General features: G+C 37.8%; 3 protein-coding genes across 4 annotated transcripts; 2 read left to right on the top strand and 1 right to left on the bottom strand.

The window, feature by feature from the left end:
* Positions 1-28460: 28460 nt before the first annotated feature.
* LOC115216485 lies at positions 28461-42029 on the bottom strand. The gene is made up of 6 exons (XM_029785904.2): positions 41238-42029; positions 37479-37549; positions 37093-37162; positions 34156-34440; positions 31061-31144; positions 28461-28791 (listed from the first exon to the last, which is right to left on the bottom strand). Exons 1-6 carry the CDS (start codon positions 41337-41339, stop codon positions 28618-28620), a joined length of 786 nt encoding a protein of 261 aa, XP_029641764.1. The 5' UTR covers positions 41340-42029; the 3' UTR covers positions 28461-28617.
* An 8970-nt stretch (positions 42030-50999) lies between these two features.
* On the top strand, positions 51000-52160 carry LOC115216784 (aminoacyl tRNA synthase complex-interacting multifunctional protein 1-like). The gene has a single exon (XM_029786355.2). It carries the CDS (start codon positions 51114-51116, stop codon positions 51987-51989), a length of 876 nt encoding a protein of 291 aa, XP_029642215.1. The 5' UTR covers positions 51000-51113; the 3' UTR covers positions 51990-52160.
* A 2688-nt stretch (positions 52161-54848) lies between these two features.
* On the top strand, positions 54849-56927 carry LOC115216205 (aminoacyl tRNA synthase complex-interacting multifunctional protein 1-like). 2 transcript variants are annotated; one of them, XM_036506639.1, is made up of 3 exons: positions 54852-56023; positions 56292-56301; positions 56367-56926. In XM_036506639.1, the coding sequence occupies exons 1-3, from the start codon at positions 55622-55624 to the stop codon at positions 56603-56605; spliced, it is 651 nt and encodes a 216-aa protein (XP_036362532.1). In that variant the 5' UTR covers positions 54852-55621; the 3' UTR covers positions 56606-56926. The 2 variants fall into 2 exon arrangements, with proteins under 2 accessions (XP_036362533.1, XP_036362532.1); XM_036506640.1 differs by lacking the exon at positions 56292-56301 and having other exon boundaries at positions 54849-56033; positions 56370-56927.
* Positions 56928-65175: the final 8248 nt, after the last annotated feature.

The following is a 65175-nucleotide window of genomic DNA, read 5'->3' as shown; positions in this document are numbered from 1 at the left end:
CTAGACAGTCTGTGGTTTGTGTTTCTGATTCTCGACCCCATGTCGAATCTATCGATTTTTTTCAGAACTGGGGGAACTTTTCAAAATTTTCGCTGCGTTAGTTTTGAATTATGACATTGGGCTATGTGTGTGTCAAGTTTCATCAGAATCGGTTGAGAGCCGTGGTTAGGGTGAGGGTACAACCTGACAGACACACAGCCACACAGACAGACAAACTGCCGTTTATATAGAGAGAGATATTTAGATGCTCTTCAATTGTATCTTTGGCATGCGATACGCTCTCAATATAGAGAAATGTATTTGTAATTTTTTTTATATATTTTTCTAAATAAACTCATTTAACCTTCCCTAACCTATTATTATTGTAAGTTAAGTTAGATTAAAATAGGTTTGGTTAGTTCAGTTAATTTATCAGAATATACAAAATATGAGTCTTCAATAATGCCTCTCTGTTGGCTTTTATCTGTAAGTTTGCTTGCTTGTATTTTTGTTGTTTTGCTTTTTAGTACTAAATTAAAGATTTCTGCTTTCAGTAATCTACTATTGACATGCAGGAAATTATTTCTATACAAAATTAAATCGAAAATCCACTGCATGTGGATATATCAGCTTTACTTTAAAAAAATACGCTTCATTTATATTTTTATACTTTAACATAAAACTGATGCCGCCATCTTTAATTTACGGTATATCTGGAAACGCAAAAAGGATATTTTGTTCGAGCTGCAGTATTAGACCTCCCCCATTATTTCTGTTTAGGTATGTTAACTTAAATGATGTGTACGATGTACTAGTAAAGATTTACCAAGTTTGCAGATTGCTGCAATGAACACAGTTAATCTGAATAACTGAAGGTTGCAAGTATGTGATAATGCTGCCAACATGTCGAGGAAGTATAACCAAAAATACTAGAACAGTGTTTTCTGTGTGGCAAGTGGCTACTATATTTTCAGTTTTTATAGAAATGGCTCTGCTGAGTACTTATCGCAAGTCATATTTTGAAACAGTGCAAACGATTTGTAATCTACCTAGTTACACTACTAAATGTTAGCAATTACTTTAAAATGAGGGTGTATCAAAAGCCAGGTGGCCTTGAAGGTATCAAACCATTCTTGTCTCAACTTACCGGTAAACCGTTTAGCATTGCAACATGTTTTAGAGCTGAGCACTCAAGATAAGATATGAAGATTGCTAAAACTTATTTACGATTTAATATCAGTTCTAATTTAATGCGTCCGCTGCAAGAGATAATTTCAACGAGATCATTCAAGACGGAGAAGTATCTAACACCTAAAGATTTGATGAAGATACGAAACGACTGGAAAAACATATGGAATGAAGCCGATAATGTTGAGGTGTCAGATCTTGGCATGAAAATCTAACTTCCCCATTGGCAAGGAGGCGGGAGTCAAAAGAGAATTAGGGTGCACGACGACGGCGTTTGGATAACAGGGCATTGTTCAATTCATCGCCACTCACTTCATCGCTGATCAGTTCGTTGTTGGCCCATTCAGTGCCGGTCACACTTTCTTTTTTACTCTTTTACTTGTTTCAGTCATTTGACTGCAGCCATGCTGGAGCACCGCCTTTAGTCAAGCAAATCGCCCCTAGGACTTATTCTTTGGAAGCCTAGTACTTATTCTATCGGTCTCTTTTGCCGAACCGCTAAGTTACGGGGACGTAAACACACCACCATCGGTTGTCAGGCGATGTTGGGGGGACAAGCACAGACACACAAACACACACACACACGCATATATATATATATATATATATATATATATATATATATATATATATATATATATATATATATATATATATATATACGACGGGCTGCTTTCAGTTTCCGTCTACCAAATCCACTCACAAAGCTTTGGTCGGCCCGAAGGTATAGTAGAAGACATTTGCCCAAAGTGCCACACAGTGGGACTGAACCCGGAACCATGTGGTTGGTAAGCAAGCTACTAACCACACAGCCACTCCTTTGCCAGAATATTTCTGGTTTCTTTATAACTTTATATTTTGTTGTTAATTTTTTGTGTTTGATAAATATTCCAAATATTTTAAATAAATAAATCAGATTTAATATATCATATATGGAATTTAGCTCTTTTGAAGAATTTCTCATATTGTGACCGGGAACTATGTGTCTTTAAACCCACGCTAGCAAGACGAAGCAACTCACAACTCTCTGACAATTTCCCTACCATTTCACGCACATTTACTTACAACAGATTGTAAATTATATATATCATTGCCTAGTGTTATAAAAATCATTGTTGAAGATATACTGTATGTTGTTGTTTTTTTTTTACTTAACATCTGATTGCATTTCTTCATCGACAAGTAAAAACGAATGAATGAGACATCGAAAAGCATCAGATATATTAGAATAGTATAACAGAGATTATGAGTTTAGTTAGCATTAGGAGAAACTGAAATTTATTCGGTGATCGCAAAAATCATCCAAGATATATCAGAATAGTGCAATAGACAGGCAATAGAAAACGACAATAAGCGTTTTATTGTTATTTTAGGTTTTTTTAATGCCTAATTGCATTGAAAGGTGAGGTGACAGATAGAAAAGCGAAAACAAAAAAATTTTAATTGATATGTAGATAACATAATACAAGGACACACGTAAATCCTTACGTGGTTGTGCGGTCAAGAAGTTCGTTTTACAACTAAGTTGTTTTGAGGCTCAGTCCCAATGTGTGGTACCTTAGGGACCAATGCCTTGTGAATGAATTGGTAGACAGAAACTGTGTGAAAGACCGTCGTATACGTATATATAATGTGTGTGTGTCTGTCTGTTTCTCACCCTATAACCGGTATTGGTCTTTTTATATCTCCGCGTGACTTAGCGGTTCAGCAAAATAAACTGACAGAATAAGTGCCATACTTTAAAATATAAGTACTGGGAACGATCTGTTTGACTAAAACTGCTTCAAGGCAGCACTCTAAAATGGTTGTAGTCTAATGACTGAAACAAGTGAAAGATAAAAGAGATAGATAGATAGATAGATAGATAGATAGATAGATAGATAGATAGATAGATAGATAGATAGATAGATAGATAGATAGATTGGTAGATATGCGTCTAATACATAAGTGTGAGCGTGCATGCGTGCGAGCGTATGTATGTGCGTGTGTGTCTTTATTACACACGCACACATACACACACACATATATATACGTACATATATATATATATATACGTGCATATATATATATATACGTGCATATATATATATATATATATATATATATATATATATATATATATATATATATATATATATATATATATATATATGCATGTATGTATACATACACACACACACATACATATATTCACTTCCATGAGATTGAGACCTAGGATTTCGTTCTCGCAATCACGAAATCGTGGGTTCAATTCCTAGACCGGGAGTTGGGACCACTTTGACACCTGACGTGTGGTACACTGTACGCCTGTTCAGGCAATGTTGATCTGATGGAGTGAGCTAACGTACAGTTCAAACATGTTTTCACTATTAGCAAATCATCTGTGCAGGTTGATCCCAGCAACGGGAGACTTACCATACGCACACACTTGCATAAGTGCTGGAGACAGACAGCTAAATAAATAGATTGATAAATAGTAGGTGGAGAGAATTACAGAAATTGATGACGTATGTGTGTGTGTGGTGTGTGTGTGTGTGTGTGTGTGTGTGTGTGTGTGTGTGTGTGTGTGTGTGTGTGTGTGTGTGTGTGTATGCGCGTGTGTGTTATTTATACTAGAGGTTTACCCGTCGTATGACGGTTGACTCTGAAAATATGCTGTTACTGCCATAGGGAACGCCAGGAAACATGACCTACGTACAATAATATGACCTACGTGAAATAATTCATTGGAGTATTCATGCTGCATTAAGAGTGAATATTTCCTTATAAACAATGTCTTTCTTTTTGTTTGTTTTATTTCGGAGTGCATAAGCAAAAAGACTTGCTTTGGCTTCCACACATTATGCTCCTGCATAAACTTGACCATGTGAAAAGCATGGTCGCTATATTACAGGTATACCAGACATGGCGTTGTGTGATGGAGAAGTTTAACTGTAGCAGTCGCTAGAGAAAGCAAAACAGGTCTGCGAATGGGAATGCATGTTGTTGATTTGAATTGTCTTTTTGTGGGTATGTCGATAATAGTCAAATGAAATTACAAATGCTGTGTCCTGTCAGTGTTAGTGCTTAAATTCCGACGCTATGTTACAAGAATGCAAGGCATGGCATCAGTAAGTAATAGTCCAATGAAATTACAAATACTGTGTCCTGTCAGTGTTAGTGCTGAAATTCTGACGCTATATTACAGGAATGCAAGGTGTGATAGAGAAGTCAGTAGTGAGAGCGAGACAGGTCTGTGAGTGGGAATGCATGTTGTTGATGTTTGTCGATGTTCTTCATTTCCTTGTGAAATTGTTGATGTGAATTGTCTTTTTGTGGGTGTGTCGATGTTTTCCGTTTCCCTGTGAAATTGTGTCTGTGTGCGTATCGCTTCACTGTCAGATTTTGTCTGCGTATCTGAAGGAAGTTTGTATATTTATATCTGAACCGAGAAGCTAGAAAAATAGGTACATCATACAGAAGAATAGCTTTACGGAATCCTGATGACTGCGGTAGCAATGAAAAGGCGACAGGTTAAATGGAACATCCATTTGTCACGGTTCCTTTTGACGTTTGAATAGGCGGTATACCGAAGAACTGAAAGATTCAGTTTCAACGTGAAAGAAGCTAGAAAAATATCCATATCATATAGAAGAATTGCTTTGTGGAATCCAAGTGACTGCGCGATAGCACTGAGAAGGTCACAGGTCAAGTGGAAGACCCATTTGTCACGGTTTCTCTTGACATTTGAATAGACCGTATGTCCAAGGAGAATTGAAAGATTCAGTTTTGAATCTGAACCAGGGTGAGACTACGACTACAGATTTAGATTTACTCCTCCTGTATGTGTGTATTATGTAAGAGAAAAACATGTAATAATTGAAGTAGAAAAAAGATGGATTTCATACACGAACTTCTGATTGTTTATTATATGACAATAATAAATGAATTGTGTGTGATATTTTATTTATCAATAAACTAATGACAGTTATATTCATTCTTGAATTTAATGATAGTAATGATAGTAATGATAATTTAAGTTATTGAAGTATTCATGCTACATAAGAGTGGATATTTCCTTATAAACAATGATTTTTGCTTTATTCGGAGTGCATTAGCCTCAATGCAGTTCTTCATAAATTTGTGCACAATTAGTGTTATACCAGTGCATAATTTTTGTTGAGAAAAATTACGCAGCTCCCACACGTGATGCCCCTACATAAAGTTGGCCATATAAAAAGCATGGTTCTTAAAGCGGCAATCCAGCAACTTTTAGGGTTTGGCCCTGAGTTTTATTAATGCTCATGGCAAAAGAAAGAGGGATAGAAAACTGTAACGGCTTAAACTGGAATGGCACGTTAGATAGTATAACTGGTATGCGAGGAATGAAGATAGTGTCACCTTTACCACAACCTGTGAGAATATTTGTCTCATTGCAGTTCCTCATAAGTTTGTGCACAATTAGTGTTGTACTGTTGCATAAATTTTGTTAAAACAAATTAGGCAATAGCATAATAGCTTCCCTTGAACCAGGTATTTTCATTTTGCTGGAGAAAGAAAAAGACATAATTTCGATTTTATATAAATAGAAAAAGTATAATAGCTTCCCCTGAACTATTTACTTATATTTTGCTGGACAAACAAACAAACAGACTGACAGAATCCTCTTTTATATCTATAGAAGATATAAGCGTGCCTGTGTGATAAGAAGCTTGCTTCCCAACTACATGATTCCGGGTTCAGTCCCACTGTGTGGCAACTTACGCAAGTATCTCCTACTATAACTTCGAGCCGATCAAAGCCTTGTGAGTGGATATGGTAGTCGGAAAGTGGAAGGAGCCCAGCGTATGTATATATATATATATATATATATACATACATATTTGTGTGTGTGTATGTGTGTGTGTATGTTGTGTGTGTGTGTGTGTGTGTGTGTGTGTGTGTGTGTGTGTGTTCTCACCCTCACTGGACAACCGATACTGGTGGTTTTATGTCCTCGTAACTTAGTGATTCGGCAAAAGAGGCCGAGAGAATAAGTACTAGGCTTACAAAGAATAAGTCCGGGGGTCAATTTCTTCAACTAACACCCTTTAAGGCGGTGCTGTAATATGGCCGTAATCAAATGACTAAAACAAGTAAAAGAATATATATACATATATAGTTTCCGTCTACCAAATCCACTCACAAGACTTTGGCCGGCCCAAAGCTATGGCAGATGACATTTGTCTAGGGTGCCATGCTGTAGGACTGAACCGAGGACCATTTGGTTGTACAGCAAGCTTCTTACCACATAGCCACGCCTGTGTCTATGTTAATACTTTTGTTTTTAAAATGTCTTTGTGTCAGCCTAAATCATTTGTGTCTTATTTTTAGTATTATATTATTTCTTTATTTTCATAACAAAACTCGTTATCCAAAACCTCTAAATTACAAATATTGTGTAAAAATTAAACTCATATAGAATATATATAAATCAAAAATAGAATTAAAAAATAGCAAAAAGATTTTTAAGAAACAAAAGAGTTCATTTCTTTAAATTTTACATTATCAGATAAACTATTCTCTATTTACAGTCAGAAGAACATTTAAAAATGAAAGCTAATGAACAAATTGAATGCAAACTGTAGAAATAATTATCTAACCTTTGTTTAAAAAACTTGGGGGTTATAATACATTATCAGTTTTGTTTAAATTGCTACTATGCGATTTCTTTAGACACAGAAAGCACAAAATTTGTAATGCTAAATTTTTAATTTGTAAGCTTAGAGGCAATTAATCTTTTCACTAAAATTGAAAAAAATAGCCTCTTGAGTATTCTAATTTAAACTTTTAAGTAAAAATATAAAAGGGCACTTTTTACTATTTCAGTTTTTAAATTCTAACTTCAGCAGCTGTATTTTAAGTCTCTTGTTCTAGTCCTGTACTTTTTCAGACTTAATAATTGCTTGTCCTGTACTTTTCCAGGTTCAATACTTAAGAATATTCTAGCACTCTGCGCCTGCATTTTTCCAGTTTAGTCCACTTTCTTTCCAAGCTACGTTTCTCTAATTATAATTAATTTTATTTACTTGTATATTTTTCCTTCGAATAATTCTACAAATAAGACAAAAATGTTTATCTTTATACTAAAAATTTTTTGATTAAAAATATTAATTTGAAAAATTTGCAATAAAAACAGAAAATTAGAAAAAGCAATAAAGTGCACACACTATTTAATGAACAATTTCAGAAATTTATTTTGATCCGAGCTTCTTTTAGCTTCATTTTTCTCAGCTTTTCTTTGGTGGCTATTCGCATATCTGGTTAATATTATACTATTTTCTCCAATGTGCTGTGACAGTCAACAGTTGCCTGACATATTAAAAGCATTAACGGAATGTAACCATTGATAAATTTTCCGGATGGTTTTCTTTGAAGTTGATGAAGCCTTTCAACACCTTTTCTATTTCTTCTTAATTTGAAAATTTCAACAACGATGAAGAAACTGAATCCTCCTTGATTCAACCTTAGGAAATCGACATTTTTTACCACATTTTTTTTTTCCTTTTCCTTAAATTCTCCAGCAAGAAAACGACAGACCAAATTGTAAAGAGTGAGGCTAGATACTGAACATGGCAATCTGCAAGTAATATATTGTTCCATAAGGCGGCGAGCTGGTAGAAACGTTAGCACCTTTTTTCGTCATTTAAAGTCACACTACTTACGAGGGACGTTCAATAAGTAATGCCTCTGACCCACTTGCAGTTGAAATTTTGCATGTGCAATCATTTATATCTCTATAGAGTAAGTGGCAAATAACAGCTCTGAATTAATTGTGGTTTCTGATTTACAGGTGTTTGAACCGAGTCAAGTGTGAAATGGAGCCTGTTGAGTGTCGAGCAGTGATCCGGTTTTTGTATTTGAAAGGACGCACACCACGGGAGACTTTTGATGAAATGAAAGTAACTTATGGTGATGATGCCCCATCATATGACCTTGTAAAACGCTGGCATCGTGAATTCAAACATGGTCGGAACTCTGTGGAAACAGCTCCCAGATCTGGTCGCCCCCCTTCTGCCATTGATGAGGCATCTGTCCGTCAAGTTGAGGCTGCCATTTTGGAATATCGACGCATAATTATTCGCCAAATAGCCCATGAGGTCAAGATTAGTACCGGGTCTGTGGAAACTATCATTCATGACCATTTGCATATGCAAAAGGTGTCTGCCAGATGGATTCCCAGGTTGCTCACACCTTTCCAGAAGCAAGAACGCGTCGAGTGCTCGAGGGTGAATTTGGAGATGTGCCAAGAAGATGAGTCAAAATTTTTCAAAAGACTGATTACACAGGATGAAACCTGGGTCCATCACGATGATCCAGAGACCAAAGCCCAGTCAATGCAGTGGAAGCACCGTGGCTCACCCCCTCCAAAGAAGGCAAGGGTACAGCCCTCCGCTGGCAAGGTCATGCTCACAGTCTTCTGGGACCAGGACGGAGTAGTGATGACAGATTTCCTGGCAAAGGGTACCACAATTACAGGAGCCTATTATGCTTCACTTTTGAGGAAATTAAGAGAAGCTATCAAAATCAAGAGGTGGGGCAAGATCAGCAAAGCATCCTCCTCCTGCAGGACAACGCTCCGGTCCACAACTCGCTTGTCGCCAGATCAGAAGCACAGGCGTATGGCTATGAACTCCTCCCCCATCCCCCTACTTTCCTGACCTTGCACCCTCTGATTTTCACCTCTTCCCAGTCATGAAGTTGTTTTTGAAAGGAAAGCGTTTCCCAGATGATGCAGCCTTGATTTCTGAAGTCACGTTCAGGTTGGAGGACCAAGCTAGGGTCTTCTACAAAAAACGGTCTCCAGAGCTGCATCAAACAATGAGAGAAATGAGTAACTCTGGGTGGTTGCTATGTAGAAAAAGACTAATAACTGTGCCAAGTTTCGTTGCTCTACTGCTATGGGAAGTGGGTCAGGGGCATTACTTATTGAACGCCCCTCGTAAGTTCGTAGCAAATATTTTTTGACAACGTTTTCACCATAAGATTCTTCTCATAGTGCTCTTTCATTGTGTAGTTTTCTTATTTCTTTACAGCCCACAAGGGGCTACACACAGAGGGGGACAAACAAGGACAGACAAACGGATTAAGTCGATTATATCGACCCCAGTGCGTAACTGGTACTTATTTAATCGACCCCGAAAGGATGAAAGGCAAAGTCGACCTCGGCGGAATTTGAACTCAGAACGTAGCGGCAGACAAAATACCTATTTCTTTACTACCCACAAGGGGCTAAACACAGAGGGGACAAACAGGAATAGACAAACGGATTAAGTCGATTATATCGACCCCAGTGCGTAACTGGTACTTAATTTATCGACCCCGAAAGGATGAAAGGCAAAGTCGACCTCGGCGGAATTTGAACTAACAACGTATCGGTAGACGAAATACTTATTTCTTTATTACCCACAAGGGGCTAAACATAGAGGGGACAAACAGGAACAGACAAACGGATTAAGTCGATTATATCGACCCCAGTGCGTAACTGGTACTTAATTTATCGACCCCGAAAGGATGAAAGGCAAAGTCGACCTCGGCGGAATTTGAACTAACAACGTATCGGTAGACGAAATACTTATTTCTTTATTACCCACAAGGGGCTAAACATAGAGGGGACAAACAAGGACAGACATAGGTATTAAGTCGATTACATCGACCCCAGTGCGTAACTGGTACTTAATTTATCGACCCCGAAAGGATGAAAGGCAAAGTCGACCTCGGCGGAATTTGAACTAACAACGTAACGGCAGCCGAAATACCGCTAAGCATTTCGCCCGACGTGCTAACGTTTCTGCCAGCTCGCCGCCTTATCATTGTGTAGTTTTCTATTACAATAGCTGAGATATTTTGATTCAGAGTCAATTTTGTGGATTACCATTATTTTTCCTCACTTAATGCCACACTACATTTTTCATAGACAATATTTTTAATGAGGTTTTCACCAAAAGATTCTTCCCAATGAGCACATTCTTTTAAACTCAATCAATTTATGCTGTTTTTTTAATGGTTTAAGACCGGGTATAAATAGCAAGTCTTTTCATGCGGAACGCATTAAAAAAATAAAAGAGAAAAAATACTAGATGATAATCAATGAAATAGCGTCAGGTTGCTCAGTAAAACCACTGTGGGTGAGTGACTCATAGCTGTGGTCACAATATCCTTCAAGAGGAGAGACACACTGGTATATAACATGCAGTTCCACATAATTTCTGGTCATTTCCCTTCGGCCTGTCACCAGGTACTAATCATGAAAACTCAGAGAGTGACATTCGTGTTGTACAAGCATTTATCTCAATAATCCAGTGATGTATAGAGGTCTCTTTATGGTGACCTCATTTGTCATTCCATCTATTGAAAGTCTTATGGCGATGGAAGAGTGGCAATATGTGAAATTGGAAGTGCACAGGAGTAGCTGTGTGGTAAGTAGCTTGCTTACCAACCATATGGTCCCGGGTTCAGTCCCACTGCGTAGGGGCCAAGCAAAGCCTTGTGAGTGGATTTGGTAGACGGAAACTGAAAGAAGCCCGTCGTATTTATGTATATATATGTGTGTGTGTGTGTGTGTGTGTGTGTGTGTGTGTGTGTGTCCAACATCGCTTGACAACCGATGCTGGTGTGTTTACGTCCCCGTAACTTAGCGGTTCGGCAAAAAGAGATCGATAGAATAAGTACTAGGCTTACAAAAAATAAGTCCTGGGATCGATTTGCTCGACTAAAGGCGGTGCTCCAGCATGGCCGCGGTCAAATGACTGAAACAAGTAAAAAGAGTAAAAAGAGTAAAGAGTAAGTTACAACTTTCGTCAGTCACTTATGCTTCAAAACATGCAGATCTGCAGCGGAACTGAATAGTCGACTCAGAGGCCATTGACAGAAAGTCAGGAATGTCAATGACGACAAAAAATCTTAGAGAGACGGTAAGCATCTGTGGAGATGGAGCAATTATCAGTGAAGATGGGGCAATCACCATGTATTTATATGTGCCTACACCCAGACAATGCCTAGATCCACTGTTAATACTTAGTTACATTCTATTCAATTTTTTAAAATATCAATTGTACTTCCTATAATCTATCCATTGAATTCCCAGTGGTTAGGGCAGCGGATTCGCGGTCGGAGAATCGCAGTTTCGATTCCCAGACCGGGCGTTGTATGTCTTTATTGAGCGAAAACACGTAACAGCTCCACGAGGCTCCGGCTCCAACTTTCTCTTACTCTTTCTTCCTGTTTCTTAAGTAACGCTGCGATGGACTGACGTCCCGTCCAGCTGGGGGCAGCACATACGCCATAGAAACCGGGAACCCGGGTCCATGAGCCTGGCTAGGCTTGAAAAGGACGCATAGATAATAAGATCCATTGAATTATTTATTAATCCATCAATTTACTCTTTTTATTGTGTGTCTTTTCGCCTTTCTATTTATCTGTCTAAAAGCCTGCACTCTGCGTCAACTCAAATCTCATTACTTTTAAGCAACACAACCTAAAACTACAAAACATTTTGTCTGTCTGGCACATGACTCTGATATATTATTATTTTTTTTTTTTTTTTTTTTTTGATAATCCATCACTTCATTAATATGAGTTTCTCACAATGCGAACTACATTCTTACTTATCTGTTACACTATTCTGATATACTGCGATGGAGTTTCTTTCATTTTCTTTTTCATATTTGATCAATTAGTTATTCTTACAATATCATAAGATATTTAACTGCTAAGACGCTATACTCAATTTAACCATAATACTTGAGATACACCAACGCACACGCGCGCGCATTCACACCAACAGAAAACTTATTATTTTTGTTGTTTTTGTTATTAAGGTGGCGAGCTGGCAGAATCGTTAGCACGTCGGGCAAAATGCTAGCGGCGATTCGTCTGTCTTTACGTTCTGTGTTCAAATTCCGCCGAGGTCGATATTGCCTTTCATCCTTTCGGGGTCGACAAATTAAGTACCAGTGGAACACTGGGGTCGGAGTAATAGACTAGTCCCCGCTTCCAAATTTTCAGGCCTTGTACTTTTAGTAGAAAGGATTATTATTATTATTATTATTATTATTATTATTATTATTATTGAGTGTGAGAGCGCAGTGCAAGCCATCAAAGTGACACTGGGGTAAAATATACGAAGCCCAGTATACCCGTCATGACTACCCGTCTGATAAGCGTACGCATGCATCACAACCATATGTGCGCGACATGATGATCTCATAGCAAGATAAACAGCGCATGACCTTGCAGGTGGGGCCCAGTTAGAATTTTCTTCTGGTCGAGTAGCCCATCCCACTCGAAAGGTCCCTGAATAAGGATTGTTTAAGGATGTTGAACGAACCACTCATGTTTCCAAAGGTGAATTATCCAAACCTCTAAGAATTCCTTTCAACACACGGCTATGATGCTCTCCCACTACTTCTGCTTGTGATCAGAGATGCACATATCGTCAGCCACTAAGGGACATGCTCAACTAGTTAAGGTCAAACAACTGACAAGCAAATCTGTGGTATTGAGCAGAATATTTACTGTAGCCCATCTTTTATACCAAGACAAAACAATGTGCATGATAACACTTCCAATCAGTTAAGCTCAACAGCCATGAGAGCCACTGCCTGGTACTGCTTAGCGGTGATTCGTCTGTCTTTACGTTCTGTGTTCAAATTCCGCCGAGGTCGACATTGCCTTTCATCCTTTCGGGGTCGACAAATTAACAACCAGTGGAACCCTGGGGTCGGAGTAATAGACTAGTCCTCTCCTCCAAATTTTCAGGCCTTGTAATTATTATTGTTGTTGTTGTTCTTGTTGTTGTTATTGTCTTTGTACAGCTTCTAACGCTGGAGATGTACTACGGTGTCAGCTGTTCATTATCAGTGAACTAAGGTAACACCCCTTATTTTTCGGGCACCATCCGGAGTATTCGAGCGGTTCAAGCAGTGCTATTTCCTGCAAGTGCTCCACCCTTTGCAGCCCCTATTTGTTCCATGTACTTCTCAAGATTTTTACTTACTGTTCCCAGGGCTCCGACAAATATTGATACTACTAACACCTTTTTCAGCGACCACAACTGCCATATCTATCGACTTTTCTTTCTTCCTTATCGCATACCTTATTATCAGCTGGGCATGCTACATCTATGATCCAGCATCGTTTGCTTCTTTTCTCAATTAACACTATATCTGGTTTCCTATTCTCTATCTCATGGTCGCACTGAATTATAAAATCCCAAAGGATCTTGGCATTATCATTTTCGATGATGCCTTCGGGTTTATGTTCGTGGACAATCCTTGCTATGTTGTCATGACGTCTCTTATATTCTTTCTGAGATAGCGGCATACATACTACTACTACTACTACTACTACTATTATTATTAAGGCTGCGAGCTAGCAGAATCGTTAGCACGCCGGGCAAAATGCTTAGCAGCATTTCGTCCGTCTTTACGTTCCGACTTCAAATTCCGCAAAGTTGACTTTGCTTTTATGCTTTCGGGGCATTGAAATAAGCACCAGTTGGGCACTGGGGTCGTAGTAATTGACTATGCTCCTTCCCCCAAAATTTCAGGCCTTGTGTCTATAGCTGAGAGAATGATAATTATTATTACCAAAAAGTAATGTATTTTCATGTTATCAGTTCAAATCTGAATAAACCATGTGGAACATGTTGTTTACCCTGCTGCTTTAGTGTTCTCTAAAAGTCGCAGTGATATAAAATCTTCCAAATGTGATATTGTGTGATATAAATCTGAGATGGAAGGATGCCAATAAATGTTTTATTATTGCTGTCTTCAGTTTTGCACCGAAGGCCCAATCAGCGTTTCGCAGAAGCTATCTTAAAAGTCCGCATGGAGTGAGGCTTTTAAGCTATTATTGTATAAAGCCTAAAAACAATAAGCAGTTGATCTAAATGCTTAGATAATAAAGGTGATACAGATTGAAATGCGTCTAGTCTTTAAAACAAATTGGTGAAAATAACAATCATTTACGGTCTCACTTGACCCCTTCAGCGAAACATTGGTAAGATTTTAAGGGTGGTCAATATAACGGTTTCGAATTTTGGCACAAGGCCAACAATTTCGGGGGAGGGTTAAGTCGATTACATTGACCCCCAGTGCTCAACTGGTACTTATTTTATTGATCCCGAAAGGATGAAAGGCAAAGTTGATTTTGACAAAATTTTAACATTTTGTCCAGCGGCTTACTTCGCCGCCTTAAGGGTGATCAATATAACGACAGAGTCTAAGGTAAGTAATATAAGGATTTTTCACAGAGAACTGCTTGGATTTTGTGATTTCTTTTTTTTTTTTGAGAGTAGTATACGTTCTCCATTGTCATTCGGCAATTTCAGCTAAGGGAGCTTCTTAGAGCCGAACTGTCTGCAAACCGTACTTATTAAATCTTTTCAACTCAGAGCTGCAATTTAACCAGTTAATATTATTATACGTGACAAATAAAATAGCCTTATATATTACGTGGTATCTTGATTTACTAGTTATAGCAGCCAAATCAAACTACGTTGTCTTGAACAAAAAAGACATTGAATACATCTATAAATTGGCGAAGCCATAACCTCGAATACAGTGCATTTGTTCCAGTTCCTAACGGACTAAGTTCAAATCCAACCGATGTGCACGTTGCATTTAACCCTTCCGCTGGCATTAATAATAACTGAAGTTGCTCTCTCTCTCTCTCTATCTATCTATCTATCTATCTATATCTTTCTCTCTCTCTCTCTCTCTCGATCTATCTATCTATTCTCTCCTCAGTTTTCCCTCTCTCTCTCTTTAGTAATCAATTACGTCGCGTCGAGAGAATGGTTGTCGTGTGTGTGTGTGTGTGTGTGTGTGTGTATGTATGTAGGTACGTATTTATGTCACTGTCCAGCTTTATTTCAAGATTTCTTGCCAATAGAATAAGAGCCAGTTGCTAAAAGAGCCTAGATTCAAGGCACCTTCATTGGAAATTCAACATCAACAACAGTGTATTTTTTTTTTTATGTATGTATGTATGTATGTATGTATGTATGTATGTATGTATGCATGTATGTATATGTATATGTATATATGTATGTGCAGATTTGTATGCTTTACGTATGTATTCTCATGCATATAGTTTCATATATAGACAAGCTCATATATATTTAAATGATAAACTCCTGGAAAGTCTTACAGATTTTTTACAGTTCCAGTGATGGATTGGACCTGTAGTCTTCGAATTAGCTTTCTCCTTTCTGGTTTTGAGAAGCCCAATTTCTCAAGATTGGTATTTAGGCAGTGTGTTACATATCCCAGGGGCCCAATAATTACAGGTATAAACCTGAACTTGTAATATGGATAGAGTATCTGCAGATTTCTCACTAATTCAGCATAGGTGTTCTTTTTTTCGCTGATCTTCAGCTTTATGTTAACATCCACTGGGCAGCTAATTTCCACGACTGTGCAGTTTCTCTTCTCAATCCCAAATCATTATATCAGATCTGTTGTGTTTACATTTTATTGAGGTCTTCACTTGTACATTCTACCAATATGCCTTTTTACTTTGAGTGGCTATGGCTTCTACCACATTGTGGTTTTTTGTTTATTTGTCGTCGGGATTATCCTTCCGACGGATTTCATTATAGAGTGTCCTAGCTACAACATCATGTCTCATCGGTAGATAATACCGTGATGATATTTTCGAACAACTGCTTGTGATGTGGGTGATAACTTCAGTGTGAACTCCACAAAGTCTACGTCGGTTGTCATATTTTACGGCTTTCCTGCATCTTTATCCCTTTTGTGCATCAGGTACTTGGTTGATATTTCCTGTTCCTGGATTGCAAACATATACCCTTCAAAGTGGGAGGTAAACTGCTTTGATGATCGATGTTACTATCATCACGGAACTTTCCATTAACATATCCATGCATAGTCTTCTGCTCATTATGTATGTATGTATGTATGTATGTATGTATGTATGTATGTATGTATGTATGTATGTATGTATGTGCTACTGGAACCGTCAGTGGGGTGGACCGATCTCCAGCATGGAACGGGAAAGAAGAGATGGATTGCTTATCGCAGAAATACTTATTGAAGGCGGCGAGCTGGCAGAATCGTTAGCACGCCGGGCGAAATGCTCAGCGGTATTTCGTCTGCCGTTACGTTCTGAGTTCAAATTCCGCCGAGGTCGACTTTGCCTTTCATCCTTTCGGGGTCGATAAATTAAGTACCAGTTACGCACTGGGGTCGATCTAATCGACTTAATCCCTTTGTCTGTCCTTGTTTGTCTCCTCTATGTTTACCCCTTGTGGGCAATAAAGAAATAAGAAATACTTTTTGATGTATTTTTACTAGATCAAGGTCGATATGAACCTCAACAACAACAACAAGCAACCTAGCAATCACAGAAGCAAGCAAAAGAAACCTCAAACCAAACCAGATGGTGGGTGACAGGAGGATAAGAAGTGAATAGTTTCACTGGAGATACCATGTGACGAAGAAGCTCTATAGCAGAGGTAAAAAGGGTGAAATAAGGAGACAGTATGTCTGTGACATGCCTAGTTATAATATATACAATGGATTATCTCGTCAACTTCGACACATGTGAGTCTAAGAGAGATTCGTCTGCTTTCTTATGCAAGTGCAACAGCCATGTCATGGTTCTTATTATTGATCTGCCGCATTTTTTTGTTTATATTTCTAGTTTTTTTCTCCAATTTTTTTTTTTCCATTTTTGTGATTAGCGAGAGAAAATAAAGTTATCAATCAAAATGAACATGCACTCGTTGACTTGCAAATTGCATGCCCTGTCGTAAATTGCTTTCAGTGCATTTATGATAAATTTACTGAATAAATTCTTTATGAATACTACCTAATGCTGAATAAATTTACTGAATAAATTCTTTATGAATACTACCTAATACTGAGCTTAGAATACTTATTTTCGATGCATTATGTGTATTTTTGTTTTCTTTACAGAAAGGACTGTATAATTTTTTATCGAGTGATTGCAGTGGCTCAACTGTTTTATTAAACTTTTGAATAAAATATTATATTTAACAGCTAAACGTGGTGGTGGGTGGGTCTAATACAGATAGATTGCCATGATAAATTAAAACGTGATGTGCTCTCGCTCAAGAAAACATTCATTAAATGAATAGTTATATACAATTTACTCTTTACTCTTTTACTTGTTTCAGTATTTTGACTGTGACCATGCTGGAGCACTGCCTTTAGTCGAACAAATCGAACCCAGAACTTATTCTTTGTAAGCCTAGTACTTATTCTATCGGTATCTTTTGTCGAACCGCTAAGTTACGGGGATGCAAACACACCAGCATCGGTTGTCAAACGATGTTAGGAGGACAAACACAGACACACAAACATATACACACACATACATATATATATACATATATACGACGGGCTTCTTTCAGTTTCTGTCTACCAAATCCACCCACAAGGCTATAGAAGAAGACACAGCCGCTCCTACGCCTATAAATAAATATTTTAAATTCTGTTTTCGCTCATTATGAATTTATTCCATATCGCATTTTGTGAAGAAGAGCGTCGTTGGTTACAAGTTTCGAACGGGGCAGGAACTGATTTACTGCATTGCTGATGGCGTGAATGACCAAGGAACATCTGGTCAACTCGGGCGGAACAGATATCATGTGAAACATCGATCGAAAAGTCCAGCTTTTTGGCTTTCAAACCGAATGTATGTATGTATGTATGTATGTATGTATGTATGTATGTATGTATGTATGTATGTATGTGTGTATGCATGTATGTGTGAGTGTATGTGTGTGTGTTAGTGAATTGCTATCGACGGAGCCGTATTTCGCCCCCATTTAAGAACTTTATTATTAATTCACTTAATAAACTTACAACTGAGAACTAAAAATGCAGGTCATATGCTTCCATTTGAGCAGCAGACATTTTCTCTTCAGATTTAATCACCAATATAAATATTGTCGTGCGATTGCAAACCAAAAAAGGGAAAAACTCGAAAAATGGTAGTGCGGTACATGAGATCAGGATGGATTTGCATTAGTTTTATTTTCCCAAGTTTCATATAATATTGAATTGTAGGAGCATTATATGAAGATTTTTTCCCTCTATCAATATATATAGTGGAAACTGATATTGCCTAGAAGTACAGCACTTTCCAAGATATTGTTTGGAGACATTCCCCTGCGTCTTCATTGTACATTGCAAGACCGGTAAAACTACATGGTTATTGCATTAGAGACCATCCCAACAAATAATGCTAAATGCAACTCAAGCTTCTGACACGTTATTCTTTTTGAGAAGCTGTCTTTCCATTTGCTAGGTGGTTTTCGGCTTATATCCACACCAGAAGGTAGCTGATTGTATTTTCGCCACTGTGTTTCCTCCATCTCATAAGTTAATCGTTCCTATGTCAACAGTTAATTCTAGATTTGATTGCATCAAACAAAGAAGTGATGAACATCCTGCTGTAGAGGACGCGCGTCATTCATTGGTGACAAAAGTATGCCTGCGTGATTAAGATATTCTCTTTGCAATCATTGAGTTCCAGGTTCAATCCCACTGCACAGCATCTGGGGAAAGTATCTTCCATCGGAGACTCAGATCGACCAAAGTTTTGAGTGAAAATGAATAGACATTGATTAGACTGTACTCGTTTATGTGTGGTAGACTTGATGTTCCGATCAATTTAGCAGCGTCACCAGACCCCTGGGTGACCTATAGCAGAGGCACATAGACCAGATCACGTCTGAGGACAAATACGGAGATGCAGGTTCTTCCACTAGACCTAACACAACAATCAGTCTCAAAGATCTTTTAAATATCGTCATGGACATCACTCTTCCTCCGCTGACCCGGCCATCGTTTTTATATTTTTAATGGTAACATTGTCATGGGAGGAATTTAAAATTGCACATTCTTCAACAAATAAAACGAAATGCTTCGAATTTATTAGTAAGATTAGTTCGGATCTTAAATCGATAACTGATCCCCGTCGTTGGAATCAAAACTGGTAGATGATCACTACGTCGGTCACCTGTGATCATCGAACGTGATCATCTTTTTGTGATGCGGTTGATTCACTAATTGCAGTTGTCTCAACTCATCTTGGGTAAATGCCAACTTAAGTACAAAATTAAAGTGTTGTCTATACACACCGAGACTTTTTTTAATCATCTGGTCAACCTTATAAACAGACATTCCAATTGTGACCAACACACCTTTTTTCTAGACATGATGTGTCTCCGTTTATAGAGCATTGTCGGTTAATACTGATCATGCATCTACACGTGTTTCTTTTAGCTTTTACTCGTTTCAATAATTTGAACTGTGGCCATGCTGGGGCACTGCCTTGAAGGCTTTAGTCGAATTCGATCCCAGTAGTTAGTTTTAAATCTGGTGTTTATTCTATGGATATCTCTAGCCGAAACGCTAAGTTACGGGATCATAGACAAACCAGCACCGGTTGTCAAGCAGTGATACATACACCTTCTCGGCTTGGCTTCACAAGCGAAGATTTACAGAAAGGGACGTCCATGTCTGTTGTGTGGGGGGCGCAATGGCCCGGTGGTTAGGGCGGCGGACTCGCGGTCAGAGGATCGCGGTTTCGATTCCCAAACCGGGCGTTGTGTGTGTTTATTGAGCGAAAACACCTAAAATCTCCACGAGGCTCCGGCAGGGGGGTGGGGGTGGCAACCCCTGTTGTACTATTTCGCCCCAACTTTCTCTCACTCTTTCTTCCTGTTTCTTGAGAAACGCTGCGATGGACTGGCGTCCCGTCCAGCTGGTGGGGAACACATACGCCACAGAAACCGGGCCCATGAGCCTGGCTAGGCTTGAAAAGGGCGAATATATAATAAAATGTCTGTTGCAGGTTTGCTGATGCCCAACGAGTCTGATTCGGGAGAAACAAATTGATAACAAAAGCTACGTGGGAAGGTAGGCTGCTCAGGATTGGTCGTCGTAGTGTCCTTGATTTTTCCTCTTTTTTTCTCTTGTCTGCAAAGATAGTTCTACAAGTGACTTAACACACAGACACAACGGACTTTCACACAGTTTGCGTCTATCAAATTGGTCGATCCGGGGCTAGAGTAAAAGATATTCATCCAAAGTACTGCACAATGAGACTGAACCCGAAACTACGTGGCTGTTAAACGAGCTTCTTTATCACACAGCCATGCCTTATGTGCAAACATGAACTAGATTTTTCTGAGGAAGTCTAATGGTAGTCTAAGCATTACAAGTCTCCCCTGTTCACGCCACCGATGTTTATCCAAAGAAAAGGCCACCATTTTAAGGTCATCACACATATCGCTGTCAAAATTCAAAGAACCAGGGCAACCTCAGTAAAGTATCCTCCCCGACCTGCTTTTAGTGTCGCGAATCCGCTGCTCTTGGTACTTTTGTAGTGTTGTCGTAGATAATACATCTCAGTTACTACATTATCCAGTGTAATTACGAGAACACTATCCATTGGAGAAAGATCAAGGTATTATTTCGACCAGGTTGAATAAGCACGTACAGATCCCGTCATTATTGTGTATGTACCGTATTTTAACGTGTATAAGGAACCCTTTTTTTTTTATCAAAAATTAGGTTAAAAAATATGGGAGTATTATAGATATTAATAAATTACTTAATTCCTCGAATCTCAAATCTCCATGACTTACAGCATCGCAAGCCTCAGGCTAACACCCACGGGTTGCGACGTCCTATTGGATGAGTCACTATCCGTTCGTCAAGCAACGGCATGCGCATAAAGTGGACATCATGAACGACAATCGTCTGCCAAAGAGTACTTACTCGTGCTCATTGAGACTGTTAAATTTGTATTTGTGTATTAACACGAAAGTTCTATATTTTATTTCAAATTGCGAGCGAACACGCAAGTGCAAACATTAACACTTTTTTGAAAAACCCAGGCTGCACATGGAGATCATACAACCTATCAGAAACAGCAAGCATGCTCAAAGGCCTTATATGGTAATGCAGCTCACGCTGAAACAGGCGTGAATGTAGCATAACCAAATATTGAAATTCAACTGAGACACCATCTTAGGTATTTTCTACTGTTATTTAAATTGATCTTGCATTACTCCTTTTTTTTAAAGATTTTTGTTTCCTATTAGCGTAAAAATGTCCGAGAATAAAAAGCGAATTTCAAATTGAAAGTGACTCAGTTTGCAGAGAAGCATGGAAATAAAGCTGGAGCAAGACAGTTTGGGGCTCCTCCTATGGCTGCCATGATTGGACTGTGGAGAAAGCACAAAGACGAACTTTTACAGATGCCAAGGATGAAGAGAGCAGCACGAGGCTAAAAGGCGAGGTGGCCAAATCTGGAGGAAAAAGACAAGCACTGGGTCGAAAGCTAAATGCAAACTGATGCATTTGTTTCGACAAAGATCCTTATCGATCAAGGAAGAAGAATTGCTTAGGAGATAAAAAAAACAAAGAGCAAAGGGAAAGGACAAGAGACAGAAGAGACAACTGATTTTAAAGGCACACCCATCTAGTGCTTCCGTTTTGTGAAGAGAAATGGTTTCAGTCTAAGGAGTACAACCAAGTTTGCTCAGAAGATGCTTGATGCATCTGAAGAAAAGTTTCTTAAGTTTCATCCCCTGCGCAAGGATGAAACGCAAATTCGTGAAGCGTCCCATATTTTTCAGGCGCAGGAGTGGCTGAATGGTAAGTAGCTTGCTTACCAACCATATGGTTCCAGGTTCCGTCCCACTGCGAGGGACCTTGGGCAAGTGTCTTCTACTATAGCCTCGGGCAGACTAAAGCCTTGAGTGGATATCGTAAACGGAAACTGAAAGAAGCCTGTCGTGTGTGTATATATATATATATATATGTATGTATATATATATATATATATATATATATTTATATGTATGTATGTGTATGTTTGTGTGTCTGTGTTTGTCCCTCCACCATCGCTTGACAACCGATGTTGATGTGTTTACGTCCCCGTAACTAAGCAGCTCAGCTAAAGAACCCGACAGAATAAGTACTAGGCTTACAAAGAATAAGTCCTGGGGTCGATTTCTTCGACTAAAAGGCGGTGCTCCAGCATGGCCGCAGTCAAGTTGAGTGAACGTCTAGAGTGGCTGTGGACAACCTGCGGACCCGCAGGACTTTCTGAATGGCACACCTAATGAAAAGTTAACTCAGACTTCTTTAGTTGTGCAGACCACATAATGATGCGTTATGTTTCATACGGCCCACCTCTCAAAAAGGTTGACTCGAGGTTCCCCCTACATACTCACTGAACCTGTGATGTGTGTGTTTATGTATTTGTTGTGAAGGAGATGAACAGGCACAGTCGTAGAGCATTGAAAGAATGGCTTATGGTATTTGATCCAACTCAGTGTTCTTAGTTCAAGTCACGCTGAGGTCAACTTCTCTATATATCCTTATATCGAAGTCGATAAAAATTACCAATCTAGAGCAGGTCTGTTAGCGCATTGCCTTTCTCATTTCTATATTCGATGGCGTGAGGAAAGGACACGCACTTTCATATATGGGTAGCAGTTAATCTTCCACAAAATAAGCCTTGCCCAGGCCTGCACATAGATGTACATATACATAGTCAACTCCAATTACCAGAAATTTTACTTTTGTATTCCTTGTTTAGACCTAACAGATTTATAAAACTAAAGGCAATTCAATCATGATTATCCTGCATTACATTAAGAGATATATCCAGATCTACATCATCCTATGTTCTTAAGACAATAGAGTGAGTTGAAGATTTGATTGTCATTTCTAACAACTTGGGTAAATATGTAGAGATTCCCTCATTCGTTCATATCTACTATGGTAATGAAAGATTCAACGTTTGTGTCAAAGATGCAATGCCCCCACTAGAAACCTGATACATTATCATCATTATCTAATGTCCATATTCCATGCTAGCATGGGTGGGATGGTACCACAAGAACCAGCCAGGCCAAAGCCTGCACCAGGCTTCTGTGACTGTTATGGCAAGATTCCCTTCCTGACACCAACCACTCAGCAGACTGGACTTAGTGCTTTTTATGTGGCACAAGCCCAGGCGAGGTCACTTTTGACAAGGTTTTTACAGCTGAATGCCCTTATGAACACCAACCACTTTACAGTGTGGACTGATACAAATTGTTTGAATGAAATACTCCATCGCCTCAGACACAGATAGTTACCACATGGTGTATGGTTGAAAATTTTCCAATTTATGGCATATGGCCAGCAATTTTGATGGGGAGGGAAGTTGATTACATCGACCCCCAGTACTCAACTGGTACTTATTTTTTTGAATACGGAAGGAATTAAATGCAAAAACAACCTCAGCAGCATTTGAACTCAGAACATGAAGCTTGGAAGAGAGGCTGCTAAGCATTTTGCCTGGCATGCTAACAATTCTGCCAGCTCACAGCCTTTCTGAGGTAGAAAGTATTTAATTCACATTTTTGTTACAATAATTTTATTGAAAGTGGAGGCGCAATGGCCCAGTTGTTAAGGCAGTAGACTCGCGGTCAGAGGATTGCAGTTTTGATTCCCAGACCAGGCGTTGGGTGTGTTTATTGAGCGAACACCTAAAAGCTCCATGAGGCTCCGGTGATGACTCCTGTTGTACTCTTTTGCCACAACTTTCTCTCACTCTCTCTTTCTGTTTCTTGAGTAAAGCTGCGATGGTCTGGTGTCTCGTCCAGCAAGGGGAAATACATACACCACGGAAACCGAGCCCATGAGCCTGGCTAGGCTTGAAAAGGATGACATTTATCTTTATTTTATTGAAATACACTGCCTTGCCTTTGCTTCAATTGAAAATAATGAAGACTTGATTAAAACAACTTGGTCAATATTAAGCTAACGTTAGGAATATAAATTAATATGAAATTCTGATAAAAGATTTTAATTTCGATCACTTTAAAAAACAAATTTGTATTGGAGAAGCAAAAGTGGCCTCAAGTAGATTTCAATCAAGGAGTGCCGACATGGTGTGTACTAAAAAGTGCATCTCAGAACTAAGTGATTTTTGGGCCCTGACCAACTTCACGGTACATTTGGCTAAATGGTTTCTCTACTGCAAATGAAATGCAATTAGCTAATAAAGAGCCCATTAAAAACTCATAAATCAACAATATTATTTTGAAAATAAAAAAAAGGGACACAAAATTAATTGCTTTTTTATTCATTGTTTTTTATTTACCATTTTTTTATTTCATTTTTTTTTTCTTTTTCTAAAATTTATATTACAAGAAAATAGAAACATTTTCTGAAATTGGAGCATTAAAAATCCAGGATGAACCAGCAAATGGGAAAGAAAATATGAATTAAAAAAACAATTCTATAATATTAGTATGAGTATTATTACTACAATTGAGAGAACAATGGATTTGTAGAATAGTTTGAACGGCAGATAAAATGCCTTGCAGTATTTCTTCCAACTCTTTACATTTTGAGTTCAAAACCTGCTAAGGTCAACTTTGCCTTTCATCCTTTTGGGGCCTATAAAAGGTTGATGTAATTGACTTACTTCTGACTATCCCCTCAAATTCGCTGGCCTTGTGCCAAAATCAGAAATAAAAGTTTAAGGAGAGGGTAAGTCAATTACACTGATCCCTAGGGATCAAATGCTACTTTTACCAAACCCAAAAGGATGAAAGGCAAAGTGGACCTTTGGCAGAATTTGAACTAAGACTGTAAAGAGAAGGGAAAATATAACTAAGCATTTTGGCTGACATGCTGATGTCATAACAATTAATAATTATTTTTATCATTATAATTATTATTATTGTCAGAAGACCACAAAATACCAGGAAATATCTCGTCTGGTATTTATTGTTGTTGCTAATAACTATGCTGGCCTTGTCAGACCTAAGCTTTCCAGCCATAACCATCCAGCCTTTCAGACATTTTGTTTTTGTCTTTTTTTTTTCCCAGACAACATAAAATTGGTTGCTATTTTCAACATATTGAATGCCACACAAAGGCTCTAACCAGTGGATCTTGGTGGTTGAGCCAGAGATGACATCAGTGGCAATTGAAATGAAAACTTTTGCATTCACAGCAGCAATTAGTAATATTAATTGAGAAATGAAATGAAATGGGAATTTAACTGAAGAATGAAAGTAACAAATGGAAAACAACCTTGGCTTGCAAGGAATTTTAACTACACCACATTTCTGCTGCACAACATTTCTAATAAATTAATAAAGTAAGAAAGAAAGTACATACATACATATATATATATATACATATATATATATATATATATATATATATGACTGCATATGTAAAATTATATACAATGTGACTAATAAACATACATTTAGTCTGGATGTGAAGGAGTGATCCAAAGATTCCTTTAGCATTAAAATAATATATAAAATTTATATTTTTTTGTATTGACAATTTTTTTATTTTTACCTTTTTAATACTATCTTTGCTGGGAATATCTTTTGATATATATATATATATATATATATCAAATGATGAAAGAATGATGTGCTAAAAATGGCACCACAAAATGTTAATCCTGTCCAATTGTCCAGATATACCTAGTTCAACTGCCAGGGTTGATTTGGACGGCTGGCTGTTTGAACAGCAGGGTTGTAGACCAGCTATCATGGAATCCCTGAGCCGTTGTGGAGTAAGGGTTGGGGCAATGTAATGCAGTAGGGAAGTGAATGAAAGCAGTGGCAAACAAATAAGAAGTGTTTGGGAAGACAGAAACATACATAGTTCAGCTGACCTCAGATTATATTAATGCTAAAGGGACTTTCAAATCTCCTAGCAAAACTTCTGTGATTGGCTCACAGTGAGACTAAACAGGTTTTAGTAAACATTATGTATATAAATTCATATATGCAAGTATTGAAAACAACACTGTGTTGAAATTTTAGTGTATAACATATATATATATATATATATATATACACCATCAAAAAATCTCTAATATGAATAAATACTATAAAAAATTGAGGTGAAGTCATTGTTTTTTGGGCTTTTTTTGTATTTTCATTATTTTTGTGATTTTTTAAAAATTATTAATTTCTTTTAACATTTTTATAGTAATTAAATAGAAATTTTTCCTTTATTCTGTTTTTTCTCAAAAATCATTTGTTTTTGCCCTCACACAATTTTCTCACTTATATAATAATACTTGTTTTTTGCATGCATGCACATATATATATATATATATATCTTAGCATATGGTTGAAAATTTGTAGATCATCTAAATCAATATCTAAGTTCCTTTTGTTTTCCAGTATCCATGCCACACAGGAGAGGTGGCTTCACCCAACAACAACATATTTTGCAGCAGTCAGAATGTTGTAGAAACAAAAGTGAAAGTACTTTAAGACATTTACCCAGGAATTTTACCATATCTGTTAAATCCACAGACCTCGTTATTATATATTATTTTGATATCATTAAACGGTTGTTACTGTGTTAGAAAACAGTAAATGCACCACACTAAACATCTTTCAGTATTTAATTCCAATCCTTTGATTCAAAGCTCAAATTTAAAGTATGTCAAGATCAAATGGAACTCATCCAAAGGTTGAATTTGACCCTCACATGTAAATCCAAATTTGACTTCCAGATCAAAGCTAAATATGACTTTTCTAGCTCTGTTTGATTGAATCTGACTTTTATGTCAGGGTAATATTGAACATTCATATTGAAATTAAATTTGCCCCATGTTGAGATCAAAATCAATTTTCATATCAAAGTCAATTTTGAGCTTGGTGCCAAGATTCAAATTTGACAATTACATCACTTGAAGGTAAATAAAATGGAAGTAACAAGCATGAACTGGTGTAGATTCAGACAACTATGCACCCAATATTACAAATTTGCTCGCCATATGCCAACATAATAATATAAAATACTTTACATACAGTTCTTCCCTTCCAATTCTGACATTCCAGAGAAGGAAAATATTTTAATTAAAATAGATTTTTATCTCTTTCAATTTTTTTTTTAACTCTTTTCTTCTACTAAAACTAAGCAAGGCTTGTGGTTGATGATGACCAAAATTAAAGCAAATTTTTGTTCAGGGTGACACAAACCAGGGTAGAGTAAACTTCAGAAGATTCAGACTAACTTCAAGCAAGACTTAATAACAATGCTGAGTGTAAGTCAGTGTGCGTGAATTTATATATACCCATATGTGTGTGTATGTATGTTTATATATATATATATATATATATATATAAATAAAATATAAATTAGAGATAAAACCATTATTATGCAATTCAAACAATGATAGACATGAATAACAAATAAAATATATTTTTATAAAACATATAACCAGATCACAAAAAGTATAAAAATGAATAATCAATATATTATATATTGATTATTATACATTATATATTGATTTTTATACTTTTTGTGATCTAGTTATATGTTTTATAAAAATACTAGCAGTATCGCCCGGCGTTGCTCGGGTTTGTAAGGGAAATAACTATATAAGCATTTTTAGAGACGTAAAGTATAATAGCAATCTCAATATGGCTAACCACAAAGGGGGGGGGGTTACTGTAGCTTTTTACGTTCTGAGATTTAATAATAAATTTTTAGAGAGTTACTTCCCTTATATATGCCAAAAATGCATTAAAAATGAGAAAAATTGATGGTAAATTTTTTTTTAAATCGTAGACTCATGCTAATACCCAGAAGGGCTCGATATGAATCACGACTATAAGATACCCGGTTTTGGTTAAACTGCACCGCAAAATGTGGGAGTAGTTAGGAATCTAAATCGTAGGAGACAGACAGCACACAACCTCACTTTTATATATAAAGATATTTTATTTTTTATTTATGATTTGGTTTATGTCTATCATTGTTTGAATTGCATAATAGTGGAATTATCTCTAATTTATACTTTATATATTTATATTGTGAAATTTGATTTAATACTAGATTGAATTTTTCCCGGTAAGTTTGGAGTTATACTCCCTAATATTATTATTATTATATATATATATATATATATATCATCATTATCATTTAACGTCCGTTTTCCATATATATATGTATACATATATATATATACACACATAACTATATACTTAAATATATATACACAATGTACGTATACATATATGTATACATGTGTGTATGTATACATAAGTGCTCATGTTAGTGTGAATATATAAATATATAAAATTACATACATATGCATGCAGTCATGTATATATAAATAGGCAAAATATGTGTATGTGCATATATATATATACACATATATATACACACATATATATACACACACACACACACATATATATATATATGTATGCATACTATTTTTTATGAATTTGTGTTTGAGTGTATGTGTGTGTGTGTGTGTGGAGGGTACACCTCAATTGCAACACAATCCCCAACCATGCACACACACACACACACACACACACTCACCCATTTACAGTCACATGCAAAGCAATCACTCAAGCATCACCTTTCATGTTTCCATCTCCTGTTTAACATTTATGTCGCTGTCATCAGCCAAAAGATTCGCAGCTGCCACAGCAGCTTCTTCAGACTGTTTACGCACCAATTCTTCATTCGTTTCTTGACTGGAATACTTGCTGTTTGGTATTGGTTCCTTCACTCTTTCATACATGTCGTAGTATACCTGTTTTTTTTTAATAAAAGGCATAAAAGATTGTCATTTCAATAAACAAAGTCCAAGAACCACAAAACTTTCACAAAAGAGAAATACCAATATATACAAAAATTCAAAACTGTATGGATCTTTCTCTAACCCTCATCACCGTTTCAGTTATTCCAGGTCTCATCTATTATATAAAATCCATTGTCTGTGTGTGTGTGTGTGTGTGTGTGTCTTCTAGGATCTCAGGCATCCTCCATCCGATTGTGCTCAAATTTGATGTGTAGATACCGACGGTATCAGGGCATGTATAAGTCTTGAAAAAATTACGAAAATCGATTCCAGGTGAGAATGCGAACGATAAAGCCGTTTTTGTCCTGCTTTTCTTCCGTCAACCTGTACATAACTGCACCTTCCACTTTAAACTCTTCGGTTGCATATTTGTGTGAATAAAATCGTTTTTCTTTGGAATAGAAAAAAAGTCTATCTTTATTTCTTCATTTGCTGGTGTCTCAAATTTAGGTTAAGTCAGTGTTTCTCAAAAGGGAGGCCTATGGGACGGTCAGACAAGTTGTTTTGAGAAAATTTGGCTTAAATGTTTGACAACTCAGCACCATCGATTGGACGGGGGGGGGGGCGTTTTGCTCGTACTAAATATTTGCTCATGTGATACCAGCACCAGTGCTCCTTATGTGGGACCAGCACCAGTGCCCCTTAAGCCCTTAAGTGGGACCAGCACTAGTGCTCCTTATGTGGGACCAGCACCAGTGCTCCTTATGTGGGACCAGCACCAGTATTCCTTATGTGATACCAGCACTCCTTATGTGATACCAGCACCAGTGCCTCTTAAGCCCTTAAGTGGGACCATCACCAGTGCTCCTTATCTGGCATCAGCACCAGTGCTCCTTATGTGGGACCAGCTCCAGTGCCCCTTATGTGACACCAGCACCAGTGCTTTAACATGGCACCAGTGCTTCTTACATGGTTCTTTGGTTTTAGGATATCAACATGCACACACATGAAGTATATTTGTAAAAGTAAAGCATGAGTGAAAACATTAGTAAGACAAATGCAAAGTTATGTACCTGCCCAATGCTTCTACTATGCCACTCTGGCAACAAGGAAAGCACTACATGGTTGCTTAATCTGCTAGAAATAGCAGCTAAATATCTCTCAAATCACAGCCATTCCTAGGTAGCACTAAAAAGACGAGAATGCCTTTGAGCATAGTTTTACTCAGTCATAGCTTTACTTGCAGTTCAGAAACAACATACTAACGTTTGAAACTAGTACCATAATGCATTCGCAACACTTTATAGTCAAACTTTAGTACAAACCTCATACTGAAAAATGTATTCACTCAACAGGCTGTCAGTAAGAATATCACTTTACAACCACATAATTTCTGGTTCAGTCCCACTGCACAACACCTTGAGCAAGTATTTTCTACTACAGCTCAAAATCAACAGATGCCTTGTGAGTGCCTCTAGTTGACAGAAACAGCGTGAAACCCTGTTCTACGTGGGAGTGTGTGTGTATGCACACACACATCATACATATGGGGCTTGGCATCTTTGTGTTCACCCCCACAGTGACTGAGAATTGTTCACCACAACAGTTATGTAAAAAGAGAACGATAGACTACTATCAGGTTTTTAAAAAATATTGCAGGCATGGTTGGAGTCCAATGACTGAAACGAGTAAAATGAAAGAATATTTCATACATACAACGTATACTAAATCACCTATGAATAAAGTACTTCACGTACAAAATATAGAGTACTTCACACACCCACTGTATTGTATTTTAGTCAAATAGTATTATACTTAGTAGTTTTTAAAAATTTATTGATGAAACAAGTAAAACACAGGGGAGATAATTTGAAAATATAAACGGTTGCTGGTGTAACTGTGCGGTTTTAAGACATTCAATTTGCATCATTGATTCCAGGTTTGATTCCAAAGTGCACAGTCTTCGGCAAAAGTTAACTACTCATAATATTGGTCAACGAATTCCTAGAGAATTATAGAAACTGGTTGATGGAATTTGGCAGAGAGAACCTGCAAAATCTTTTCGAGTGTTTACATATCAACATTGATGTGAAAAAAAAAAAATGCACATTTAGTTCCATCTGAATTATGTCCCTTTATGAGAAGCTTGAAATTGTACCAAAGTATTAAGATTGATATTTAATCAACTAAACACCCTGGAATGAATTGACCCAACATGGCTGCAAGACCAATGAGATAATCTAGTACAAGAAATATAAATAAAATCAAATTAGAAATTTACCTGTTTCTTCTCTGGCGTCAGATTATGCCAGTTATCTGTAACTTTTGCAATTAGTACATGATGTGGAATTTCTTCACCAGTTCTCTGTAAGAATATAAAAGCAATTTGGTTAAATTCAATCAGAATATGATCTTTAAAAAAAAAAAAATCATTAAGATTATTATTATTGCTCATTATTGTTGGCAGAATAGTTTGAGTGTTAGATTTGCCTTGTAGCATTTGTTCTGGCTCTCACAATGTCATCCTCATATACTCTTTTACTTGTTTCAGTCATTTGACTGAGGCTATGCTGGAGCACCACCTTTTAGTCGAGTAAATCGACCCGAGGACTTATTTTTTGTAAGCCTAGTACTTATTCTATTGGTCTCTTTTGCCGAACTGCTAAGTTACAGTGACGTAAACACACCAGCATCGGCTGTCAAGCCATGTTGGGGGGGACAAAAACAGACACACAAACATATACACACACACACATATATATATATATATATATATATACGACGGACTTCTTTCAGTTTCCATCTACCAAATCCACTCACAAAGCTTTGGTCGGCCTGAAGTTATAGTAGAAGACACTTGCCTAAGGTGCCATGCAGTGGGACTGAACCCGGAACCATGTGGTTCGTAAGCAAGCCATTTACCCCACAGCCACTCCTACGCTATAATAATAATAATAATAATAATAGCCCTCAGAGAGCGCAAGCCTCTGCAAAGGCAACACCAACATCCTCTCAACGATTAGCCAGAGAGGATTTTTAAAATGAGAATATCTGAAATAAACTCGACTGCTTTCACAAATGACCACTCTCAAAAGTTAAAAAAACAGGTAAAATAATCCAGAATCCTTGTTCATTATCAGATTGATCCCAAAATCTAATCAGTTTGTGCTAGTCATGAGACCAAACAACCCTGAAAGTTTCATCTGAATCCATCCAGCAGTTCTTGAGCTATCTTGTCCATGGACAAACAAACAAGAACGATTGAAAGCAATACCTCTACCTTCGCTATGGTGGAGGTAATAATAAATGGGGCTGATTCCTACCTAGCTCAGATACCAAGAAACCCCAAAAGGACAGAAATTCAAAAGATAGTGCACACGGGAACCGCTCATATCCTACATGAAATTTTGTCTATGTAATCTCAAATTTTAAAACAAACTTATTATTTTCTTGTTTTCTTAGACATTCTCTAGAACAATACTATGTGCAAAACCAAATATATGACACCCCAGGCATAACACCAACTTGAACTTCAAACCTGTTTTCTCTTGAGGTCCCTGAGTGAGACTTGGAGTCAACTTGTACAAATACAATGCAAAAGTCAAACATAATAACAATAATAATAAAACCCTATTTTTACTGTAAGAAACTCAAATATATCTTAAATGGATTCAGAAGTTAAATTAATAGACCACCACTACTTGCACTATTATCCTCACTGCATGAGTCAAAGAGAAAGCCTCTACATGATCAACTGATAATAAATTACAACCAAATCTTATTAAAATATTAAATAACTATTTTATCACAAAAAGAAAGAACATCTTACAAAATATAATTGTGTGTGTGTCACTCATATCTTAACCCTTTAGTATTTAAACTGGCCATATCCGGCCAAAATATTTAATCTGTTTTATACTCCAACTGACCAGATCCAGGCTCTCACACCTACCCTACAATGTTATTCTACATTAAGTAATTACACCATCAACATCTTGGAGATATGAGATAATGCATGATTAATTCAAATCAATGTGTATCAATAAGCATTATGTTTGATAGAATAATCTGAACACTAAAGGGTTAATATCTTGTTCTTCCTTCCAAGGTATACAGGTGGAACTTTGCTTGACAAGTGCATCCTGTCAATAGTGAGCTTGTTATCATTCCGCCATCTCCACTCCACCAGCCACCATTATTTCAATTACAACAACCTACAAGTGAACTTCCTCATTCCCAGTCCATTTCTTGGAATTCAGGACAAAGCAAATAAACCCAACCACAGGAAGAGTATCCAGCCAGTAAATCATATCAAAATTATGAGCCACAAGTGTAAAGATAAATCTGAAAAGTGTATACAGGACTAACACATATCTTGGTAGTACTGCAAAACACCAGTGGGTCAGTCAGGCAAGAATATCTGGCTGGCCATTTGTGAAAGCCTCTCATCTATCAGCAAACAATAGCATCAGCTCTTTCTTTCAGATGCAGAAAACAGCATGTCTACTCTAATATACAGGGAGGCTGTAGATATGATATGAGGAATGAAGATAGACCAAGACTCTTGGAATTCTGAGTCACAAAATGTAAAATTGACAGACCTTTTATTTATTTGCAGTATTAAGATACATTACTGTATCACTTGTGAAGGCGCATGGCTCAGTGGTTAGAACGTCGAGCTTATGATCGTGAGGTTGGGTGTTTGAATCCCGAACAGGCTGCGTGTTGTGTTCTTGAGCAAGACACTTTATTTCACGTTGCTCCAGAAATGAGTTGCGATGTCACAGGTGCCAAGCTGTATCTGCTGTTTCCTTACTCTTGGATAACACTGGTGGCGTGGAGAGGGGAGGCCAGTATGCATGGGCGACTGCTGGTCTTCCATAAACAACCTTGCCTGGACTTGTGCCTGGGAGGGTAACTTTCTAGGTGCAATCCCACAGTCAGTCATGACTGAAGGAGGTCTCAGCAAACTGTGTCACTTGAAAGGGAAGGGATAATGCCCAGCTACCTTGCTTGATGTGATTAAAACAGAGATGTCATAAAAAAACAAATATTGCTTATAACAGTCAGATTATTCTGTCAAATGTAATGCTTATTTATTCTCATTGTTTTGAATTAATCATTCATCATATTGTAGCTTTGAGATTTTCAAGATGTGATTGCTTATTTCTAGGACATTGTAGGGTAGGAGTGAGAGGTTGCATCTGGCTGGCTTGAACATAAAATTGGTAGAATATTTAGGTTAGATATGGCTGGTTTCAATGCTAAAAGGTTAATTCAAGATGTAAGTCCGAAAAGTTTCCCAGTCCTAAGAAATCTCCTTATTTGACTGAAAGAGAGAAAAGAAAGAACAAAACTATAAAAAGATATACAAACCTGGAAATACTCATCCTGAACAATATTTTTATGATGCTCATAGAATGTCAGAAATGCATTTTTCGATGGGTGCTTCTTGCTGCTGTCAGCAACACCATCTTTCTTGTCAGCCTTCATTTTACGCACTTTAGCAAGTGCTGAGGGCAGTGGACCTTTGCCCGTCGTTTCTAGTAGACTACTGAAACCCAACGACCCTTTAGCAACTCTGGAAGGAGGCTCTTCTTCACATGATTCCGGTGGACTCTTTACCTTTGTTTGGTTAGCATTGAGGTATATCTGGTCTTCCTGTAATGGAGGAATAAGATAAGAGAAACAATGCCACAACAACAGTGGGGAAAAAAAGGTGCAGAAAGATGATGATGATATATATATATAAACAATATTTTTATAATTATGAGTATAATTATAATCAGGGTTCAGCAAAATTTGCTTTGCCACATACCAAACTTTAGAAATAGCAACCAAAGAACTTAGCTATTTCTTCTACTATAAGAAGAAACTCCCTTATTATTATTGATTATATATATATATATATACATAAAACAAATCAAAATAGATGAACATCAATGGAATTTGTTTCTTTGTGGTACCAGTGCCGGTGGCACACAAGAAAACCATCCGAACGTGGCCGTAGCCAGTACCGAATCGACTGGCCTCCGTGCTGCGGGCACGTAACAAACACCATCCGATCGTGGCCGTTCGCCAGCCTCATCTGGCACCTGTGTCGGTGGCACATAAAAACACCATCCGAGCGTGGCCGTCTGCCAGCCTCGTCTGGCACCTGTGTCGGTGGCACATAAAAAACACCATCCGAGCGTGGCCGTTCGCCAGCCTCGTCTGGCACCTGTGTCGGTGGCACATAAAATCACCCACTACACTCTCGGAGTGGTTGGCGTTAGGAAGGGCATCCAGCTGTAGAAACACTGCCAGATCTGACTGGCCTGGTGCAGCCTTCGGGCTCCCCAGACCCCAGTTGAACCGTCCAACCCATGCTAGCATGGAAAACGGACGCTAAATGAATGATGATGATGATATCAGACAAAATGAGATAACAAAGCCAAGGTTTTGAGGAGTTTTCAGGACATTTATAAGTAAAAAAAATATAGTCTTACAGCTGTTTCTGGGATATTATGGATATCCCTTCATCAGAGACAATGTGAGATGGTTAAATAGAGGTTAATATTTGAGTTTGAAATAAGGAATTATTATGGAAAAGGAGGAGATAGGGAATATAGAAGGAAATAAGAGAATGAAAATAGAAATAAAAATATAAAATATATAAAGATATTGTAGTTGCAGTTCCATTATTTAAGAAAAGTGGTGTATGAAAGAGGTAAAAGTTTCCTGTACATGGTATGTAAGTTCCAACAGTAGTTCATGTTTAGTCATTTCAAAGTATGGAGCCTATATATATATATATATATATATATATATATATATTCTTTTACTTGTTTCAGTCATGTGACTGTGGCCATGCTGGAGCACTGCCTTTAGTCAAGCAAATCGACCTCAGGACTTATTCTTTGTAAGCATAGTCCTTATTCTATTGGTCTCTTTTGCCGAACCGCTAAGTTACAGGGATGTAAACACACCAGCATCGGTTGTCAGGCGATGTTAGGGACAAACACCGACACACACACATACATATATATCTACATATATACGACAGGCTTCTTTCAGCTTCCATCTACCAAATCCACTCACAAGGCTTTGGTCAGCCCGAGGCTATAGTAGAAGACACTTGCCCAAGGTGCCACGCAGTGGGACTGAACCCGGAACCATGTGGTTCGTAAGCAAGCTACTTACCACACAGCCACTCCTACACCTACATATATATATATTACTGTCATTATTTAATGTCTATCATCTATGCTAGCATGGGTTGGGCAATTCAGCAAGATCTAAAAAGCCAGAGTACTCTGTCATATTCCAGTATCTCCTTTGGTATGTTTCTATGACTGGATGCCCTTCTTGATGCCAACCACTTTATATTAAAAAAAAAACAACAACAAAATGGAAATGCCCATTAGATAATGAAAGTTTAGTTACACTATAATGAAACAGTACAATCCTAGGAGACTAATGATGGTCTGTTTCAGTAAATGGTCACACCAATTGTCCAAACAGTGGAATAAATGTTATGCCATGAAGAAGAACAAAAGGTTAATGTTTTGGAGAGAATTCTTCACCAGAAAGTGCAAAGTGTTTACTGGTTTGTTAGGATAAATAAAGTGGAATAAGTGAGAGAGAAGAAAATTATTACAACAGTGAGGAATAACGGAAGAGGGGTGGAGAGGGAACAAGTTTTGATGGAAAGCAGAGGTTTAGGAGAACCATCAAAAAGAGGCGGAAAAAATAAATAGAACACCAGCAGATATTGAAGAAAAGAAGGTAACAACAGGGGAACACTGTACAAACTCATACACACAAACATGCACACACCTGCACATGTATACTCATAAATACAAATATACACAATACAGACAACTGTACAAGCATATCATCATCATCATCATTGTTTTAATCACTTTTCCATGCCTCATTAGGTCAACAGATTTGAGGCAGATTTCTGACAGCCTTCCTGTTGCCAATCCTTACCTGTTTCCTAGCAAAGTAATATTTTCCCATGTCCAGACATGTTTTTTGCAGTATATTGGAAATGAATAACATTTATATGCAATGTCAAGATAGGGTGACAAGCATAAGCACACTCAAATACACATACATTGTGTTTAAATATAGCAAAAGTTGGTCACAGTTTCAATGCTTTTGATGAGGCTTGCTCAATCAAGGCTGACCAGGGGCTACACAACTCAATAGATTAGAAAGAAAGTGGAAGTTTTATGCTTTGATTCAGTTGTTACAAGCGCTAGAAGACCAAGTCCTGCTTTTACAGAACAAAAAATGAATGAATACAACCACATCATAGAAACATACCTCCCACATAACAGGAACAGATGCCTCTCTGTAGTTATCACCATGTTCGTCTAGTTTATTGGATAAAAACCTAAAACATATATAAATGTAAAGTATTAATTAAATAAAGACTGGAAAGAGATGAAATCTTTAATGAAAAGCTACAGAGTAAGTAATTAAGAAATAAGCACTGGTCATGGATGTATAGTTAAGTAAAACTTCATAACTGCATGGCTCCAGGTTCAATCCCACTGCACAGCAGATATGAATTAATGAGTTACTTTAGATATGAAGTTAAAACATAGCTCTGTATAAAATACAAACTAGAGACAAAGATTCTCTAATCAAAATTATTATTACCACAACCAATAATAATACACTCTTCCCAGAAATATACAGAAACTCACCGTCTTTCTTTCTTGAATCTTTTTATGAGTTTTTTCACATGCTGAATACGGTTTACTATCCTTTCATTGGACTGAAAACAGATAAAGATATTATAAAAGTTGAGATGGAGAGTGATGAAGAGGGTTTTCTTTTTGTTTGCTGTATGTTTTGCAATTCCTCCCCTAAGACACATATTCAATGGTATCCTAAAAATATTATCCCTCTTACTTAGTCCAAAAAAAAAAAAAACATAAACAGAACAGACATAATAATACCTGCAGCAGTTTCAAGCTTATTAGCATGGATAATATATACCATCAATCATAAATTCAAAAGAAATTAAACTGTTACTGACTGCTTCCACTAGAATCTACAAACATGCACAAATAAAACTGTAAAGATTGTAACACGTCCACCACTGCATTCCATATGATTAACCGAGTGTTTGAGTGTGCTGTATGGATCACAACTAAGCAGATGCATGGCATACTTATACCATCAAGAGATCTGTTTTGCACTTATATATCTGTCAACTTGCTATGGATTTGTTCAATTAGAACTGAGTTGGGGTTACAAATGGATATAGGAGACATCAAAAGAAAATCTGAGCCTATAAAAATTTATATAACTGACATCAGCTAGAGCATGAGCAAATGAGGGAACATCTATACAGTCATTCAACCTGCTAGAAATAGCAGCCATATCTCCACCTAAAACCCTTTCAGCTATTACAATAGGAACATAATAATTATGATTTTATGTCTACTGCTACATGGAAGAATTGGTTGGACAAATTCCCAGTCACCAGCCCTTTTAGCCACCTCTTATGACAGGGATATGGAATACCTATTCTGAAACCAAGATACAGTAATGCCACAGTAAGAATGCCATGGAAAAATTCAAGGAGATATTACTTCTAACAACAAAGAGTTCCTTTCTCAGATAATGCAATATTGCATGGCAGCAAGATGTGAACCTTGAACACAGAGAATTTGCAAAGGCTGGAAAGAGAAGAATGAAGCAAGCATACTCCACTTGTTAGTGAGCATGAATGAAGGAGCAAAAAAAAACTGAGAGAAAAACTAGATATAAGAGGAATTTGATGCAGTATGCAGGAAAGAAGGCAATGGTAGAATGTGATGCAAATGGCAGATGCTAGTGGTGTAAAGAAGTGCTGAGAATTCAAAGTGAGAGGACCCTGGAAGAGTGAAGCCAAGGAAGACAATCGATAAAGTGGTAAAGATTTATCTCAAGAAGTTGAACCTTGTTAAAAGACAAAGAACATGACTTGTGGCAAAACACTGTTCTGGAGATGATTTGCCCAACCTATGCAAGCATAGAAAAACACATGTAAAATATTGATGGTAATGGAAATTGGGATGTATATCTATATTTGGATTTCTCTTAAGCATCATGTTCATTTTATGTCTCTATGTACTCTCTTAATTACTATCTCATTTTTTCCATTATTCTCACTCCACTCATTACATTCCCCTACCTGCAGCAATTATTCTTTCTCTCTGCATGTTGCCTGTTATGACAGTTAGCATCACAAGGATTTGTCTTGTTTGTATTCAATTCCCCACGTTACTATCACAAGTTCTTCATTACTCACTTCTTTCTCTCTATCATTACTCTCTCCTCCAACACATTTCATCACTCCCACTCTTATCACCTATCTTCATTGCTATTCGTCAACCTCACATTACTCCCTACATTACCTATTATTGTAACAACCACAAACTCTCTGTCCCTTAACTTGCTCACATCCAATACTAACTTGTTACTCTACCTCTCTCTAAGCACTCTTCTTTCATCATATATTGCTCATACTGTCTTGACTGAATCTCCCAACCAACAATCATGTAGCTAGCACTTTCTTTTCTTCTATTCTTGTTCCTATCACCCTCTTGTTTCTCTCACTCTGCTCCTCCTCAGTCTGGTCCTTTTTTACCACTCTCTTCTACCCACCAGGAAAGAGTTAGCTTTTAAATGCTTGTGAACAAAAGGAGACAACATAGGATGGAGAAGATGCTTTATACCTTGTCAAGGACACGGCAAAATAGTGCTGTCATGATAAAAATGCACCCATTCCACTTTGCACTGTAACTGACCATAAGAGATGCATACAGCCATAGAGAATATGCAAAAAGTAAAAACAGTTGATGTTTCATTTTATGATCCAGAAAGTGAAACTAGTGAAGTCAGTAAAAACTGGCATAATGATTTGAAATAGTGTTCAGTAGTACTCAACAAACTAAAGTTAGTAATAAAATGAAACAGAGAATGTATATATATATATAAATCATTCTTTAATGTTCATTTTCCATGCCAGCATTGGCTGGACGGTTTGAGCATAGCCGACAACCTGGAGAGCTGTACCAGGTTCCACTCTGATTTGGTTTGGTTTCTACAGCTGGATGCCTATCCTAATGCTAACCATTACAGTGTGTGCTGGGTACTTCTAATGTGGCACCAGTACGGGCGCTATATATGTCTCACACAAATACACAGCTTCAGTCTACCAAATCCACTCACAAGGCTTTGATTGTAGTGAGGCTATAGTAATGGACTTACCAAAATCCTCTCTACTACAGCCTCCAGGTTCAGTTCGACTATGTGGTTAGGAAGCAAACTTCTTAACCATACAGCCATGCCTGGACATATAACCGATTGCCAGCATGCATGTCAACAGCTACCTATCACGATACTGTCAGTCTTTATTCTGTAGATCCAAGCGATCAATCTATCTATCTACATAAATACAATGAGGTGTATAGAGCAAACATAGAAAATAAACATTAGGCTACGTATAGCACTTCAGCGCTTTCTCATATTTATTTCATGACGATCGCACAAAGAAATTTAAATTCTACAGAATTTGTTGAATGCCTTGAGAGTCTAATTCTTAAATTTTAGTTTATCGTTTTAAAAAATTATAAAATAAAAGCATTTTACGAAAACAAATCGGTTTACATCACTTTTATTTTATTCCAAAGAAAACAATTCTTTCACTGCTAAGTTCTGGAAAATGACGATCACTGCCGACTTTAGTTTCACTTTCTGGACCATTAATTTATTTCTTAAACGCAAAAAGCAAATAGCAGAACATACGAGCGATATATTATCACCCACAACGTCTAAGAGGACATTAACTATTGGGACCATAACGACTTATCCAACCAGTATCAATGAAGAAATGCAGACGTAAAAATGATTTATAACTATATACGCACACCCACACACACAGTAACATTGCGTGAGTATATAAACTATGCAAAAGTTCACAGGCTTGTTTGAGATATTTTTGTCACGCTGTGTAAACACTTTCTCTCTGCACACAAAATGAATCTAAATGTTCATTTATATTTTCAATAAGGCTGCAATAAATAGCGGAAACTAATCGAGGTGTTCACTACGAGTCCAGCCTGGCTTAACAACGGGATCTATTTTCACAAAGACGCTAAATCTGCTTATTAGACATAGGCAGGTGGATTTACTCACAATTTATCTGTGTATGCGTGTATGTGTATATATATACATATATATATATATATATATATATAACACGTTTCATCAAGTGGTAAAGCAACAAAAGAAATACGAAACAAGTTATGCAGAAGTGAAAATACCATACCACATGTAAAAGTAATAAAATAACAAAGATCTAGGTGTGTGTATATATACTTTATACATACACACACACACACATACTAGTATGACTGTAGGTAGCACAGGTGTTGTGTAGGTATTTGTTTACAGTCAGAGCGTTTTCTTACCTGCTGAAGTGTGTCGCATTTCTTCTTTAAGATGCAATATTTATGCAGAAAAACGTTTTCTTGAGAATATTTCTCAATCTTAGCTTCCAGGCTCTCCGCCATTCTTGCACTTGTTCTTTCTGTCTTCCTCTTTTAATCTCTTAGTCTCTCTAAACTACCTTGTAGAACTTTCGTTCCTGCTTTTGGTTTGGCTTTCACGGATGTCGTATTCCTTCTTTCTTTTCTTTCTGTGGTTTGTATTACTTTTAGAAGCTATTAGCTAATAATAAATAATATTTCTGTAATTATTTTTTTATGTCCTTTTACTTTATACTTAATTTAGAATTTCTGGAAATTATTTTGTCTTTGTCGTATGTATTGTGAGGTTTACTTTTTTCTTTTCCTTTTTTTTTCGGATTTTTGTTGTTTTTCTTTTTTCTGTTTTTTGCTTTTTCGTTGTTTTTCTTTTCTTTCGATGTTTTTTTTTAGTTTATAAAATTTTTAAATGTTTTTTTTGCTTGTTTTACAGAACCTCTTTTTTTTTTAGAGCTTTCTGTTAACTTGCGGAGATAAAAAGATGAATAGGACAAACACGAAAATTAGGAGCCGTTGGGTTGTGGTCTAAATTACTTTTAAGGATGACCTGGATACATCCAAGCGACACACAGTTAGGCCCAAGTTGTCAGCCTGAAGAATTTCTGTTTTTTAAAAAAGAGGTTTGTCTGCGAATCCACCGAACAAAAATCAATTCGTGCCAACAGGGGCAGATAACTACGAACCAACTTCCGCTAAGAAGAGAGCCTCTATGAGATCGTTCAACCTGCTAGAAATACCTACGTAATCGCCTTCATATTACACCCTTTATATTAGAGAGAAAGAATGACGCATCAAATAATATTCTTCCTTCGTTATTTTTAAGCATACAAGGTGGTCGCAGGTGGAAAGTTTTTGATCAAAGTTTATCTGTGATTCCACAACGGTTCACTACTAAGTAATTCTTCACAGGTGGTTAAATTTCGGGACGTCCTGAAGAACTTTTGTGCATATAATGAAGATATTGCATTTATATTGAAAAATGTATTTATTCGTTTCATTATGGGTTTTTTTAAAATCACCTTTACTTTTTTAGAATTTTTATTTTGATCGTTCAGAACAGAAATTCAGAAAAACAAAAAAAAAAGTAAATAAATATATTTTAAAAGGATTTTTTTTTCACTTCTAAAAATAGTTAATGTTACGGTTTTTACACCTAAATATGTATAAATAAGCAACGTCGAGCCTAAGATGGGTGAACGCTTCAGAAACACAGGAGCAGAAAGCATTCCATTCCTCGGCGCCGGTACGGTTGTGTAGTTATTGAAGCTCAGTTGGAACAACGTTGTTTCAGGTTGAGAATCACTGAGACATCATAGCAATTTTGTCTCCTACTGATCTCCCGTCTGACCAGTGCATTTTGCGGAAGTATATGCAGGCACACCCGCTTCTTGATCTTGCTTCCACATCATAACTTTTATATGAATAGGCATTTTTAGTGAAATTTTCTTCAGACATCTTTCAGATTACGATTATATCAGAGATTGATGTTGAAGAAAAAAAAAATGGAAGCGATGAGATATTTTACGCATCTCGTCTTTGTTTCCTCATACGATTACAACTATGTTCAAACAAAAAAAAAAACTTTTGAGAACTGTTCTACCCTTTCTCGCTGGAATTTGTTAAGTTGTAATTTTTAAGAAGTTGAACTTTTCTAGAAATACTAGCATAATTTGAGATTAAAATTTTCAGAAATGAATTTGAGGGGATAGCTGTTTTGTATGCTATATATCATAGAATATACCCACATGATCTCTGCTGTTTCTTGCAGACCAAGCGACCTCGTAATGAAAGGGCTGCCTCTGAGTTTGTTGAAAGGAAAGGAATTAAGACTGCGATGAATTTTTTTTTTTTTTTTTTTTTTTTAATTATTCGATTAATAAATCAGTAGGAAACATATGTAATGGTTCTCTAAAGTAATTTTTTTTTTCAACATTATTGTAGTCTTCTTCATGAAAACATATGACGAAAGAAATTCGAGGAAGGTTATTTCTTTCTTTCTTCACACTAAATTCTGATATCATCGCAATCTACACCATCTGAAAAGTATTTGGAGAAATTTTCATTAAAAATACCTTTTTTTTTTTTCTGAAAGTTATGATGAAACAAAGATCGATGTTGAAAAAGAAAAAAATGGAATTTTCCGAATCACGTCTCCTCACCCACACCACTCTCTGGAAAACATTTCACTGCAAATTCCGTTATAATCATAATCTACATATATATGAAATGTATTTGCTGAAAATTTCATTAAGAAAAAATGTTTATTTTTCTCAAGGCGTTGGTCTGCCTGGAGTCATTTTAGAAGACACCATCCCAAAGTGCCGCGGAGGAGGACTGAACCAGAAACCTATCGGTTGCGGAGTGAACTTCCTAATCACACTGCCATAACTTTGGCAGTTTGCGAATACTAAAATACTAAGAGATACTGCTCTATACAGTCATTTGACAAGAACCAGATTAACTGGGAGAATAACATGCAATTTTAGAAGTTCTGCATCCGTTGTCAGCATTGAATTTAAGCGTAATTAAGACAGTATTTTTGAAACGGTGTGTAGTAAGTTTTTTTTTTTTTTTTACGTAACTGAAGGATTTAGAAAACTAATAGCTGCAGGCATGGCTACGTGGTAGAAAAAAGAGAAAAAATACACAGTATTAAAACACACACACCCATGTTCTCTCTCTTTCACCTTCTCCATCTCTCTCTCACCTTCTCCCTCCCTCTATTCCCCATTATATACACACTCTCTCTCTCTCTCCATTTCATTTACCAATAATATAAATACAGGCAAAACTTTACAAACGGACATTTCTGATAATATGTGATATGTAAATAAATATATATTTTTACAACCATCCAGCATTCTGAACACCTTTTTTCTTTCATATGTATTAAATCTGTACATCACCCCCAATATTTCAAACATATGTATATATATATATATAATAAGAGTAGATCGTGTACGAGTGGGTATATATTTTTAGAAAAGAAGTTTGAAAACGCCACTATATTATATCAATTTTAATTTTCTTATGAATTTTACATGTTTCGGTTCTTGAAAAAACGAACCTTATCAAAAATATTTTAAAAAGTAAAGTGTCATAGAAAAGTTCATAATTTTTTCTTACTGGTCTCAATAGAATCCATGTGGTGGTGTTTTGTCGGTAGTAGGTATAATAATTATAAATTTCAAGTTGAGTGTTGTAAAGAAGTTCATTATTGGGATCTTTTCAATTCTGAAGCCAGTTTTTTCAAATTTTTCCTACTGAACCAAACAATTTGAAACTTCGTATACTGGTAGAATGTGTCAAAAGTAAACTTAATTGTAAACCAGAATGAAAACGGAATTGTAAATTCTAAGTTTAACGTTGTTTAATAATTAGAATTTTAACCAATGATATTCCGTCATTCGGCTTTATTTTATTTACTCCGTCTCGACCACCAATTTGGTGACGTATTAAACATCTTAAATGTAAACAAGCCGCATGTCTCCGTGAAATCTCCTTCTAATTATTTAACGTACTCATGTTTCCAGGATCCTATAGTCAGCCACCTTCTAATAACAATATTTGAAACTAGTTAATAAGCCACATGTATTAAATTGAAAATGTTTCCATTCTGTTAGTACTTGCTTTCGTTTGCTATTAAGAAGTGGCATCTCAGTGACGAGGCTTCTAACAAGATTTCGTTTCTAAGCTAATGCGTTTCATTTCACTTATTGTATTTATTTGTGCAAAAGGCAAGAAATTTAATATTAAAAAAGCAAAGAGCTGGCAGAAACGTTAGCACGCCGGGCGAAATGCGTAGCCGTATTTCGTCTGCCGTTACGTTCTGTGTTTGTTTACAGTTTTCCGAACGTTAGTACGTCACAAAAGCGCTTTCTACGTCACACTAATAGAATGCAGTCAAGTTTTACACATGAAAACAAACAATCTGATTGGTTAAAATTCGCAGTTTTAATCTACGATTAAAGTCATAAAATAGATTTTTCTCAAATAAACTAGTTCCAACCTGTGTCTTGTTTTGCTAGACTCTATCAGCATACGAAGTTTCAGAATATTTAGTTAAGTAGAAAGATCTGTGGTCCTGGCTTCAGAATTGAAAAGATCCCATTATTGTTTCTTGCTGGTATCAACGGGATCCACGTGGTTGTTTTTTTAGCTTTCTTGTGTTAGAATGACCCGCGACTGAAATGGTAGCAGCAGTAGTGACTCTTGGTTGTAGTAGTAGTAACCGTGGTGGTGGTGGTGGTTGGGGTTGCAGCAGCTCAGCTGTGGCAGTCTTAGCAGCAGTAGGATGACCAGTGACTGAAATGGCAGTAGTAGCAGTTACTGTTGGTCGTAGTAGTGGCAACCGTGGTTGAGGTTGTAGCAGTTAAGCTGTGGCCGTAGTAGCAGCAGCAGTAGTGGAGGACTGTTGATCGTAGCAGCAATAGTAGTGACCACGGTGGTTGTAGTAGCAGTGATAGTAGGAGCAATCGTGGTGGTTGTGGTAGAATTCCATTTTTCTTTTCGGAAGACCAATGTTTTGTTTTAATATTCCTGGCCCAGGGTGTTCAAACTTGGTCTAAATTTTTCAATGAAATAAAGTTCTTTATTTTGGCGTTGGGTGAAGGTTACGCTGTCACTGAATTTGTAAAGTGGGCAAGTTGTAAATTTCGGATTTTTATTTGAAGCACATCTATCTATGTGTCCGCTGACGGTATTTTCCGGTATTCAGGGTTTCTAATTTGGGATTTGTGCACAGCCATCCTTTTACGTAAGCTGTTTTTTGTATGGCCTATATACTGCTTATTGCAACCTGCGCATGTTAAGACGTAAATTAAGTTTTCTGATGCACAGGTGAAGTTTGTTCTGATGGTGAACTGATAGCCTTGTTCTAATGTGAATTCTGAACATTCTACCAAGATGACACAGATTCCGCAGTTAGGCTTTCCACATTTTCTAACTGCTGGTTTTGTGGTTGATGTTGAGTGCAGTTTAGCTTGGGTTAAAATTTTTTTCAAGGATTTTGGTTGCCGTTTACTTTTGATGATGGTGTGTGTGTCGAGGATCCGGTTCATCTTTGGGTCTCCCTTTAGTAGGGCTGTGCTTTGTAGTATGGTGTTGAAGGCCTCATTGTTAAGTGGGTTGTGTGTAGAGATGTAGGGAAGGGTTTTTAATTTTTCTTTCTTTTTTTGGTTTTGTTTGTCTCAGGTCTTCTACACTTAATTTAAGTGCTCGTTGGATTGCACTGTCTATTAGTAGCTGTGGATAATTTCTATTTATGAGTGTAGTTCTAAGTTCCTGGAGACGTATGTGTCGGGTGTTTGTGTCTGATATTATGGTGCAAATCCTTCTAGCTAAACAAAAAGGGACATTTATTCTAATGTGTCTTGGGTGGCATGAATCAAAGAATAGGTACTGCTTGGAGTCTGTCGGTTTATAATAGATATCTGTCTCTATTTTGTTGCCGACTTTCTTAAGAAAGTCGGCATACATGTATGTATGTATGCATATTCGTATATATTGCATGTAATACAATTTTTCAGATTTTTCTATATGCTAGGCTACTGGTTTTAAATTGATGTTAATTAAATTAATATTCTATTTATCACCCTCATTATTTAAATATATATATATATACATACATACACACTAGCAGAGATACCCGGCATTGCTCGGGATTAAAATGGCATATTTTGTATATAATATATTACAGTTATGTTGAAACAGGTGATATGGGAAAGTGCAGCATTGACAACAAAACATTTGTGGAGTAAATGATGGGCTAATTCGACTAAGCAACATGCTATGCGTTTGTTTGGAGTATTTCATGCCCTAACGTGTCATGGAAAACGGTGGTGGGGGTTATGTGATTTTTTTAACGCACCGAAAAGCTGTCAGTGGATATATTTTCTTTTGCAGCAGTTGGCGCTGTGTCTAACACGACCCATCATCTGAAATTTTGACACCTCCTTCGGGTTTGTTGGCCTACATCATTCATAAAGTAAATTTGGAGGAACTGTGGTTGTTCCTTTTTGGGTAACAGGTGAAAGACTTACCCTTGAACTTTGACGTCAGCGTAAATTCATGTTTATCTATCTTCTTAGATGCACCAACGATGTCATTTGAAAGGCAAAGTTGTATTGTCTGATATTGTTCAGAAAATACTTTGACTGGATAGAAGTGTCTTCTAGAAGATCCATAAGAGGTTGAGAAGGAGCCGGTAGTACTGGTAATGTTACCTGACCGCCCGAGCAGTACATACAATCTGTTTCATTTGAAAATTTTAAAGCTCTACAGAAACGACAATTTGTGTTTAGCACACCAATTTGGTTAAGAGTTATTATTTTTATAAGAATGGGATGGATCATATCTGAAAACAGCTTCAGGAGTTGTGAAGAACGAATTTGTATGAAATCTGTTTCTGAGAGCTATACCATTGGACCTCTGTCTAATCATTAAAACATTGATTAATGATCCAGCATTAAGTACTGCAACCTGCATTTGCTGATCTTGAGAAAATCTCATCTCGCTTCTCTCTTCAGACTCTCGCCTTCGGTTTTCTGCAATCCTCTTTGCTTTATACTTGTTTCTGGAGAGATTACGTCTTTTCTTTGGTAGCATAGTTTTTTCAATATTGTAAACAAAAAAATTATGAACATAGAAAGAAATTATACATTAATCCCTATTTTTGTATGCAGTTCTATCCGTAAAACTTTATTTGATGAGAGCAAAAATTGAAAGAAGAGAAAGCGAAAAGGACAGAGAAAGTGAATGATGTATGTACGGCTATATGAAATGGAGGTGTGTGTGTGTGTGTGTGTGTGTGTGTGTGTGTGTGTGTGTGTGTGTGTGTGTGTGTGTGTGTGTGTGTATGTGTGTGTGTGTGTGTGCGTGCGTGCGAGTGTGTGACAGCGAGAAAGAAAGTGAGAAAGAGAGATAGAATATGTGTGTGAGTGAGTGAGTGAGTGAAGGTGTGTGTCGTGATGATTCATGTCTTTTAAGATACACACACATATAGAAAATGTGATATTACCGTATAAAATGTTTATGATAGTTGTTTTGTGGAAAAGATTATAATGTTAAATTTTTGAAACGCAAATATGTGAATGGAAATTAAGTTTAATTTGTAATCGAAATAGTACTGAATCTTTTGATACCTCATATGTCAAAATCTGTAACTCGTTTTTGAATGCATAAGGAATTTATATATGTATATATATATATATATATATATATATATATATATATATATACATATATATATATATATAGGACAGGCCTCTTTCAAACTGTAAGTATTATCTCACAACTTTACAATAGAGACGATATACTGAAATAGTGTAAGAGATAAGAGATTGCACTTGGCTCACATTAGGCAAGAAGTTCGAAATTTCCACTGCATGGACCTTGGCTGTTGTATTTGACGCCTGTTGCTTTAAGTATTTTATTTCGATTTTCTGTATATCTGCATGTGTATATGTCTATACACCCTATCTTAATCCGACAATTCTGCCTATTATGTAGTTTGAATGAGAAACTGTAACTAAAGATTAAGATTATTAACCCCAAAATTTTACGCATTTTAATAGCAATCAATTTTTTTCTCGTTTTCGCTTAATTAAAATGGTTGCCTTTTCGTTGTAGTTTTTCATGTCAGCTGTAAAGGTAAAGAGGGTTAACTTGGGCAGTATTAAGTAGTGGAGATGTTTGGTGATTGTATGTTGTGGTTACTTTTGACTGTTTCTTCTCAATAAAGACAATTGATTGATAACGAATCTTAACACAATATATATGCAACTTCAAGTGGAATCGGACATCATAAGAGGGACAGAGGGAGGAAAGAAGAGAGACAGAATAGTGACGGTTTTGGCTGACTATCATCCTGCACTCCCCTTGTTGCTAGCGAATTTGTATGTGCCGGCTATCTGAGCAAACTCATTGCTTTTAATGGCGGAACAAACAGGACAAAAAGATTACAAAAATAACGATTGTCACTTTGAAAATTTTGAAAATCTTTTTAGATCACAGAATGACCCGCTCTCTCATGTATCCATGTTTAAAATTTTCAGCGCGATCAGAGGAACCATACTCGAGTAATAAGCACAGAAGCAGACAGACAGAACGGATTTTATATATTAGATATATATATATAAGAAATTTGAATAATATTTGTCAATATGAGCATCCTGCCTCTGCTCGCGGCTTAAGGATGCTCACTAAAATTTTCTTAACGTTGAGCGCGCAACTGAAGGATAACCTTAGGTTGTGGCGAATAAACAAACGTCTGTATTTGTGTGACTGAGTGAAATGTTTGTCCACCAATCTAAGGAATATTCTTCTCACATAGGGGAAGAGAAGGGTGGGGTAAACCAAACAACGTAACGGTGGGACTTCCTTTTGCGAATGCCAGGTCTCTCATACAAGAGATGCGGTCCTTAAACCCACTGGATGCCAGAGCATCGTTGAGCCGCGGCATCGTAAATCTCTTGACTTGAGGACATGGATGTGTGTGTGTGTGTGTTTGTCCCCCACAATCACTTAACAGCTGGTATTGGTTTGCTTACGTCCCCGTAACCTAGAAGTTCGGCAAAGAGAGACCGATAGAGCAAGTGGTCGACTTAAAAAAGAAGTACTGGGATCCATTTGTCCGACTAAACCCTTCAAGGTGATGCCCCAGAATGGCCGCAGTCCAATGACTGAAACAAGTAAACGATAAGAGATGATATTTGTGCGTCTTGTAAACGTCGTCGTTATGTATCGTACGCCTGCAACGCATTGAAAACATACGTGCATGATGAATACAGCAATGTACTAGATGGAGTATTTTGTTTCCTGATCCCTTCAATGACGAAACAGTACACACACACACACACATCTGTGTTTTTGTGTATGTGTATGCTCCCACCACTGCTTGACAAGCAGTGTTTTATCTACAGCCCCGTAGCTTAGTAGTTTGCCAAAAGCAGTGATAGAACAATTACCAAACTTATAAAAAAAAAAAAACAATTACAAAGAGAGTGTATTTGTTCGACTAAACCCTTTAAGGCAGTACCTCAACATGGCCCCACAGTCCAATGACTGATGTAGGTAAAAGTTAAAAGATATACTAGAATAAACCAAAAACATCTCCCCAACACCACCACCACCAAAACAAAATTCACAGTTATCATTTTGTAACGTTAGGCTTGCATCACTTTATTACATTTCAAAGAATACATGCTAATTTCGGTAGCTTCACTTCACTTTCTGGATTATAAAACGAAACATCGCCCCAAAGACTGCAACGAGAATTGAAACAGAAATTGATTTCTTATCTCAGTAAAAGGCCGAAAATTTTGAAAGCGACAACAGTCAAATACATCGACACCGGTACTTCACTGGAAACTTATTTTACCGGTCCCGGAATAATCTTTTCAGCTATAGGAACAAGGCTTGTAATTCTGGGGGAGTGGGCCAGTCGATCACATACGATCCTAGTGCTCGACTAGTACTTATTTTAACGATCTCAAGAGGATGAAAGGTAAAGTCGACCTCGGTGGCACTTGAACTCAGAACGTAAAACCGGAATGAATGCCCCCAAGCATTTTGTTTGTAAGAACATAAGAACGACTTCTTTGATAGAGGGATAATGAAAGGACAAATCTGAGATGAGATAATTTCATATCAGGGGAGTTAACTCTAAATTTTAACCCAGGAAGCTTTCTTGTAAAAGAGATATGAAAGTATAACGATAATTAATCTGTTGTCTGATGCAACGTGCGATCTATTCTACAACAAAGATCTGAAAAAGTATATAAAAGGTAAAAAATCAGAAGGATGACATCTGAATCTGCGATCCGGCACCTAAGTCAACGGGCCACTCTTGCCGAAGAAATCCTGGCTAAGTTGAAACACCAACTAGAAGACGTGAAACGTGTAGCAATGAAAAATATTGTGAAAAAAGAAGAAGAACGAATCCGTCGGGAAAATGAACGACTGAAAATCGAGGTGGGTGACTACAAAAAGAAGTTAATGCTCGCCGAAATCGGTAATGGGATAAGACAGATACCTATTCCGAACAAAAGGAATTTAGATCAAATTACTACAGACCAGAGAGTTTCACCAACGAAAGAACTCGAAGTTAAAAAAGTGAAAGCTGCTCCTAAGCCTGCTACCCCTAAGGCTGCTGCTCCCGTTAATTCCGACAACAAGACTTCTGAGGTGGATGTATCCAAATTACATATCCGGGTAGGATTTGTTAAGTCTGCACAAAAGCACCCTGATGCTGACAAGATGTACGTTGAAGAAGTCGATATGGGAGAAGAGAAACCACGAACTGTAGTTTCCGGTCTCGTTGGTGCCGTTCCGTTGTCGGATATTGAGGGCCATTTGTGTGTTTTCTTAAGTAACCTGAAACCTGCTAAGCTGCGTGGTGTCTTATCTGAAGGAATGATTCTTGGTGCCAACAACGGAGACAAAGTTGAACTGTTGAGACCACCACCAGGAAGTGTTCCGGGTGACCGTGTCGTGTGTGCCAAATACCCCGGCGAACCGGAACGCGTCATCACTCCTAAAAACAAAATTTGGGACTTCGTTAAACCAGACGTAAAAACCAACAACAGCTGCGTTGCTACCTATAAAGGTGAACCACTTATAATCGAGGGCAAAGGACAGGTGACAGTACCATCAGTATCTGACAGTCAGATTTGTTAATCAGAACTTTTACAGCAGGAGAAAATGTTTGTGAAACCAGATTGAAAGTTTTTTACTTTTCCATCCCTCCTTCCTTCCTTATGACTTTTTTAAACTGTTTTTTTTTTCTTCTCACTCTAACTTTTCAGTATCAACATACAAGTATTAATAAATACGGAATTATTATGGTAATTATGTGTTTATTTTTGCTTGAGGGCTAAGTGTAGAAATATGTCAACTGTAAATTGCTATAGTTATATTTCATGTAATTATTGACAGTGAACAAAAAATGAAAGCAAATTAAATATACATTTGAAAGATATAAAGGAATTTATTTTCCCCACCCCATTAAAATATTTCTTACGATCATTGAATTGTCTGTAAAAATGTGTATTTTCGTACAAATATTATTGTTTAACCCGAAGTTGGCTGTTCTGTTGCAGACAGATCAAAGCCATTCCAGCCATGACCATCCACTTTTATTTTCAGCAATAATGTACCCCAGACACTATTATCCAACATGTCTCTTTTAAGATGCAGGGGATGGTTCGAAGGAGATTAGCTGCTTTTCTAACGAGCTTAGTTGCAACGTAGTCTCCTTTGTTAGTTTGTTCATACAGTAGTTTTAAAATATAAAACAGCTGTAGTAAGAATCGAGAGGTGAACGGGCAGTACTATACAATACACATTCCATCGATTTACACTTATCATGGGACGCTCACTTTCTTTAAATACTGTTATCGAATGCCTTGGTCCATTATAGACTTTCGTTTTAAAATAAAATTGTAAAACTTAACAGAAGTAAAAGGATTAGCGAAAATACATTCACGAGTGCCAAATTTATTTGTCCATCCTTACACATGCAGAATGTTGCGAATAAGACATCGCGCTTGGTACACTTGATTGAACATATTTTCGTTAATCGTATTTATTCTATAAATTATATTTTAAAATATCTTAACAATATAGGCGCAGGAGTGGCTGTGTGGTAAGTAGCTTGCTAACCAACCACATGGTTCCGGGTTCAGTCCCACTGCGTGGCATCTTGGGCAAGTGTCTTCTGCTATAGTCCCGGGCCGACCAATGCCTTGTGAGTAGATTTGGTAGATGGAAACTGAAAGAAGCCTGTCGTATATATGTATATACGAGGGGCGTTCAATAAGTAATGCCCCTGACCTACTTCCCATAGCAGTAGAGCAACGAAACTTGGCACAGTTATTAGTCTTCTTCTACATAGGAACCACCCAGAGTTACGCATTTCTCCCATCGTTTGATGCAGCACTGGAGAAGACCCCCAGCTTGGTCCTCCAACCACGACGTGACTTTAGAAATCAAGGCTGCATCATCTGTGAAATGCTTTCCTTTCAAAAACAACTTCATGGCTGGGAAAAGGTGAAAATCAGAGGGTGCAAGGTCAGGAGCATGGGGGGGAGTTCATAGCAGCACGCCTGTGCTTCTGATCTGGCGAGATGCGAGTTGTGGACCAGAGCGTTGTCCTGCAGGAGGAGGATGACTTTGCTGATCTTGCCCCACCTCTTGATTTTGATAGCTTCTCTTAATTTCCTCAAAAGTGAAGCATAATAGGCTCCTGTAATTGTGGTACCCTTTGCCAGGAAATCTGTCATCACTACTCCGTCCTGGTCCCAGAAGACTGTGAGCATGACCTTGCCAGCGGAGGGCTGCACCCTTGCCTTCTTTGGAGGTGAGTCACGGTGCTTCCACTGCATTGACTGGGCTTTGGTCTCTGAATCATAGTGATGGACCCAGGTTTCATCCTGTGTAATCAGTCTTTTGAAAAATTTTGACTCATCTTCTTGGCACATCTCCAAATTCATCCTCGAGCACTCGACGCGTTCTTGCTTCTGGAAAGGTGTGAGCAACCTGGGAATCCATCTGGCAGACACCTTTTGCATATGCAAATGGTCATAAATGATAGTTTTCACAGACCTGGTACTAATCTTGACCTTGTGGGCTATTTGGCGAATAGTTATGCATCGATCTTCCAAAATGGCATCCTCAACTTGACGGACAGATACCTCATCAATGGCAGAAGTGGGGTGACCAGATCTGGGAGCTGTTTCCACAGAGTTCCGACCATGTTTGAATTCACGATGCCAGCGTTTTACAAGGTCATATGATGGGGCATCATCACCATAAGTTACTTTCATTTCATCAAAAGTCTCCTGTGGTGTGCGTCCTTTCAAATACAAAAACCGGATCACTGCTCGACACTCAACAGGCTCCATTTCACACTTGACTCAGTTCAAACACCTGTAAATCAGAAACCACAATTAGCTCAGAGCTGTAATTTGCCATTTAATCTATAGAGATATCAATAATTGCGCATGCAAAATCGAACAACTGCAAGTGGGTCAGAGGCATTACTTATTGAACGTCCCTCGTATATATGTGTGTGTTTGTGTGTCTGTGTTTGTCCCCCTAGCATTGCTTGACAACCGATGCTGGTGTGTTTACGTCCCCGTCACTTAGCGGTTCAGCAAAAGAGACCGATAGAATAAGTACTGGGCTTACAAAGAATAAGTCCCGGTGTCGATTTGCTCGACTAAAGGCGGTGCTCTAGCATGGCCACAGTCAAATGACTGAAACAAGTAAAAGAGAAGTAAAAGGATTAGCGAAAATACATTCACAAGTCCATTCTTACACATGCAGAATGTTGCGAATAAGACATCGCGCTTGGTACATTTGATTGAACATATTTTCGTTAATCGTATTTATTCTATAAATTATATTTAAAAATATCTTAACAGTATCGTTTATGTAAATGTTTGTAGTTTGGAACACGAAAATAGATTATTTAGTTATAGTACATACAAATCGGTCAAGTGTATTCCTCTATTTTAAATTATAATTTAATTGATATATTCCCTGTGTATTTTCAACTCCATTTCTTCTATTCCTTCCTTTGTTTGGATTAATAACAATTGATTATATATATAATTACAAAGTCCACTCTGTAACATGTTATGAAGGACATCCAGCTGTAAGAACCCTGCCAAAACAGAGTGACACTGGTTGCAGTTTTCTGCCTAATGAAAAACAAATATACACATATACATCATCATTTAACGTCCGTTTTTCATGCTGGTTTGGGTTGGGCAGTTTCAACCCATACTAGCATGGAAAACGGGCGTTAAATGATGATGTGTGTGTTTCATTCAGAATGAGCTGGAGCAAGATCAGATTATTCAATGTCCATATTGTGCCACTTGTGCATGTATGAGCTGGACTGGTTTAGTTACTGATGTCTGGGAAAATGGCAATCACAGATAGGTAACATACTAGATTTGTGGTTTCAATTCTCTAGCGTACAGACAAGATTTGATGTTGAGACTAGAGTCACGATATTTTGGCCTGCTAGAAATAGTAACTAAATCTTCTAGATATACCTGAAGTAAAAAAATGTGATGGTCATGGCTGTAACATTTCTGAGGATAAGTCTGCTCTGTCAGAATTAAAATTGGGGCTAAACAACAACTTGGATAGACAATGAGAGCATCTATGCAACTTCATTTTCGGCAGTAAAATAGTTAACTATTTCAGTGTATTACTTCACACCCGGAATAACAACATTCAATTGTTTTTAATTTTTTAACACGTTTATCTTCTAAGCAATAACATTTTTTACCAAAACGATGACAGCACAACATGCCGAGGAAATACTAACTAATTTAAAACAGCAGTTAGAAGTGAAACATACAGCAATGAAAAATATGAACAAAGAAGAAAAACGAATTTGTCGGGAAAATGAACGATTAAAAAGAGAGGTGGATGAGTACAAAAAGAAGTTACTGCTCGCTGAAATCGGTAATGGGATAAAGCAGATACCTCTTCTGAACAAAAGAAATTTAGATCAAAAATCTTCAGACCAGAGAGTTTCACCAACGAAAGAAATCGAAGTTAAAAATGTGAAAGCTGCTCCTAAGCCTGTTGTTCCTATTAACACCAACAACAAGATCTCCGATGTGGACTTATCAAAGTTAAATATTCGGGTAGGATTTGTCAAATCTGCTAAAAAGCACCCTGATGCTGACACAATCATCATCGTCGTTTAACGTCCGTTTTCCATGCAGCATGGGAAGCCAGGAGGCTGCACCAGGCTCCAGTCTGATCTGGCAGTGTTTCTACAGTTGGATGCCCTTCCTGACGCCAACCACTCCGTGAGTGTAGTGGGTGCTTTTTATGTGCCACCAGCACGGAAGCCAGTCAAGGCGGCACTGGCATCGGCCACATTCAGATGGTGCATTTTACATGCCACCGGCACAGGTATCACAACTACAATTTCCATTTGATTTTTTGATGTTGATGTACTTGACTCAATAGGTTTCCTCAAGCACAGTGTGTGTATATATATATATATATCATCGTCATCATCATCATTTTCAACTGATATGGGAGAGGAGAAACCACGAAACATGTTATCCAGTTTGGTCGGTTCCCTTGCATTGTTCGAAATTGAGGGTCGCATGGGTGTTTTCCTATGTAACCTGAAACCTGCTAAGCTGCGTGGTATCTTATCTGAAGGAATGATTCTTGAAGCCAACGGGAGAGACAAAGTGGAACTGTTGAAACCACCGCAAGGTAGTGTTCCGGGAGACTGTGTCATGTGTGCTAAGTAACCTGGTGAACTGGAATGCCTCATCAATTAAAAAAACAAAATTTGGGACTTCGTCAAACCTCATATGAAACCTAACAACAACTGCGTTACTACGTATAAAGGTGAACCACTTATAATCGTAGACAAAGGACAAGTAACGGTACCATCACTTGCAAACAAACAGCTATGTTGAATATAAACATGACGAACTTGAACAGAAGTTTGAGAAAACTGATGGAGGTTATTAAGATTTTGGTCTCCTCCACCCTCATACTAAACATTGGAGATTACAATTAAGCAAAATAAATTTTTTCACAAATTTAGCTTTGAAGCAAGGTTCATTTTGAATCCCCCTCTCACCACTTTCTTTTTTTACAGAAAATTCTTAACTATTACCCAAATTAAAGTTGTAGGTATTAACCCTTTTTGTTACTGTATTTATTTTTGAAAAAAGAAGTCTAAAATGCAAAAATTATGGAAATGAGGCAAAATATTTTGAATTTTTTTTCCCAGATTCCTAATCTCTAAAGTTTGAAAATTACAAATCATTCAAAATTTTTGATAAACTGATTAATTACTAACTCTGGCTGTCTTTTCCTTAATGGTATGCAAATTTTAGAGAATGCTTGACTTTTGCAATTGTCTACCCTTCTCATCTGGAGTTGATACCAGATACTTCAAAGCAATTAGTTTATCTACTCTCTAGAATTGGCGATAATTTCAGTACATCAAGAATTTATCTTCTCTCTTATTTAACATACCCCTATTCATTTTTATTGTTCAAATACATGCTTCTTGCCACTGTATTGCAAATTATCTTGGCCATAAATGTGTTCTCACTTCCTCTTTCTTCTTTGCATATGTCTATATGCCTTGTTTGCTGAACTAAGGCAGGACAATTGCTGTGCTGATGACACCTATTGAGTAAGAAAAATGTACCTACAGCTATTCCCTTGTCTTCAGACAATCAGACTGTCTTTTCTTTAATTGCATGTAAATTTTGGAGAATACTTAACTTTTGCATGTGTCTCCCTTTTCCCATTTGGTGTTGATACCAACTGCCATCAAGTGATTGATCTAGCCTCCTCGGAAGAGGATATAATTCAATAATCAAAACTTTACATCATATATATATATTCCATGGAGACAAGTTACCAATGTCCAATGTGACAGGCTTGATGATTGGTAAGAATTTATCAGCATGAAACCAATGGTAGACTCATTAAATCACAAATAAAGAATATTGATGTATCAATGAAGTGTTCAGCCCCCATTCTCACTATTCGATATCTGCATATATATATATATATAGGCTTAGGAGTGGCTGTGTGGTAAGTAGCTTGCTTACCCGCACATGTGCGTTGCTGTTGCTTCTTACAGAGAACCGAGGTGGATGTGAGTGTGTTGGCTCTGTCCAATATTGAACTGAAGAAAAAAGAACAACATCAGCATAAGGCCGTTTTTCTTTCTTTTTGGAACTGCTTTTGCGTTGCTTTTGAATTTTATTTTTTATTCATTTTTTGGACTGACTTGTTTATTTCTTTTTGGACTTCTCGTTAATTTATTTGGACTTTCTTTCTTCTTTTTAACATGGCAAATATAAAAAGTGCCTTAGAGTGGGAGATTGTCCCACCTAAGCAATGGATTAAAAACCTTGAGAGGAGGACGGTGGTACTACGCACCTATTCTAGGTCGCGTAACACCATCACCCTCTTCGACAAGGGTATTATTAATAAAGAGCTGGCAAAATGTTTGCCAGCCAAAAATTATTATGTAACCAGGGGTGTCAAATACGCCACGGTGTGGCTGCTTCTTGACACCCCTGAGGAAGCTTGCACTGTAGCAGGCCAGCCCCTGAAATGGGAGGAGATTTTGTTTCTTCCCACATATCGTGGAAAGAAGGTGATAAGGGCCTGGGTATGTGGTCTGCTCCCGGGCACCAAAGTGAAGTGGATTGCAGATGCCATCCGACGTGGCCTGGGGGATAGTGGGCCTAGGCTCTTAAATATAGAGATAAAACCTGCGGTCGAATGGGAGGGTGCAAAGGTGACTTTGAGCCTATGGACCCCAGTGGCCGCGGGTGAAATGACTTTCCCCGACTTTTTGAAAATGGGTGGCTCAAGGTAACCTTTGATACTTGAGGGTCACCCCACCACCAAGTGTCACTCGTGCCTGTAGTCAGGCCACGGGGCGTGGTTAGGTTCTGGAGCAGGGAAAAGGGAAGATGCTCTCCACTCTCCCATTGCAGGGAGAAACGGAGGAAGTCATCGAGGCGTTGGCTTCAATGAAAAGAAAGAGAAAGGTGAGCAATGGTGGTTGCTCACCAGTTAAAGTGCAGCTTGTGGGAGAGGAGGAGGACCTCCTGGGTGTGCCGATAGAGTCCCTGACTTCCGTAACTGCAAAAAGAAAAAGGGGAAGGAAGAGAAACAAGAGACGGTCGGCAGATGTTGTTGTGCCGCCAACTGAACCCGAGGCTCCTCTGGTGGAAAGTGTGCCACCGGAACGAGAAGCTCTGTTAGTGGGGATTGTGCCACTGACAAAAGGTTGAGGTCCCTCCCCATGAGGAAGAGGTGGAACTTTTCATTTTCTACCTCAAGGGAGGGCCTGTTGAGATGTATTTGGATAGTCTTCTAGACCGAGAATAATACAACTCGGTCTGTATAGACGGTCCATGTTGGCCTCCCCAGGTGGCTGCAGAGGTCGTCATCCAAGAAGAACTAATTGAGGTCAGGAGGAGCTGCAATAATGAAGATTTTGTGTCCCTCCGTCCGGGCCTGCCAATGCAGGCTTTCCTGCAGGCGGCAGGAAACTTACTTGGGGGCCCGGACAAGGAAGATGAATGAAAAACGAATTTTTGTTTTTGGAATTTTTATACTTGTATCTAATTACTGTATATTAATTTTCCTTGAATTTTAAATTGAACAGTGTTTTCGGGGGGTTATCGGTCAACGGGCGCCAGTGCCCCTCCCATTTTTATTCATTTTTATCGTTATCATCCTTATCACATTAATGGCCTTGTCCAGCCTGCAGCTACTTATCTGTGTACAGCTTTCATGGCCAATTTGATGAATAAAAGTAGCTTGCTTACGAACCACAGGGTTCAGTCCCATTGCGTGGCACCTTGGGCAAGTATCTTCTACTATAGCCTCGGGCTGACCAAGTGAGTGGATTTGGTAGACGGAAACTGAAAGAAGTCCGTCGTATATATCTCTCTATATATAAACGGCAGTTTGTCTGTCTGTGTGTCTGTTAGGTTGTACCCTCACCCTGACCACGGCTTTCAACCGATTCTGATGAAACTTGACACACACATAGCCCAATGTCATAATTCAAAACTAACGCAGCGAAAATTTTGAAAAGTTCCCCCAGTTCTGAAAAAAAATCGATAAATTCGACATGGGTCGAGAATCTAAGCTTTTTATATTCAACACATTTTCTACAGACTGTCTAGGGGACGCAACTCGACCTTTTTAACTCTCGGAACACGTGGGGTAAGTATCCCAAAATGTATAAAAATGTACAAAAACGGCAAAAAAGCGGGCAGCAATGTGAGTGACAACAACGAAAAAGTCAAAAGTGACCAAACTGAACAAACGAATGGAAAAAGTTTTTTGATGCACACGACAAAAGCGGTTTATAATAAACCAAGAGTTTGCAAGTAGCGTCCGAGGACCATTTAAGGTAAAACGTTTGGGGTGGTAGTTATAAAGAAAGTGTAAACAAAAAAAGTATTCGAATAACTCGCGGCTGCAGCAGCTATTAGCAGAGAAGCTTGGATTTGGTCATCCAACCATTCATCGATACCTGTGCTAAAAAAAAAAAAATGACCATCTTTTGTTCCAAGACAATAGGTATTCTACCATCAGGATAATGCTTGGCCACATACAGTGAGGATGACATTCCAAGGGCTGGAGCAGTTTGAATGTTGGGGGTAAAGTAATTTCTTCCTGGTATGAATTGGTTGGGTTGAATTATCGATTGCTGTTTGATAGTTATTTGGGAGTGAAGAGAAGACATTGCAACCTACACATGCGCCTTCGTTCCCTAGAGGGAAAGGACTAGATTGGGATTAGTCGTTGCCTACTAGGGGCTCTTACATACCCGGGCAACGCCGGGCTATGCTGCTAGTATATATATACACGTATGTGTTTGTATATGTTTGTGTGTCTGTGTTTGTCCCCCCAACATCACTTGACAACCAATGCTGGTGTGTTTATGTCCCCTTAACTTAGCGGTTCAGCAAAAAAGACTGATAGAATAAGTACTAAGCTTACAAAGAATAAGTCCTGGGGGTTGATTTGCTCGACTAAATGCAGTGCTCCAGCATGGCCACAGTCAAATGACTGAAACAAGTAAAAGAGTAAAAGATATATACACACACACACATATATATGCATATATACATATATAAACAAAAATGAACTAAGAGAAATACCTCAAAGTGGCCAGTGGCTTGTATTTGAAAATCATAGAGAAATACTTGCATGTTAAATTGTTTACAGCAAAAATTCTTGATTCATTAGAATTATTTCCACCTCTAGATGATGTATCATAATTGCCAAACAACAGTTATAACCAGCTCCATTTGAGAAGGGGAGATAATCTTAAGATTCAAGAATTTCTCCAAAATTGACATGTCTTAAAGGAAAGGGACAGACTTATTGTCTGAAGATAAGAGGGTAGTTGTTGACCCGTGTTACTGGCTCAGTAGCCTTCACCTGCACAGTGATTGTCCAACTGCATTTCCAGTTGTGAAAGGACTTAGACTTATACAAAACAGAGAAAAAAAACAGTAATGCTCGACAGATATATACATTTACATACACACATGCTCTCTCTCTCTCTCTATATATATACATATATATATATATATATATAATTTTACCTTGTACTTATTCTTAGTACAAGTTTTGAAGAGTGCAGTTCGATTTTAACTGTTACTTTTTCAAATCTATCATGGAAGTGATAAAGGAGCATATTCAGTATATTTTGCTTTATGAGTTCAATAAAGGCAACAATGCAGTATATGGGGATCGGACAATAAGCGTAAACCAGTGTTGATGGTGGTTCCAGAAATTTCAAGCTGGAAACTACAGTCAAAAAGATGAGCCTTTTCTTCAGCAAGACACCTGTCCCGATTCCTCTATCACATCCTGGAAGATCTGTAGAGCTCGAAGAGGACATCCTTCAAACCCTGGTGGAACAAAATCCCATCATAATTGTTGAGCGACTAGCAGAGAAGCTTGGATTTGGTCATCCAACCATTCATCGATACCTGTGCTAAAAAAAAAAAAGACCATCTTTTGTTCCAAGACAATAGGTATTCTACCATCAGGATAATGCTTGGCCACATACAGTGAGGATGACATTCCAAGGGCTGGAGCAGTTTGAATGGGAAACAATGCCCCACTCACAATATTTGTCGGACATTGCCTAATTTGATTATCATTTATTCCGCAGTCTTCAAAATCATTTGGATGGTAAAAAATATGAATTCTCTAGACAAGGTCAGAACAGTACAGGACGAGTATTTTTCATCACAGACAAGTGAATTTTGGAAGAGGGGCCTTGGAAGTCTACCAAATAGATGGAAGAGCATTGAAGAAAATGAAGGAGTATATTTTAGATTAAAAGGAACTTTGTTTATCTTAATTTTTAAAAATAAAAGAAGTATAAAAAAAAACGTATTATTTATGGGATGACCCAATATATACACACACATATACACACACATATAATATTATACATTATTAGCATCATTCACTAGCTCTTCTTCCATGCTGATTTTATTGGGAAAATGTCTACTGTGGCATGATTTTTGCAGCTAGATGCCCTTCCCAATTCCAACCTCTTTACAGAGTGCAAAAGGTACTTTTTTTGTGGCACCAGTGCTAGTGAGGTCCCCAAGTACTTGCAAGACCCCCTCAACTAAGTGAAGTATAGTATAGTAAGATGTGATAGAGGAATAGGGACAGGTGTCTTGCTGAAGAGGTAAATATTTGGGTTTTCCATCTGAGAAGAGAGAGAGAGAGAGAGAGAGAGATGCCAAGGGTGTATCCAAGAAGTTCAATGTTAATATGAGAGAGAGAATAGAGACAAAGGAACAGAACAAGTGGGTAGGTAGGAACAGAACAGGTGGGTGTTCTAGAGTGTAAAAGGTGTGTGATAGAGATGGAAACTGAGGTGAATCCTATGAATATCAGTTTGGGGGAATAGAAGTGAAGGAAATAGGAGTGGGGCAGGGAGGAGGATGAGATAAGGGCAGTAGTAGGGGTATAATGTAAAGTGTATGATAAAAGCTTTAATTTCCAGCACATGAGCGAGTAAGGGAAGGCTTAGATGGATGGGTCTTCAGGCACAGCATATCATCGTTTATCTTATTCTTTGTCATCCTTTCCATGAGGCTCAATATTTTGGGATTCGTCTTCACAACTTCATCTCATGTCCTCCTTGTTCACCCTCTTACTCTTTTACTTGTTTCAGTCATGTGACTGTGGCCATGCTGGAGCACCACCTTAAGTCGATTAAATCGATACCCAGGCTTATTATTCTTTGTAAGCCCAGTACTTATTCTATCGGTCTCTCTTGCCGAACGCAAACACACCAGCATCGGTTGTCAAGCGATGTTGGGGGGACAAATACAGACACACAAACATATACACACACATGCATATATATACGACAGACTTCTTTCAGTTTCTGTCTACCAAATCCACTCACAAGGCTTTGGTCAGCCCGAGGCTATAGTAGGAGACACTTGCCCAAAGTGTCACGCAGTGGGACTGAACCAGGAACCATGTGGTTGGTAAGCAAGCTACTTACCACACAGCCACTCCTATGCCATAAGTTCCATCTACACTTTGCAATTGGCACTTTATATAGGTGCCCTCATCCATCTGCATCAAATGACTCTATCAGTTCAGTCTTATCTTTTGCTCACTACATCTGATTCCTCGTAGCCATGCTGGGGCACCATGTTCATGAATTTTTAGGTTTAATGAATCATCCCCAGTACATTTTTTTTGAAGCCTGATATTTTTTCTATCAGTCTCTTTTGTTTAACTGCTAAGTTACAGGAATGTAAACACATCAACACTGGTCATCAAGTGATTGTCAGACACAGAGACACACACAAAGACACACACTTACACACACACACTCACTCACATATGACGGGCTTCTTTCAGTTTCTGTCTACCAAATCCACTCAAAAGGCTTTGGTTGGCCTTAGGTTATAGTAGAAGACTGTTGCAAAGGTGCCATGCAGTAGAACTGAACCCAAAACCATGTGGTTGGGAAGCAAGTTTCTTACTGCACAGCCAATCTTGTGCCTATGCCAGTTTTTTCTCTCAACACACTTGATGTAAACACATCAACACTGGTCATCAAGTGATTGTCAGACACAAAGACACACACACACACATGATAGAGTCATCTGATGCATATGGCTGAGAGCACCTATATAACAAAGTGCCAATTGCTAAGTATGGATGGAGCCTGTGGAAAAGTGTGAACTTGGAGGTCATGAGATGAAGTAGAGAAGACGGACCTCAAAATTGTACTTTGTTGTTTATGAACACTGACAATGCACATCCAGCTGAAGATGCTACCTTTATTTCTTTTAAGCCTTTGCATGTCCTCTACATTCATGACCCAAGTTTGACAATCATGAAACATGGCTGTTTGTATATAAACATCATACAATATGCCTTTAGCTTTGAGAGATAGGCCTTTCATTAGCAACAGAAGTAACAATTCTCAGAACCTTCTCCAGCCAGTTCCTATTCGGGCAGCTATTCTTATTTCTTTATTGCCCACAAGGGGCTAAACACAGAGGGGACAGACAAACGGATTAAGTCGTTCTTATTGACCCCAGTGCATAACTGGTACTTATTTAATCAACCCTGAAAGGATGAAAGGCAACGTTGACCTTGGCGGAATTTGAACTCAGAATGTAACAGCAGACGAAATGCTGCTAAACATTTCGCCCAGCGTGCTAACGTTTCTGCCAGCTCGCCAGCTCACAGCTATTCTTGCAGCACATTTTGCTCCACTGCTAATTAGGTATATTTATGTATATATGAACTTTAGGTTAGTTAAAATATATTCATGGCATATTTCAACTTCTAACAACAAATTCACTGCAGTTACATTGGAAGAACAAATTCTCTCTTATGATAAAAGGTGCAAAAAGACTATATCTGCCCAGTGCTTCCCCACTATTTGATTCCCATTTCCTGCTCTTTAACCCTCCTCAATGGAAAATACTGAAGAGAGGTAACCCTGGGCTGATTCAAAGCTGTAGCTTTAACTAAAAACAGTCAACAGTGACTGAGTTGCACTAATCTTATTTCTTTACTGCCCACAAGGGGCTACACACAGAGGGGACAAACAAGGACAGACAAACGGATTAAATCGATTATATCGGCGCCAGTGTGTAACTGGTACTTATTTAATCGACTTCGAAAGGATGAAAGGCAAAGTCGACCTTGGCAGAATTTGAACTCAGAACGTAGCAGTAGATGAATTACCGCTAAACATTTTGCCTGGCGTGCTAACGTTTCTGCCAGCTCAGTTCTGCCTTTGACTCAG

The sequence above is a fragment of the Octopus sinensis genome, linkage group LG10 (genome assembly GCF_006345805.1).
Source record: "Octopus sinensis linkage group LG10, ASM634580v1, whole genome shotgun sequence".
Taxonomy (NCBI): domain Eukaryota; kingdom Metazoa; phylum Mollusca; class Cephalopoda; order Octopoda; family Octopodidae; genus Octopus; species Octopus sinensis.
The sequence above is the reverse complement of the archived record's forward strand: the minus strand, read 5'-3'. Positions and strand labels throughout refer to the sequence as shown.

Coding starts and splice junctions, on each gene's coding strand:
- LOC115216485 (XM_029785904.2), bottom strand. CDS start 41,339: ATGGCGGAGAGCCTGGAAGCTAAGATTGAGAAATATTCTCAAGAAAAC. Junction 37,163..37,478: donor AGATTCAAGAAAGAAAGACG/GTGAGTTTCTGT, acceptor TATATGTTTTAG/GTTTTTATCCAATAAACTAG. Junction 28,792..31,060: donor TGACGCCAGAGAAGAAACAG/GTAAATTTCTAA, acceptor AAAAAAAAACAG/GTATACTACGACATGTATGA.
- LOC115216784 (XM_029786355.2), top strand. CDS start 51,114: ATGACATCTGAATCTGCGATCCGGCACCTAAGTCAACGGGCCACTCTT.
- LOC115216205 (XM_036506639.1), top strand. CDS start 55,622: ATGACAGCACAACATGCCGAGGAAATACTAACTAATTTAAAACAGCAG.